General features: G+C 39.1%; 2 protein-coding genes across 3 annotated transcripts in view; both read right to left on the reverse strand.

Moving 5' to 3' along the window:
• The window catches only part of SLC16A9 (solute carrier family 16 member 9), a 26216-nt gene extending 18793 nt beyond the window's left edge, over positions 1-7423 (reverse strand). For both annotated transcript variants that reach the window (XM_014940588.1, XM_014940587.1), the window contains exons 1-2: positions 6818-7423; positions 3169-3284 (exon numbers count right to left, since the gene is read on the reverse strand). The gene's annotated coding sequence lies outside the window, so the exon portion shown is untranslated. The remainder of the gene's footprint in view (positions 1-3168; positions 3285-6817) is intronic.
• An 11329-nt stretch (positions 7424-18752) lies between these two features.
• On the reverse strand, positions 18753-49598 carry CCDC6 (coiled-coil domain containing 6). The gene is made up of 9 exons (XM_014940514.1): positions 49448-49598; positions 41715-41843; positions 37829-37932; positions 36663-36823; positions 33936-34092; positions 30624-30724; positions 26667-26791; positions 19490-24306; positions 18753-19368 (listed from the first exon to the last, which is right to left on the reverse strand). The coding sequence occupies exons 1-8, from the start codon at positions 49451-49453 to the stop codon at positions 24115-24117; spliced, it is 975 nt and encodes a 324-aa protein (XP_014796000.1). The 5' UTR covers positions 49454-49598; the 3' UTR covers positions 18753-19368; positions 19490-24114.
• Positions 49599-65407: the final 15809 nt, after the last annotated feature.

Below are 65407 nucleotides of genomic sequence, written 5' to 3' on the forward strand. Positions count from 1 at the left end.
CCCCGCTCTCGCCGCGGAGAGGCGGGCACCGGGGCCGCGGCGGGCAGCCTGGTGTCCCTGCCCGCTCCCCAGGCCAGCTCCACCGCCGCTGGTGAGGGCCCAGCTCCGAGGCACCACAAAAGACCCCCCGCCGCTTTTCGCTCGCACGCCCCGGCTAGGGCCCCGCGGCTTCACCCCCGGCACACCGCGGATCCCCCCCCCGGGCACCCACCCGGGTACCAAAGACAGCGGTGGCCGCTGCAGGATGGGGACAGGCCCCGGTGTGCTGAGCCTGACACCTCTCCTGCTACCCCTACCCACTTAGGTCAGCTCAGGTTAGAATACAAACGTGCCCAGGAGCTGAGTGAAGTTCTGAGAGCTGAAATATTCCTAGAGCTGAAATGCTGAAGCAACAGCAGGTATTTACAGCCCCTGCAGCTCCTACAGGTATGGCATAACTTCCCTTTCAGAGTTTTAAAGGGGCTAGATCTACCTCACAGCACTCGGGGAAATATTAAAATTAATACTTGCTACTGGAAGGACTGACAGAAGAATGGCACAAACTCAAGTCTCACTTCTAAGACACCTCTGAAGTGAGACAGTCTCCACTGGCATATGGTTCAGGTTTGGGTATCGCATGTCAAAAAGGGCAACCAACAGAAAAGAAAGAAAAAAAACTCCTACAGGTATGGCATAACTTCCCTTTCAGACCTGCACTCCAGATTCACTCCTCTGTGCAATTATTTACAAGAGTTCATGAACTCCAAGTATCTTTTAAAGCAGCTAGATCTACCTCACAGCATTCAGGGAAATATTAAAATTAATATTGCTACTTGAAGGACTATTGCTACTGGAAGGACTGACAGAAGAATGGCACAAACTCAAGTCTCACTTCTAAGACACCTCTGAAGTGAGACGGTCTCCACTGGCATATGGTTCAGGTTTGGGTATCGCATGTCAAAAAGGGCAACCAACAGAAAAGAAAGAAAAAACAAAACAAAACCCCAACAACAACTACCACAGCTCTAGAAAACTTGTCCAGGGAGGAGAACTGAAATAAATGACATTTAACCAAGAGAGAAGGTGGAAGGGAAACATAATTACATTATTCAAGAATTAGAAGAACCCACTGCAAGGAGAAAGGCATTAATTGTTCTGCATACAGATTAGACAACTAGAAGAGGTGAATGGGCTTAAACTCCACCAACAGATAATGCTTTAGATGTCAAGGAAAACAAGGCTGGCAGAGGTTTATTTGGGAGAGCACAGCATTTCAGCAACACACATGCACTGAGCTATAGATTAGACAACTAAAAGAGGTGAATGGGCTTAAACTCCATCAACAGATAATGCTTTAGATGTCAAGAAAAACAAGGCTGGCAGAGGTTTATTAGCATTTCAGCAACACACATGCACTGAGCTGCTTTTAAAGCAGCTAGATCTACCTCACAGCATTCAGGGAAATATTAAAATTAATATTGCTACTTGAAGGACTATTGCTACTGGAAGGACTGACAGAAGAATGGCACAAACTCAAGTCTCACTTCTAAGACACCTCTGAAGTGAGACGGTCTCCACTGGCATATGGTTCAGGTTTGGGTATCGCATGTCAAAAAGGGCAACCAACAGAAAAGAAAGAAAAAACAAAACAAAACCCCAACAACAACTACCACAGCTCTAGAAAACTTGTCCAGGGAAGAGAACTGAAATAAATGACATTTAACCAAGAGAGAAGGTGGAAGGGAAACATAATTACATTATTCAAGAATTAGAAGAACCCACTGCAAGGAGAAAGGCATTAATTGTTCTGCATACAGATTAGACAACTAGAAGAGGTGAATGGGCTTAAACTCCACCAACAGATAATGCTTTAGATGTCAAGGAAAACAAGGCTGGCAGAGGTTTATTTGGGAGAGCACAGCATTTCAGCAACACACATGCACTGAGCTGCAGAAACAAGGAATGACTGAAGACAGGTGTCCAGATAGTAAACAGCCTCTGCTCACTTCGAGCATTCCCTGGGCTCCAGGACACAGGCTGAAATCGAAGGACTTACTGAAATCTTTCCATAGTCACACAAGAGATGGCTGGAAAATAATAATTCTGAAAGAACTGTTCAAGATGTGCTGTTTCCTACACTTCAATACAAACCTAATAAACAGGATAAAACCTTTTTGCATACAAGTGCATATGAAGCTCTGGCTCCCGTTACAGTGCTTGATATAAGCGTTTTGCTTTTTGAATTCTTACAGACACTGAAAAAACAATGTTGTGTGCTGAAATTAAGCACAGGACATTTGACTAGCAAAATTCATAGAATCATAGAATTGGTTATGAGCATCTGAAAAAATAGTGAGGAGGAGGACTGGTGAATTCACAAGTAGTCATTAGACTACGGCATACAAGAAGCTTGAAGTTTATCTACACAGGAGCATTCAGAAGAGTTAAGGTGTATGGGTTACAGCCCACAGTGAAATACATTGGATCTTTATGCAGAGGAAGTGGTCCCAGTCAGATGCAAACCAACTTTAGATCAGACAGCTTTGGACTTGAATGAGAACCCCATCCTCCACTATCCCTCCCAAACCTCGCTTGAGAATTAAAATGCACTTTAAATGAATACACATTGATCTTAATTGGTTTGCTTTAACTTCTCTGAATGCCTTCCAGATGACAAGTCCTCCGCTTTTAATTAACTCTGTTTTTCATATGAACATGCCAGTCCATAATTTTGAGAGGGCAACCTTGCTGGCAAAAGACAGACCTGTGAAAACAAGCCAGAGAAACAAAAAGCTCCATGTCTCCTTTGTCCTTGGTTTCATAACAAGCAACGCAGCTCCCTCCAACTCCAGGTTTCTGCTCACTTGGCCTACAGTATTTTGGCAACTGCCATTTGGCTTAGATTTCAAATCACTGATTAATCTTCTCATTTTTTCACATCAGAAACCCTTCCTACAGGGCCTTCAAAGACAAGTGAGTTATATCGGTGCCATAGTCTCACCTTTCATAACCACACTTTTGTCCCACACATCACCAGAATAATTCTTAAATCCTCACTTTAAAATAGAAAATGAAGTCAAACATTGAATATAAACCCTCTCCTCAGCCTCTGGGGTTTAAGAATCCACAGGATAAGGGTACTCACATAGCGTGGCCAGGGATGAGAGCAGCACTTGGTTAAAAAGTTACCTTATTTTTGGTAAGCCAGGGTTGCAGGATGTGTAGTTCTAGGTCACTAGCAGCTGTCTCAGCATACAGATGATCTAGAAACGTTCTCTACTCTGCAGACAGTGCAGCAGCAGCCCCTGAGGGTACAGAGAAGAAATTTAGGAGGTATTAATCCAGCTATCCTGCAATGGGTCCTTCCTGACAAGAAACACAGCTGGTGTGCTGAACGCACAAAACTGACCAAAAAGGAATTATCACCCTGGATGAAGGGGGAGATATTTGGGGTTGGTTTTGTTTTTTTGTTTTTGTTTCATTGTTCATTATACCTTCTTTAAAAAGAAGGTATATAATCTGCAATGGAGAAAAATTTTAAAACGTAAATGAATTCTAAATATTTGATCAACTACTGTCTTGTAACCTGTGGTCCAGATTGGGAAGCATCCTTTTGTACACTTGCAGTCTCTACACAGTCTGCATAGGAGGAGAAACTCTGGAATGAACATGTCCAAAGTTCATTGTCTTCTTAGGTGTTTTGTTAACTTGCTTGTGGAAAATGTCCATTAATGATTGAAGGGGGAAAGGGTGCGGAAAGCAACCAGTAGTTTGACTAGAGTTTAATTTAAGCAGATGTATTAAATATCTGTGCCTTACAGAGTCTAAAGGACATTCACTTGTCTTCAGAAGCCTTAAAAGACAATATTTCAGTAGTTATAATTTAACCCTTCATGTGGGAGGTTGAAAGAGTGAGGCTTGTCAAGTGCTGTTTGGCCACATTAAGCAGGGCCGTTATACCTTCTCTCACATTTGTGTGAAAGGCAATAAGATTGTTTAAGCTGAAAAGAATACAGATTTCCCCCGCGGTGCCAATAAAGTAGTACCAACCCCCCTGGTGCCATCCTGGCCATGCTGACAGGGAACACAGCCTGCTTTGTTTGGGGAGGTGCAGACCCAGCAGCGGAGCTGCCTCCCCCCACCCAGTCCGGCTGTTGCTGCCAACACACAACGCGACGTGTCCACACCACCCTCTTCTGAAAAGGTCCCACAACACAGGCAAGACCTGCAGTAGGTGTTCAGATGAACTGCATCACCAGTCTAACCTCCGTCTGACTGCGTTCAGCTGCCTACTTCCAAATGAGGATTTGTAAATCAGATTCCTATGTTAGTTGTCAAACCCATATATACATGCAAAACAAATATCACGTGCAAAACTTGGAACAAAAGAAATGTAGCAGTCATTTAGGTCAAAGAATTATAATCTAAAACTGCTTTTTTCAGTTTTACATGACTGAAAGTCTTTTCTTTGTTGTTGTTCTTATGCTACCCATGTAGGTAACAAGGAAAGATATAGGTAAGTTTTCTAAGAAAAGTAATTTTACCTTGCTGATCACTTAAATACTCTTGCTATGCAACACAATTAACTAATGTAGTTGCAAGGCATGTTTTTTGAAGATTTCAGAAGTAAACTTGTGTAGTAAAAGCTTGCTGTAACAAACTAAGGAACTGTGACAATTTTTAGATGATGTATTCTTCTGAATCTGCCATGTATATTTGCTCTCTCTGATAATGGAACTATTTGGGTTCATTAAACAATGATGGTTTATGTATTAGAACATTAAGGAAAAATCATAATAATTTAAAGCTATTTCAAAAATCACATATACTTCAACTAAAATACAACAGTGCACATGAAATGACAAATAAGTGCTGGCAGCATCAAGTGCATCTGCTAAGTGTGTGAAATGGAAATAAAATTAGTGCTGCATCTCCAAGCAAAGAAATTTATCGGTTCCATTTTTCTCGAGCATTCACTTTCACGGAACCCAAAGTAGCACATTTTTATTATGGCACAGATCTTTCATGACCTCTAGGTTTGCCACAAATTCATCAAGATCAATACTAATACAGACCACAAATGCTATTTTTACTGAGAAAAGAATTTTCTCTTGTTTAACCCCATCTTTCCATGTAGCATTGATCTTGTTAAGTGTCCCTCACAGTAAAGCTAAAACCCAGTTAGGATGGTGCACATTACACTAGGATAGCTCAGAATGCACCCATTGCTTTAGGAAAAGGATTCAATTTCCTTCAGAGATTGGAGGAAGATTCCTTCCAGAAGAAAGGAAAAGGTCAGAGCCATCTCACATAAAAGAGGAATACCACATCTCTTTTCTTAGTTTTATTTTCTATTAGCTTCATACCTTAAAAGGCTAGCATAAGAATCTTTATTAAAGACTATGATGCAAATTAGTTAAACACATTTTTACTTTCAGCAGTGGATGAACAGAAAATAGAGAACTGGATGGTTAGTATTGCTGAAAAGCAGCATGAACTAGAGCAAAGCAAGTGCCAGAATATCCCCTCTCGTCCCATGCTACAAACTCCTGGGTGACAGCTGCAGTAATCAGAGCTGCGGCAGAGGGCACGATGAGGTGGCAAAAATGCATTAAAGAATGTCCTTTAAGAAAATAATGACTCATTTGTTGCACAGAACTATCTCTAGTTTCTGCCTGTTGAGCACATGACATGGAGAGGGCTGTTACCAGCCTCATCACATGCCTGCCCATTTCCCAGTTGGACTCAGACCATACTGTGTCAGTTGGATGCTCCAGAAATCCTCAGTTCCCCTCTGGTGGATAGCTTTTAGTCTTTGTAAAAACTATATAAAATAGCTTTTGCAAACATGGGCCAAGTAGATTGTCATCTTGCTCTGCAGCTGAAGTTATCTCAGCATATCAAAAGATTTTTGTTGAGGTAGTCACCAGGTAGAGCACGAATACTGGAGACAGCTCCTCAGAAGTGGTGTTTGCTTATTCCCTGCTGACAATTCATCTACTTCTTGCCAGAACAGAGCACTGAAGTTTAATGGCACGCTTTTATCAGGGCAGGAAGTAGCATAATGCATTCCTGTGAGACTCTGCAGAGCACAGGCATACACTTTTCATCTTCCTTGAGAATTAAGTTCATTTAATAAAGTTGAGTTAACTTTCCCCTCACTGATTTAACTACATTAAAATACCGAGGAAGGCATCTATTTTCTGTCAATGAAATGGAGAAGCTAATAGTAGCGGAATGAAACAGCCAGTGACCTAAATTTATCTCAGTGCAATCTTGTTGCAACGCAAATGCTGTGAAGTTTTTTCTGTATAATACAGTTCTGCCAGTTAAGATGGAGCCTTATTTCCAGTACTGCCCTTAGCCTAGTCCTGAGTCTTCCTTCACAGGCTGAGACCATGATTCCAAATTACACTGCAGTTTTGTAGCTATGCTTATGCACCCATTGAGCTGTTGGGATACAGCATATGCTAAAGCAGTTCACAATTCATCTCCAAATGTCTGTAAAGTGTCCGAAAAGCCCACCTATTTTAATTTTCTACTGCCAAGATAAACTCAGTTAGTGGAGGGACAAAAGGGAAAGGAAGATTCCACAATGGAAGAGGTTTATTTTAAGCCTATGTTAAGCTGCCACCAGCACTTGTCTAAATATAGATTTGTCCACTGTAAACACCCTTAGTCTGCATTTAGTGCAGACACACAGTTACTCAGCAATGGGAAGCAGGCTTTACATTCACACCCAGGCCACAATAACTCTCAATCACAAACTATTTCTTCAGAAATCGGTTATAAGCAGGTTTTTACATCCAAAGAGAAACACTAACCAAGAAAAGCTTACCTCCTCCTCCTGTGGGCATCACGCCTTAGTCATCTAAGCTCTCAAGATCAGAAGCAAGCTCACCAAGGAGCTTTCAGGCCCAGCTCTTCAGCTCACCATGGCTGGCAAAGGATGGGGCTGCGCAGACACGTTCCATGAGCTTTCACAGCGGCTCACACGCGACACGGCAGGAAGCAGCCTGCACTGGGCAGGTGTGGGGCATTGTTCTGCCACTCACAAATCCTGGCATCCGTATCAGGGTTTCCTGCTAACTCCCGTCCTCCACTTGTTAATGCTTGCTCTGCCTCCGAACCATCCATCATTGTATTCTGCAGCATAAATACTGTACTATATCGAAAACACCTCTCTCAAGCACTGGTAATCTCACCGCATCTGCAAAGAGCTTGGACAATCAATAAATTAGCTTAAAATGTACTTGCTCTCACAACTACAATGTAAACATATCCGGTGTGTTCTAACACTGCAATGTGATACTCTCTCCAAGTTTATGTGAATCATCCCCCCAGCAACTCTGAGGAGAACTGGAAACCATCGCCTGTTTACTGATCATTTGAGCTTCCTTACCAAAAAAGGTACAAATACAAAAAAGCATGTCTTCACTGAAACAACTCAAGAACTCCTTTACAACTTCCCAGTAAAGCAGATATAAATGTATAATTGTATGTGTTAAACTTTATTTGGATTTTGGGCTTTTCTACTTAAAGAGTATATAGCAAGTATTGCCAGAATGAAGGACCAGGACGCTGTACTTCAGCAGGCCAGCAGCCCAAGATCTGCCAGTGCTGTGCTCTTGTGCTGACCCAGAATTGTGCAGGGTCAGCATTTGGGATGGTTCCAGACCTCAGTGTAAGAGCTGAGCCTTCATCTCTGAGTATCTAACAAGAACTATCTTTGCAATCTACTTTGAGGTGGAGTATTCCAGTCTACTAATCATTATAGAAAGTAGTGGAAGAACTAGAAAAATAAGAAAACCAAATGGTCAGTAGAATACATGCACGTTACATACTCATCCCTGTCCTGAAAACAGGCCAAGGAAGGTTTCTTCTTCTCAGCTCTGCAAACGACACTTCCAATGCAACATATGCACATAGCAAGTCCTGTCCAAAGCTGTACCACAGTCCCTTATGGTTTTGTGAGCATCAGGATTTTATTCGCTTTCCCATTGCCATTGTCTGTGGCTTTTTCCCACTTGAGGAAGACTCCAGACACCTGTCACAAATAGTACTCCTTGCACGTCACTGTTGGGCTGGGGCATCTCAACAGTCTCATGGAGCACTCGCTACCCCCTACAGAGCAGGCATCAGATGCTTACTGTTAGCAGCAGCTAGAATCACGTGGGAGTGCCATCACCATTCGGACCATCAGCTCTCCATAACTGCAGTCAATATTTAGAAACATTCATTCACTTTTAAACAAGGCAGAAGAAGTTTCTTTATAGCACTTGAGTTTTGGACAGTTGCTGGTATCCTTATTTCACAAGGGATGCTCCACTTACTGGTACAACAGGCCAAAAAGAGATACGAATGAGGCACAAGAGAACATCCCTCTCTAAGGATGCAAAGCACAGAGTGCATCTATTGTGTGTTGGTCTCCTTTAACCTACAGAATTTCTGGGCTCAGAAACAGTGGATAAAACAGTCTTTGCACCATGCATAAGAGCAAGGCATCAAATAGCAAATTGTCTACAAGTATGTTTCAGACTAGGCCACGTCAAAGCAGAAGCTTCCCACCTTGAGAGTGAGATGAGGAGAGAGAGGCTAAACCACCAGCTCCCCAACCTCAACCTTAGAAACCCCAATGCTATTACATACAGAGATAGAGCTCTAGAGCAAGGCATCAAATGGCAAATTGTCTTCAAGTGTGTTTCAGACTTGGCCATGTCAAAGCAGAAGCTTCCCACCTTGACAGTGAGATGAGGAGAGAGAGGCTAAACCACCAGCTCCCCGACCTCAACCTTAGAAACCCCAATGCTATTACATACAGAGATAGAGCTCCAAGTGATCAATCTGGAAGGCATTCAGGCAACACCACTGGAGAACACTGAAGTGAGTACACTCTAGTGGGCACAGATGGGTCTCCTTGGAAATCTTGTAGCGTGTTCACCAGCTCCCCGACCTCAACCTTAGAAACCCCAATGCTATTACATACAGAGATAGAGCTCCAAGTGATCAATCTGGAAGGCATTCAGGCAACACCACTGGAGAACACTGAAGTGAGTACACTCTAGTGGGCACAGATGGGTCTCCTTGGAAATCTTGTAGCGTGTTCACATCCAGTCTAAATTCATTTGGAGAGCTTCTGGCTAGAGATTGTTTTGACCCTCCTGCCCTTAAAGCCTGAAAAGCTTTTGCCCAAACAGTTAGAGATTAGACCACGTCTCACATCTAAGATACAGAGCGAAGCCTCTACCTTGAATTCATAAGGCTTTGCAGAAGATTTTTTTTTTTGTTTCCAAAGCAAACACAAACAACACTCACTCTCAGTGGGAATCTAGAATGCTTCCTGAGAAAAGGCCCAAAGCAAACACATGTATTTCAGACAAACAACACTCACTCTCAGTGGGAATCTAGAATGCTTCCTGAGAGAAGGAAACAGTCCTGCCTTGAACTGTGGAGCTGCACAAGAAGTCAGACCCATGACTATGACATGAGACTGAGGGCCAAGCCGAGGTTCTGCTATGGGGTACAATTTAGGTAGGGATAGGCTGGGCTTGGAGTGAGCTCTTCAGATTCTTCTCTACTAAAGGAAAGGAAACAGTCCTGCCTTGAACTGTGGAGCTGCACAAGAAGTCAGACCCACGACTATGACATGAAACTGAGGGCCAAGCCGAGGTTCTGCAATGGGGTACAACTTAGGTAGGGGTAGGCTGGGCTTGGAGTGAGCTCTTCAGATTCTTCTCTACTGTTAGGGATGAGCCTTGTCACAGAGAAAGGTTATTTCTCCATTGATTCATGTGGCTTACTTTTAGGTAATGAGAAGTTCCTCAGAAGAGGCATAGTATCTGCAAGGATATTAGAAGGATTTGGGAGTCAAACAAAGAAAAAAGTGTCCCTTTGACAAAAAAAATAGCTATCTTTATTTGGCTTTACTTATTTTTTCATATTTTGGAATTAGCTGACACTGGAGAAAGTTTATTTTAAATGTCCCTACACAGGCTTGCAATTTATTTTTAACATATAAAGCATTCCTACACAGTTAGTAGCTGTGCAAACTGACACATGAATTTCCTCTTTTATTTTGTTCCTCATTGCTGTTTCCCCCCTGCCTCCTCCATATAGTCATTAAAAGAAGTCTCCATAATTTGCCAAAGAGGCCAATTAGCACAGACTTCGTATACAACTAGACAGCATCTTAAATACACGGTGGGCCAGGATCTTCACAGAAAATGCCACTGCTTCAAGCTGCAGAATTAAATATTATTTTATATATCCACCACTAAGGAGAATAATCTTAAAGCAGATTTACCCTAGTTAAAAGAGTTGAAGCAAAACAGGTAAAAAGCGATGAATTTTAAATTTCAAAAGATCAACAGCAAATTAAAGCCGTATACAACTAGACAGCATCTTAAATACACGGTGGGCCAGGATCTTCACAGAAAATGCCACTGCTTCAAGCTGCAGAATTAAATATTATTTTATATATCCACCACTAAGGAGAATAATCTTAAAGCAGATTTACCCTAGTTAAAAGAGTTGAAGCAAAACAGGTAAAAAGCGATGAATTTTAAATTTCAAAAGATCAACAGCAAATTAAAGCTGCATTTGCAGTCCTCAAAGGGATGAATTCTGCTTTAGGGTAAGTTGACAAACCACCTTAAGTTCCTGCATTTGCAGAAAGTAATTATTTTCCTCAAAGGGATGAATTCTGTTTTAGGGTAAGTTGACAAACCACCTTAAGTTTCTCCAGTCCAGAGATGGAAAACATCCTTAATGGCTTCCTTTAACCTATCTTTGAAGTCCTGCAGTAATTATGCAACTGCTCTGGAAACAGAAGAGGGGCCGCCAGGAACCCTGCCTCTGAGCAGAGCTTTGGGAGGGGAAAACAAAAAAGTCTTTGCCGAGACTTCCCTCCACCTCAGCCTTAGGCCAACTTGGCCGAATGCTATAGCAAGTGTCGGGCTTTTATTGTCTGCTCTATTTTGGGGGATTTGTTGCAGAGGAAGAAAGTGAATCCTGAGCACCATGTGGACAGCTTTAATATCTGGGCATAACTGCCGAGAGGACAGTGCCCTGCCTCTTTTTGCCCCCACGGGAATAACGTTGCCATGCCTTTCAGTGATCTCTGAGATCTGAGGCTTGGAGGAAGTGTTCGGTTTAGAAACCACTTTAAAATTTTCAGGAAGGTGTAGAAGATGTTAAAGCTCATTTTGAAGCCCGCTCATCCATTTGGAATTTGCAACCAAACTGAGTTCTCATTTCTGCTTGTCTAAGTCCAAAATAACCTCACTTTAGTTCTTTCACCAGTGTGAACAAGAACAGCAGCCGACCCACAATATCTGGGTAAGTGCCAATTTCAGCCCACAACAAATCCAATTATTTGGGGGAACTGATCAGAGGTTTGCTGAATTACATCTTAAGAGACTCCTTGCATCAGGTGGCAATTCATAAATGCAAGTGGCAGTGCTGCAAAAAAAAGGCAAACCATCACAAACCCTTCTTTCCAGAACAGTTTTAAAAACAGGAATTTGGAAGACAGGGAATAACTGAAAAACATGTGAGAATATGGAACTTGTACTGTCAGCAGCAAACAAGGCTACTATAGCACAACAGCTAAGTTTGGCAGGTTCCTTATTCCTTATCTATATTATCATCTGTAAATTACAACATTTGTATAACTAAAGAAAAAAACTCTACAATATAGCTCTGCAGTGGTAAAGGAAAGCTGCTCCAGCAATTAGATTGCTAAAATGCAGTGTGGACCAAAGAGCAAGATTTGCAAGAGAAACAAGCAGTAGGCAAATGAACCTGGCAGCATGTTAACAAAAAAAGCAAAACAAAACAAACAAAAAACCCCAAACACCTAAGCCAAAAAATGAAGGCAAGAAGTTTAAATAGATTTCCATTATACCACACACAAAAAAAATTTACCAGGCTACAACTTTCGCTGCTTGTGCCAGTACAAATCATTCAAGATGTGAATTTTGTAGCCTGCAAGACTATCTCAGTCACAATCAGTTTTAACAGTGTATAGTTTATTCAACATAAAATGGCTTGACCTAGTAAATCTTTAGCAAATTTTATTACTACCATGAGGCATCCTGACTCTGATGAAGCCACATTAGATACACATTAGAACTGTTTGGGAAAGGAACTAGCTTGCTTTTATAGTTTTCTTCAAAGAGTTAACCCAGAAAATTGAGATACCTTCTCATGTTTAACAGAAACCTGAAACTGAGAAAAAGTTTCAGAATCAAAATACTCCAAATATTTCAAAAGAACAGAGTTCTATAAAGACTAGGGTGAAAGTATTTGGAAAAAACCAAGCTATTTAACTCTAGCAAAAAACCCAAAATCTAATCCATATTCTATCAGAAAACAAGCTGGATTTCCCCCTCACTCAGTTATTAGACAATGAAAAGGCAAGTATTCTTGTTCACATTAGGCCCTCTTCATCCTTGTTATTCCCCTGGTGCATTCGAACTGTATTTATTTATTGCTTATAATGATTTGTTTCATTATTCAAATCAACATTCTGTAAAATGGTGAGTGGTTACATTAAGCTGCTACACACCAGAAGAGAAACAAAGTCCTTCTCCCCTTGCCTGACACTCCTGCCCTGGAAACAGTGGTCCATGTTGAATGTTAAAAGTTCAAAGTGCAAAAACCCTTTGGGGGTTCTTGCTTTTGGTTGACGTAGATGGTGTTTCACAGAAGCCAATTAATTCCCTCATGTTTTTCTTTCCATTTTCCTTCTGTATGTCCCTCCCCTCAGACCTTTGCAGACACAGATAGAACAAGCCTGAACCAGTTTAACTCTGAACCGAGAGCCTATCGCGAGCAGTCTCCACGCTGGTCTCCAGCTTGCACACTGGCAGTGCTAAAAATGTGCTACAGTATTCCATCCAAAATGGGGTTGGTTTTTGTCTTTCTCTTACAGATCTGGCAGATGGGGAGAGCTAAGATAGGTGGTAAAACTGGCAGGACATTAATGATATTTCTATTCGCGTTTGCACGTGCATGGAGATTCTCCTAGTAACACCCCTCTCTAGAAAAAAAAAATAAAATCATTACGCTCCAGACAAGCTTAGCAGAGTGATTGCTGTCAAGAGATCATGTTTCCTCAAGAATCTAGATAAGATTTGGGCTGAAATTATAGTTAACATCGTGCAAAGGGCCATCATGTCAGTTAGGTGGATTCCTAAAATATACTATAAAATAAAAGTCAAAGCTCTATTGTGCAATCTTGACTTGCACAAATAGTTCTTGCAATACATCATCTCTTAACTCAGGGAGACTGCTGGAACAAGGGCACAACATTCCCAGAGCATCTCTGGGAAACTCCTGGTGTGTTTCAGATAAAAAAAAGATAGCCTCCCCTCTTAATTCAGATATTAATTTCAGTTACAGAGTCAATACATCTACACTTAACAGTACAAGATGCTTTAGTTTACACAGAAGGTTTTTTTTAAAGAAACTTAATGACTTTTTCACAATATGAAACAGTTAACTTGAAAACCCTTAATTATCTTCAGGAACTAACAGCATTAAAATCATCCTTAATTAAACACTCAAGACAACAGCCAGACTAATCCTAGCGTTCTTTAATAGCATGAGGAATGCAGTAAGTTTTAACGGGTTTAATTCCTCAGTATGTTGTCATGGCTAATGCTTGTTTTGGAAAGAAAACCCAGGAAAATAAATTTAAATAAAACTTACAACAGTCACAGTTCACAAAATCTGCTGCAAAAATCTCTCTGCAGGAAAACTGAGCAATGACTTCAAAATTATACAGAAATATGTCCTGACAAGCAAAAAGCAACACAAGAGTATATTAAGTTTAAAAGCTTTAATCATTTTAATCACCCATCCACAGAAACTCATTTCTAGCTATGGTTTCTGTGAAAATTAAGATTTTGCCAGTATGTAACACTGCAGCTGTGGATTTCATCATATTTAGAAACTTCAATTTCTCTACTGCCAAGGCTGTGATGTATTTTTTATACTTACATTGGGGCCTAGATAATTGATACATTAGTTCAAGAGGCAGATTTAGATCTACAAGACATGCAACGGCAGGAGAGTAATCCCAAAACTCACTGCCAATCTTTTATTCCCCCATTTGCTCAAGTACACACTGATATGTAAATTACAACCTATTTCAGGTACAGAAGAGTGCTTCATTGCCAAGGGTCATATGCAGCATTTAACATCTCAGAAATGATGTCCTGGCTCCTGTACCACCACTTCCACTCCTTTGAGGTAACCATCCATCCCAGCAATTCCCACAGGGCTCCATCCATCCCTTTCCCTACTGGTAAGTATTTCTGCACTTCTCCATCTGGCTCTGCCCTCTACTCTCCTAACTGCTCCTAGCTTTCCAGCAAGTACGTCTCTCCAAAGTTCATCCAGCTCTCAGTTCTCTGATCTAACTAGAGTTTGCTTTGATACTTTCTGGTGCCAGCACCTCTGCATAAGAGAAACAAACTTCTTACTGTTATTCAGCTTAGGGCTGTTCACAGCCAGTAGAGAGCTGTTTTGGAGTCCGAGCCACGCAGAGAGCAAAGGGCTAGTCAAAAGATATTCGAATACTTCTCCCATTTTCTCTCTACCCCCTTATTAGCCTCAAATACCACTCTTCCCTTTCAAACAGGTCCACCTATTCTCCTTCTGCTCATCATGGCAGCACAATGTTCTAACATCCTCCTTCGGTCACTTCTCAGTGTCACAAACCTGTATTAGACATACCTTTCCATACGGGATTGGGTCCAGTCTCATTTTCAAATCAATGGGTGCTTTCTTTGGCCAGCATGGCATTTCGGTTTGTTCCCAGATTTTAGGATCATCAGGCAAGACTGTGCTGTGGCAGAGAACTGCACAGCACTTCCAGCCCATGTAAAAGGGCTGCTGACCTGGTCTTTTATCTGCAAATTCCTACTGCTTCAGGTTCTGAAGAGACAGAAAGCTGCCAAAAACCCGGGAGGCTCAAAGTCTTACAGTACCCAGCCTGGTGGGCTAACAGCACGTTTGTTTGCAGAGCCAGGAGCTGCTAAGTGACCTCAGCCTGTGCCTTCTGCATGCTCTTTTCCCCCTTATTCCACACTTGGCTATGGGGGTAGGGGGAGGCTGACACTGCTCTCCCAGCCCTCTCTGCAGCTTTGGATTCTCCCTATGGGACACAAGACACCTAAAGACTCAGAAGATCCTGAGGACATCAGTCTACCCCGGGGTAACTAAGCGCGGTGTAACTGTCCCGGTACAGGCAGGTATACAGAAAGGGGAATAACAATACCTAGAGGGCAATTATTCTTTTTAAGAAATAAAATATAATATATTTTCTTAATTTCTTATATTCTTAATATAATTAAGAAATTAAAAAAAAAAAATAGAAGCAACCACGCAGCCCTTTTCATATCACAACAACTGCAAAAACTCACATACAAGTGATCCAAAACAATTTGCCTTATTTGGTGATGAAATTAGCAAATCTACATATCCCAATGAAAACTGGGTACTAATCTTATATGAACTGCACAGAAAAATTAGCATGATTTTTAGGAAACATGAAAAAAGACAGGTGACAGCAGATTCTGAATTCCCATCTCCAGACAGAAAGATGAGTACTCATCACTGACCTCTTCTCCATTTATTTTTTGCTGCTGACAGTCAAGACAGTGTTAAGATTCACTATGGAGTTACAACCTGTTTCATGCAGCAGTAACTGTCAAAATGCACTCGGATCCAGAAGGGCAAGGAGCCCAGTTTGCAATACTGCTTTTTCCCACTGGATCGAAGGGGCCTTCAGTTACAGGAGCAAAGCCAGAGCGTGACTATAGGGCCTGAGAAGGAAAGGAGGTAGGAGTGGTTATACTTCTGAAGTTCAGCCCCCAAAATACATACCACGCTGTGACTGGGCAAAATAAAACTCCATGTAATGTATTATAAAGTAGATCTCAAGCTATGAAAAGTGCTCTCTGCCATACTGTGATCCCTCAACACAGCTGCCTACAGCCAGATGTTCCATGAGGGACTATGAGGGTCAATTTCTCCAACCCATCTCTAGTATGACAAAGGAAAACATTCATGCTGTGAAGTTTAAATCAGTCACACTAGACATCAGTATTTCCTGCTTTGTTAGGAAGGAGATGGTTGCACAACTGCCACAGATCACTGTTCTGCTTACATTAAACTCACATGCCCGATTTTGTTCAAGCCTTAGAGGAAAAAATACGGGGCATACTGTACAGTAGTTTCATTAATATAAACAATTTGGACCTAATCTTGTTCCACTCTGCAAACACAGACCATATCTAGCTTTCAGTTTTCATTCTTCATTGTAAATACTCCAACTCTTGCTCCACATTACCCAAAGGAAAAAGAGTTTGTCACAGCACACATCACCACCAGCTCACTGGTTAGCACTCCCCCCCCCATAGGAGTAGAGAAAAGCCATAGCTGATTTTCATGAAGAGCCCTGAGGCTCAAAAGCAAGGTTCCCATCTCAGTCTCCCCAATATTTATCTTTACTGTTTGCTACACTCAAGTGAACTAATGGTCTTTATACATACCTTCAGTCTCCACCTGGGAAATGCAGGACTAACTGCAACCTCTTCTTGCTTTTTGGATTGAAGGATATACTGTATACCTTGAGAGGTATGGAATGGCCTCAAAAGCACGTGAAACAGACTGATATCCAAGCCAGCATCTTTACATACAGGAAGGATTAGGCTTATTAAAATTGCTTGCTTTGCAATGCATCATTCTTTCTCCTGCTCAGCAGTTTACGGGAATTCCTGAGTTAACTCCTGCAATGCTGGGAACTTGCTTTCCTTTATAAAGGGATGGAAGCACCAGAAGAAATACAGAAGAACCACCTAAAGGGAAGATCACCCAAACAAGACAACCTGAAATTAAATCAGTCACAGACATCACCTTTCCATTTTCATCTGGTCTTCTGAAAATATTCAAGTAACCCATTTTTGTTCAGACAAATATCAGAGAGAAAACAAATGACATGCATGAAGACAAACAGCATCAACACAGCTCATTCATCCAGTTCACAGACCCACCAGCTGTGTCAGTGTCCAGCAGGGTACTCACAAGCAGACAGGCAGAGCTGCTGATTGCTCAGCATCAGGAGGAGTGGAGAGAGGAGAATAAAGACATTTTAAGAAATACTACCTGCGTTCTAGGAAGAGAGAGTAACATGGATCAGCTAGATTAGCATTCACAGAAGTTATTCCATGGCCTGGTGCCCAAGAACCTGCAGCCATCACAATACAGGGATTTTATTGGTCGTGCTGTCCCCAGATTAAGTGGAATAGATGCTTTATATCACATGCAGAGGCCTGTGCTGACTAGAGCAGAGCATGCAGCCGCAGAGATACGCTGGAGTGGCAGCTGAACAAGACAGAGACAAGTGGATTCAACCAACGAGTTTAGCAAGACTCAGACACTGAATATGGGATAAGCACAGATAAGGGCTACTTAGGGTTTAAGATCTAACCCCAGAAAGTTGGCAATACAGCAAATAGTACTTACAGAAGCTATTGTGTGTGTCACACAGGTGAGCTCTGTGCTAAGTTGATGAATGAACTGATACAACAAAGAGGTGACAAAAAGATTTCACAAGGAATGACACAACAACGTACACACAGAATTTTCATACATGCATACCATTGTCTTTAGACCTCTAACATTTACAATTCAACTGTAAAGTTTACAATTAAGCTATAACACCACAGTTATAGTACACTATGCCTGCTCTTCTCCTCTGTTTCTGTCCAAAGATAGTTAATATGATGTCCCAGTATCAAGAAAGTACTCACTACAATTAAAAAAATATATCCATAAATTCAAATTGGCTAATGCTTTAATAGTATTAAATATAATAATCAACTGTTTTAGCAAGATGACAAAACAGTAGAAATCACAGTGGATTCTTAAGACAAATTTCCATTAGAAAAATTACTGAATCCACCAATAGTAGAACTACTTAACTGTTATCAGGTTTGATTACAAGAAAATGAAGGGAAGCTAAAGTAGATCATTAGACACCATACCCTTTACTACTACAAAGAAATAGCAAAAGCACTCTTTTCCAAACTACAAAAAATACAGTACTCAAGGAAACATATTTTTTTCCCCTTCTCTTCCTCACGTACTTAATATCAGATTAGAAAAGCAGCTCTACACTGCCTTCGACTCAAAGCACAGAAGGTGAATTTTCCTATGACTTTGTACAAATACACATCTCTGGCCCTACGAGCTTAGAAAAACCAGAAAGACAGACAAAACACTGTTGATGTCCTACCCCCCAATCATCAGAAAGTACCCTCTCAAGGTATGCAGGCCTACTAAGATCAAAAGATGCTGCAGTTCTTGCTGTGGCAAAGCAAGCCCACACTCTGACTAGAAGGCAGCTGTAAAAGCTTAAGCATACATGTTTAATACAGGGGAAGAAAGGTACTCAGGAATTTTCTCACAATAACAGCTCAAGAAACACAGCAACATTCTTCCAAGATAGAAGCAAAAGAATATTCACCTAATCCAAAGCGAGGAGCATCTCCTATGCAAACTTTATTATGCAAATAGGATAAACCCCAGATTCCCCACTCAGTCATTTAAGTGAAAATACCAGAAATAGAGCACTTAAAATCAAAGACAGCAAAAATAAAGACAAGCACATATCTTTCTCTGATTCCTGTTTCTCATTTTCTTCCTCTTTTTCCCAGTGATGGCAGGCTGACAGATAGAAAACAGACATCCACCCCATACTCTTCCATACAAGGTAAATACAAAAAAAATCAAGTGTTTATTGGAAGTCTGCATGAAGGCACAGATGAGCTTGATTACAGACACATCGTAACAATTACAAATATATGTAAACACCTTGAGATATACAACAAAGCAATAATACAGCTAATACAGAATAAAATATAACCTGCTAAAAAAAAACCAAACAACCTTCTTTGTATCAAGGTTCTTTTAACGATAAGCTCCAATTCACACCAACACAGTGTAATGCTTTTGAAGTCACCACTTGGATTCATGCTCAACAAACCTGCACTTTGACCATTGTTGTTAACCAGTGGATTTATAAACTTGATCCAAATTTGAACAGCCTTCCTTCACTAGGATCAGGAAAACATAGGAATAACCAGCTAGACACCCAACCAACCTATAACGAGGCTTCATAGATTCTCTAAATACACAAGAGCAATCACCAAGGTACTGAAATTAAATATAAGCTTCAGAAAAGCTCAAGGATGCTTGTTCCATTTTTACTTGCATTTGAGGAAATTGCTGTATTTCTGCAGGAAAGGAACAGTCTACAGCTGTCAGGTGATTTTTTTTTTCTTCCTCCACAGGAGGCTTAGATTTCATCTGAAACACCTGCCAAAACAAAAGTCAGCAATCACAAACTAAAGTGCCTTGGACAGCTTAGGTTTTACCACTAGAATAAAACACCTTTGCTTATAGATACAGTATTAATTTATATCATGAGAAAACCCACCTTTGCACGTAGAAGACTACTTCCAATATTTCTCTGGAAAGGGGAATTGCTTTTTTGTTTCTCTTTTTTTTTTTTTTTTTAAATTAGATACCCAATGCCAGGAACTTAAGAACTGCAACATAGCACTTTTTGAAAGGAAACCACACAGAAAAAAAAAAAATAATGTAGTTTTAGTACAGGCAATTCCCAGGCCTAGCCAAAGAGTACTCTGAGCAGCAATTTACTACAGGGACACACAGTTTTCTCAAACTCAACCCTCAACCATCTGCCCTGCCTCCTCACTTCTCCTCGACAAAAGCTTTACAACCTCTGGAGCCCAGTTCCAGTGAGGAAAGACTCCTATCCAGGTAATACATGCAGAACAAAACCTAGCACAGCTATGACATTTCTCCTGACCCTGCAGCCGTATCAACCCAACCTGAAGATGAGGTAGTCCTTTTCTTTGGAGCCTAATGAGTTGAAGAGGAACAAGCACTATTCTCCCTAATGTAGCAGCTGTCTGTTAAGGCAGTGCCAAAGACCATAGTTTTCTCTCCTTTTCAGGGCACACTATTAATGCAAAACCAGCAGCAGCTGCTTTAAAAAAAGAAATAAATCATGATATGAGCACACACTCCCACTTGAACTAGGACTGCATTGTAAAGGCCACGATCTGGCATATTCAGTGACTTCCTCTGGTCCACAAAGTGGCAATGACTCTTAACCTCTATTTGTATGGGGACTAGTGGTTATTAGCCAAAAGGAACATGAAGGATATCCTGAGTATTTTATTGCAATGAGATGTGGAATTTAAAAAAAAGAACACTAGTCCGAATGGGGCTGGGAGAGGCATTCAGCTTCTCAGGGAACTGAGGAAACCAGATTGTCTCTATGCATACAGTTCAGCTGGTACTCAGGGGCTCTGTTCTCTATCAGATCTTTTCCCTCAAGGACGCTGTTGTAACATATGCACATATTACAATTTTATAGCTTACACTCATAAACCTTGTGGTTTCTTATGAGATGGCTTGAACTGGAGAAATATGCTCTGCATAGTCCATGCTCTGTAGACTCCCAAGGATCAAAAAGAAATAGACTGCCATGACTGAAACAAAAGGGAAACATCAAAAAGTTGAAGAGTATTAGAATTCATACTACTTGTAAAGCTAAGCATTAGGATTAGAAAAAGCACTACGAGTCTTAAACAAGGTCCCAGGATGCATCCTCTTAGTATGAAATAATCAATACTGAGGATGAGCGACTCTGTTCTTTGATTGACAAAGTATTCAAGAATCTTTTTCTTGTCTCCCTGATCAGTTTCCATTTATTTAACAAAACATACATTCTAAATTGCCTCCTGTCAGCAGCACAACTTGCTCAGATCCCAGGAAGCCTTCTCATTTTCACTGCTTCCAAGACTGCATTTTTCATTCAGCTGAAGTGCACAGGGACTCCACCCAGGCAGGTGGATTCCTGAACACAAACTCTGTAATAGGAGAGGAATCCTGTTATGTTCAGCTCCAGTTCAGCAATTGCCAATTACAAACACTGACACTTTCTTGAAAAACTCTGATAGTACTTTCTGCCCTTGGGAATACGCTCTCAGAATAGTACATGTAATTAAAATAATCTTATCTGGCTGTTAGCTGGAAGACTATCTCCGAACAGTCCCACCTCTTCTTCCAAAGAACTTCTCTGGAACAAATCGTGGATAAAATAAACTCTTAATGCTCTACAGAGTCTCAGCTGCATTCCAGTGTCCAAGCCAGATCCCTTGAGAGAAAAAGTAAAAAGAAAGCTGCTGATTGTCAGAGAGGAAAGCACTGCTCAAACAGCTAAAAGATTTTTACTTTTTGGAAAAAAAAAAACAACCACAAACAACCTTTTAGCTATAAACCGGTACACTCATAAAATGCTCATCACAGCTAAAAATTGCTGTTATGATGATATGCAGTGTACTATAATGAAAAGCACAGCAGAAACCCACCCACGTGCTTCTGAGATAAAGAAGCCAAGCACTGAAGCCCTCAGGGTAAGCTGGACCTCACTGTCAAGTGAGTTTCTCCAGTCCATAGAAGATCTGATAAAATCACAGCTTCGAAATCATAATTCATGACTATAATTCACCAGTAAAACTGAAAATCCATTCATATTTATTAGGAGATGGTTGTGCACAATTCCTCATCTTATTCAAAAAGTCTACAAATGGAGTTTAACATGTCTGATTGCAAGCAAATGTTTGTTCGACCTTCTTAGTTAGGTAAGGCTGACTTAGTGCCTTGTTACACTTTCAGGATTTAGTATACATTTGTCAGTTCTTTACTTTCCTCTGGTAACAGTCCCACCAGAATAGTAAGGAGACTTCACTAAGACACTTTATAACAGCAGCTGAACTTGGGTCACATAATTCAGTTTTGGAATATGCTTCAAAAGTAAATCATTCTAGGCCATTTTCCATTTTAAGATCTTAAAACAACACTGTCAAAGGCTTTCCATTCCCTCCCGCCCCCCTCACATTTATACTACCACCACTATGAGCTCACACTATAGAGCCACACGTTCAAGAATCTCAAAGCACTTCAGAAAGGAGGCCACCATTTAAAATAGTGGTATACTTGAGCTGGAATCCTACTTATAAGAGAGTATTTTTTTCTCTTTGTCTTATGTTTACAAAAGGACAAGCATCAAACTAAACCAATCCTATCTTCACCTCAGTCCCACCTCTGCCTGCCTGTAATTTTCACACATGCAATCCTACAACTGATTCAGGAGCTCTGCTTCATTACAACGCTCACAGCTGAGTTTTCTCTATGGAAAGGTGAGCATCTGCTGTGGTGAATTATTTTCAGATGGAAGCACTGGTCAAATTTTAGGTCTGCCATAATCTTGAGAATCACTTGATTGAAGAGTCACTACCATAACTACTGTAATTTGATAATGCACTTGATCCCGTATTGGTTTAAGTGTAATAGACTATATACGCAATTCTCTAAATTCTCTCCGAGCTGAGACTACATAGCTACAATGAAAAAACTCTAGTTTTGCCTTAAGCGGAACCTTTTACAACATTATTTTAACTTACTAGTTTGATTTAGAGCACTAATTTTATAAAGACTTTTCAGTTTGCAATTCTTACTGAATAGGTGAGCGGCAAACATGAAAACATATGTACAAGTGTTAGTATACTACCAGAATGCTGTACTTCCTCTTAAAAATGTCCTTAATAAAGCATTAGGCATGTCAAACAAACTTTTGTAAACAAAAGATAAATTACTCACGTTCTGCTCTGATTACAGCCAGATACATATTCTCATAAAATAAACATTCTCTTGTCATTTTCCATGGCCCACATCTCCATATATATGAGGTAAACCACTTAAAATCATCAATAATATATAAACCTCAGTACTCAACAAGAACCTCAAGAAAAACGTAACTGAGTAACATGTCAATATCAAGAAGTGACACTTTGTTCCACTGCAAAGTGAAACCAATTTATTTGTGCTAAATGAATGGAAAGAATGTATTCAGAATACATTTCTTTATACATTGTACCGGCTTAGGCTGCTAAATAAGCATTCATTAGTGCCACATTGTGCTACTTTCTTGTACTCTGTTTCTACCAAGCAATACAACATTTTGGCTGTTACGCCAATATAGTCCTGTATCTTCATCTGGTATCTTATTTTCTAACAGACTTCTGAACATTTAGAATACCTGTTCAAACTTTGCTTCAGGGGAATCACAATTAATATATTTCAACAAGAAAAAAAAAATATCATCAGCTGTTCTCTACAATCACGTTGCCTTCTGCAGCAAAAAAACCAAAGAGCGCGCTGTCATCAGCTGTCAGTAACCTGCGGGCAGGACCACACTTACCGAGGGTCATTGTGACAGGTCACACAGTATGGGCAGCTTACAGGTTAACCTAAATGTCAAGTGAAATCATCAAATCTTAAGGTCCACGAATTGTACATTCCACAGACTCCAAACAAGCCAGTTCCCTCACTGTAAAATTCCGACTGTACCATACGTTTGAGGTGCTTTTAACCAGGAGAAGTATGGATGTGTCCTGTGTGCTGAATTAAGCTTATTTACTACATAATACAACTGAGTATGTGTCTGGGGCACTGATTAGGGTGTCTGACTCACTTTTGCACTAGAAGCTGTTATTTCAAATGACTGAAACGTAGTGCTGATTTTCCATAAGCTTGGTAAACACTGTAATAGTTCAGAATTTATCATATAACCCATCATGCCTTTAATTTTCTGCAAATTGTCATGAAAAAATATAAAAAGGTATCCCTTTAATTTTACAAACCTAAAAGCCAGGAAAACGAAGCTTTGGAGCCAAGCAAAACGACATAATGCCGTATTACCAAACAGAGTAGCAAATGTTCCAGCCAGAGAATGGACATACATGTAGTTCAAGTAAACACTGATGGAAAACTTTGTTAAGTTAGTGTTGTAGACCCACAACACTGGCTGCATTTTATACAAACGTTTACAACACAATTAACAGTGAAGCCTATATAACCTCAGTGCAAATAAGTCAAATCCAAATATGCCAAGTAAGCCTTTGGCTTTTAGTAAACTGCTCCATGTTATGAGTCCACTTCTGACATACAGACTGCTGAGCACATGCACTAAGGCTGAGAGGAGGGATGCACTGAATGCTGAAAAGTGGCTGACTGCGACGCTGCGGATTGGACCGTAGGTTGCACAGGTGGTGGAGGTGGTGGCGGAGGTGGCTGCACTGGGGTCTGCGTGTTTGGAGAAGGAGGAGGAGTGGGACGTTTAAATTTGTCGGGGCTGTTACTTCTTCGTGGTGAAGGCCTCTGCAGAACAAATATTGAAATTATGTTTAACGCATTCCTCGACAACTTTAGGTGCAAGTCCTCTAATCAATGTACTGAGCTTGGCAAAGGAAAAAACAAAGAACCAAAAACCACAAACCATAAAAAATCCGAACAATTATGTGAAAAGAATCTTTTTCAAAACATTGCAAAATCACAATACAACTTCTACGTAAAATAAACATCACTCTGAAATGAAGCAGCAAAGGAAAGGGGAAGTACTTCTGAGATCAAACAGAACACACATTCCTTCCTGACAGCTTGCAGGAAGCAAACACAAGACTATGTCTTGAAGATACGTTTACCTATGATGACCAGCGACCTAAAAAGAAATGAGAGACGCTGCAGAGGCAGCACTTCCCAGTTGTGTCTGCCCAACCGGTACGTGTGTACGAATTTTAACACTGCTGGGGTACGAAGTCCAACTATGTGGTACCTGAGTGTGGGTGGGAATGCTCTGAATGCCAGAGAGTCTGCCCAGAACCTCTAGCTTTCTGAAAGACTCTCAGCCTGCACAGTGGAGCAAGACCAAAGCGTAACACAAGTTGTTCTTTGGAGAACAAAAAAGGTTACAACCCTTTGAGCTGCAGGAGAGAAGCAGTTGGTAAGAGAGCTCCCCTCAACAGAAACCACAGATTTGCAACAACCTGCATGTTTAAACACAAAGATTTAAAACCCACTTTATCTTTACAAACCAGTAGGGGGGCGTGAGGGGCAGGAATCTTGATTAATGTTAGCAATGTAAAAATATAAATTACACTGCACAATACTAATTTCTGCACTTTTGAAGCCAAAATCCTCATTACTTACCAATCCAGTTAGCATTAATCAAGAACCTCATAGCATGACAAACCACCCACCCACAATTAATAAAGGTGATCAATTCTGAGGAGAAGCATGATTACAGTGCTACACCAAATGTACTACAGGTAAAGTCAATTTATTCTGTAAAGGAGATCAAAAATGAAGAGTCAAGAATCAAACTGCAGTTTAGTCAAATAATGTATATTGTATCTATTTTTCTGCACAACTATGTACAATTGATTAATGCTCTATGCAAAAAGCCAAGGGATTCTTGACAATCGACTGTCTCTGAAACACCTAAAATCATTTATTGCATTTGCATACATCTAATAATATGAAGGAACCTCATTTCAGCATCAAGACAAAGCCAAGAGCTACTTATCAACACCTTTCTCAAAACAATTAGTATTTTGTCCTGCAGATGATCTTTTTCATAGTGACTCAGTGTGATACCAAATAATTCACAGTTTCAGAAAGAGTATTTCACAGAGACTGAACAGAACAAGTTCCTTGAAAAACTTATTTATAAAATTAGGTTCCAGGTTTTCCAGAAACATGAAGATCCTCCTGTGACTAACCCATGTGACACACAGCAGTAGGCTGAACCCAGAGCAGGACTCTACCTTCCTGCTGAGCTCCAGCTTCCCTCTGGTTCTACTCGCTATTGTGGCGCCCCCACTCGCTTTGCTCAAAGAAATTAACCATTACCTTTGCACACTCACCTAAATGATTTTAGAAGCAGCCATATTTTAGCATTCTACTAAAAATTCTATTGAAACATGCTTTCACATCTGAGAATGACAAGTATATGCAACAACCTTGCAGGATATTTATATACTACCATACCTGTTGAGAAAAATCAAAGTGGTCTTGATACAACAACTGTAAGGTATTTTGCCAAATGGTTAATATTTAGGATGCTTGCTCATTAAACTCCACAAATATTTAGAAGAAACACAATTAAGTAGAAGTGCATCAAATATCAGAGATAAAAAGGAAATAAATCCACTTGATATATGAGAAATTGTCCTAACAAATGTTTATATTAACTTTCTTCTTTGCCAATGAGAATAGAAAATAAGAGTTAACTGCCTGTTACAGTGACATGGTGGTAGCATTGTGTGTCATCCTGAAGAAAACCTGAGCTTGGAGCAACCTCAGATGACTCATCCGTCAGATGGTGGAGACTAGGAGAAAAATGAAAGCAATGTTTTTACTTCCTGGGACAGGCTTAGTAGCTTAGAACATCACTTCTCACACCCTGCCTCCTGATCGATAAGGTGATACCTATTACTGTCCTTAAGATGATAATACATCCTATTCTTTTGCAGAAAATAAGGTTCTCCAAAAAGAATCAGTTTCTGAGGGGTGAAGAGGAAAATCAGGGTTGAAGAAAGCAGCAATAGATATCTTGGAGTAAGGAGACAAAAACAAACATTTACAAAAATGTTTTGTAAAAAAGCTTAAGGACAAGCAATTATAACTTTTAAAAGCCAACCTGACATTAGTAACAAGTATTTACTATTTTAAATACTTACTGTAATACCATGGGATGGTCCCATATGTTGCACATGAAGGCCTGGGGAGTTGTAGTAAGACATTCCAGCTCTAGTCAGTGAAGTTGGTGGTGTGAAACCAACTGTATGACTTGCATATGACAGACCTAAAAATCATTAAAACAAAGTAACATCAACATTTTGTTCATATTACAAACTAAAGAGTGAGGTTTTTCAAACTTTTTTACTTCTGAATCGATAGGTTAAGAAATGGTACCTGCTGCCAGATTAGACACCTAAAAATACTTATTGTACCGAAAAGCGTGATGTAAAATTAATTTCTGTTCTTGTAGTAAACCACCATAGGTTTCAAAATATACATTATACAGTGTTAAATATACCTTTTCACTTAACATAAGTAGTGTAAGGCCCTCCTGACAGCTTGGTTCTAGCCTGCAATTGTTTCTATCCAGCTTTCTATTTCTCCTCAGAGGGAATGGTTCCCTGAATAAAATACAGTCTGAAGAAGCAGAGAGGTTGTGCCTGGAGAAGCCATCTAGCACTGGGTCCTTCCCTACGAGGGACAAAGAAACTGGATGTAGATGGCTTCTCCAAGGCATACCAGATCCACACTAAGTCTTCCTCCTGTTTGCCTCAACATTTATAGATCTTTGGGGGCTGTGAAGTTAAAACCTTCTGGGATTAGTTGCTAGCAGGACTAGGCTAGCAACTAACATTTAAAATTACAACTTTTTTTATCCACATTAAGGAAAGCCTAATATTAAAAAAAGCAAATATCTAATTATTCCACCTAAATATTTCCTTTCTGTAAGATCTAGTTTATAAAAAGGCAGAGTACCTGTAGAGCTAACCAAGGTAAGCAGAAACAGCAACTAGTAAGTGCTGAAAGTTCAGACCTTGAAGTGTTTTGAACATTGAGTATTTCTCAAAACTGGACATTTTCCAAAATCTTTAGCTCATTTTCACTTTCTGACAAAAATATCACTAAGGTAGGAGAGAAGACTTTTCTCCGCTGTTTAGTATTAGACATTAGCAACTGCTTTGGAGAATTAGGACCAGAAAAATTTCTAAACGTCCATTAAACTTTTGTAACACCACAGTGGATTTAACAGTTTTCACACTTCTTCAACTCTAAATCAATGCAAACAGTGCCACTGCAGCTACAGTACGCACCAAGAGCCAGCTTTGTCCTTAACTGCATGTATCTGTGTTTGTGCCTACAACTGATGAGACACGATCTTTGGGGGAAAAGAAAAAAAAAAAAAGCCTCAAATCACTTATAAAGTCATATAAGAAAACCTACTTCACTTCCTTCCTTCAATTCTAAGTTTGATTCTGCTACATCCCCAGTGGATGTCTGGTGCACGTTACAAGTGCCTCCAATGGAATCACTGTCACTTTAGAGTAGTCAAACAATGCAGATTAACAAAATTAGCCTGCTTTTTGACTATACAATCTAATTGCCTGTACACCACATGTTTTGTATCTAAGTGCTTTTGTAAGCACAAGGACAGAAACAAGTCAATGTTTGGGCAGGTGAATATGTGTTGCAAGTCAGGACAAGAGCCCAGAATAATAAAAGGCAAAAAAATATGCTTTAAGTCACCTTTGCAACATTACAATTTTGGACTGCTTTGGGATAAACCAGCTCCCAAAGTTTTATAAATGCAAGTCTACATGGCAGTCAAAGAAGCAGTAACAGAGTACTGCACATACATCTAAGGTAGCTCATCTCCATCTAGCCTAGCTGCAGAACCAAAGCATAAAACAATTTATCTACAGTGAACACTAATTGGTAATTACAGTAACCAACCTCCAGCAGCCTAGGAGTAGCAATACTTCCACACTCTTCAAAGTCCCATGCACTGTGCTAGAAACCTCAACAGAATCTCAGACTGAAAGAGTACTCAAAAGCAGCATCTCAAGCCGTGTAGGCACAAAAGGCTTGGATTCAGGAGCCAGAATATGACCCATTAAACCTGACCAGCTGCTATACATATGAAATTATGGCGTTTCTAATTGGTTTCAAGTTATGTTCCTACAAATTCAGACACATAATTTCTTAAACAAAATATGCCAAGTCATACAATTACTTTGTGCAAAATATAACTGTTGTATTATTCTGTGCTTATACTTTTGACAGTGTCTTACTGTATTACTTTAGACAAAGTGCTCAAAAAAATATTTGTATTCACCCATTACTGCATTCATATATACCAAACAGCTGTACAAAATTCTCTATTGATCTCATTAGTTCTCTAACAAACTGCTGCTTCTATTTTTCTGAAGTCTGAAACTTCCCAACTATGGATATTTATCAGATGTGGAGGAGAGCAATGTAGCTGCCTGTGCAGAAGTGCTAGCCTGGAACATTTACTGTACCAACATCACCAAAACTGCAAACTCTGTTAGAAATGATCATTTCAGTTGTGCTATTTTTAGCTCTGTTTCAAACAGTGTTTCAGTAGGATGTAATTGCCACTAGAACGCAGCACTACTGTATCAACTACTGATGGGAAGTAAAGTCCACAGGGAATAAGGAATGTGCTTCAGGAACATATAGGAACAAACCAACAGAGAACCCTTGCATTGACACGTCAGCATCCAAATTGGGTGCATTTCTAGGTAATCTAGGATGCAAGTCTGTAAAGTACCAGATAATTTTCCCTACACATACTTTTAATAACAACCACTGTGCAGACTGCAGATACAATGTGCAGTTGAATACTGTAGCATTATGAAGGCTGCACACATATAACCACAAATATCCACAGCAGTTACTCTTGACCAGTTGTTAGCATGACCGTGTTTCTATACGCCCAGCTACAGAAAAAGGATAAGACAACGTGTATCATTTTCTCAGTGACATAAATTGCAAAGCACAAAGTCAAGTGATTTGGCTCATTTCAGAACCCAAAAGCCTCTTGAAAAACTCTTATCATAATATTCATCTCTAACACTGTAATATGGCTTAAGGCCATAGCTAGTTCTCACACATGCTTACTTCTTCTGCAACACCTGGATGAAAACTATTGAGTCCTTCTGAGAAACTGAAGTCAATCCTGAAAATTAAAGAGTTTAAACACATTTTACATGTTCTAGCAGACCTGCGTAATAATATGTCTCAATCCTATTTTCAGAATGTGTCACTACAGAGCTCATCTCATGTGCCCTTACTGTAGGACTCCGTCCGACAGGTTCTCAAGGTGAACTTGGGAAAGCAGGGCATGCAGTATTCACTTCGTTATGTACCAGTGAGTTTGTCATCCCCATGTAACATCCACGGCCAACAACTTTTAAGGAATGTGCAAGCATGATTTTGAGGAATTTTGACTTCCATTCAATAAATGTGTTAGTAGAACAAATTCACTTCCTTTGACTTAAAAAATACATTCAGTAACTAAAAACTCAGAAAACGTTCGTTTGCCTTTGCTATATAAAGTACTAGCAAAAGGAATTCTTAATTTTATAGTTATTGCTTTACAACAGAAAATAGCAGAAGTACAAAAGCCATTTCTCTACTAAACAGAAATGGAAATGGGCTCTTTTCCAACAAGTTCAAGATTAGACTTCTCTAAGAAGTTTTGATTCAGAGCACAACAGCCGTCTCATTAGTAGTTTATCACCAAACTCTAGAAATCTGTTTCTATACATCCTGTTTCACAACTTCTGTGGAGGGGAAAAAAAAATAAAATAAAATAGAAGAGACAGTAGGAAAGAAAAAGAGAGTGTGAAAAAAGAAATAAAAGTTCAAGTCATAGCTTCTTAACTGACTTTTAATATCTGTTCATAGTGTAATACAGAACCATCCAAAAACATGCTGAACTAGAAGACATCTAAGGCATAACTATTCTTACATTTATGATGCAATTGTTTTCTCCACAGTAGTTTTGAAAAGGCTACCGACCTAAACATATTAATAGGGCATGTTACTATGTGATGCATACAATAATTTTAGAAACTGGGTTAAATATTTACCAGGTGATATAGGTCTGCTAGAACTTGGTGAGGGTGTATAAGGGATAGGACTGGACACAGTGCGAGGTCTTAATCCTTGTGCAGACATCTCATTAAAATATCTAACAAAAAAAGGTAAAGAATAATTAGATCAAACCTTTTAACATGTGCCGTGTTTTAAATGTTTCACTGTGGTTTTTTCAATTCCCATAAGAATCACATCAGATTAATGAAGGACCAGTCACATTTAGGAAGTCATGACAGGAACTCTAATCATTGCTGAAGGCTCAGATACTGGCTTAACTTTCAATGAAAACAGCTGGACTTATCTTAGTTACTTGCAGTTAAAACCATATGCACATATGATTAGAAAGGTACATATTAAGGCCAAGGGTATCAATCATGTCATTCAATCTGACCTATACTACATTTTTGCACTTCACACATCATTTCTACATTGAATTCAGTAGCTTGTCTGGCTGGAGTATATGTCCCAGAAAGGCATTCAGCGCTAATTTGAAATCATGAAAAGGGGAAAAAACCAAAAAACATTAAAGTATTGATAATTTGTTCCATCAGCTGGTCAGCCTCACAGCTAAAAACATGCCCTGTTTCCTGCTTAAATTGCTCTGGTCTCAACATTTAGCCATTTGCTCGCCATGTCTTTTGCCACTGGGACAGAGAGACATTTTGAACCTAGGACTTTCTCCCACTAAATAATTCAAGGTTGCGTTGCAAGACACCTGCCAAACTTCACTATGATAAACTCAACAGATCAGAACCTCAGACAAGGCGTTTTTCCCCACCTGTAATCAGCTTAGTGGTATTTATTTGTACTTTACTCACTGAATACAGTGATGCTTCCTCACAGCCATCAAGTGCTATATAAAATGAGCTCCTACTTGCCACTTACTGTTTATACCTCACAAGTAATTTTAGGTATTTTTTCCACAGCACTAGGCTGGCAGCTTTCAGGTTGACTTGCTTATGCACTCCCCACCCAGGTTAGAGGTTCCCCTTCTCACCTTCAACTGCACCTATGGCTGCAAGTGGGTGCAACTGGGTTTCTATTAATACATTTAGCTGTGTCTCGTTACTGGGCACAGCAAAGCAGCAGGCAAAATTAGGTACCTGACAGCCCTTTGGCTCTTACTTGTTTCCCCTTCTACCACGGTGTTGCTCAGAAATTCTTAGTAGCTACATTTATTTCTAGATCATGGAAAAAAATCACAACATGAAGCAGCATTAATAATATTCCTATTTGACAGAACTCATAGAGAAACTAACTTCTAGGTCTGTGAGCCAGTTTATATACCATTTGAAACATGTTTCATACTGCATCTTACTGATTTTTAACTAGGATATTCTGAGTTACTAAGCCACTACACCTAACACAGGCAGTACACCATAGTGATACCAAAGTTGGTTTAAATTTGGATAGATCCTGTAATAAAAGTAGCTACAATAGAGAACAACAGAGAATTAACAAACTAGTAAATTAGTGTTTCATTAAATGTTTTCTAAAGAGCTACCAGTGGCAAGGTTACCGAAATTGAACTGACTAGTTACCTCTGGAACACAAGAGTAACAGTACATGTATCACAGCAGGGCAGTGGTCCTTGTGATTTAATATTAATGTATTCTACATAAAGACAACTTCCTGTAAGTCATCCTAGTACCCGGATCAGGTGATGTGGAAGAGCAGCACACTGTTAGAATGCTTCCTTCTTTCACATATTTCCCTACTAGTTCTAGAGAATATGATGGAGGATTGAGAATACAAAGCTATTGCTAGTCAGGAGGAAGAAGTTTTGGGAGAGCTGTGCATTTTGCATTCAGTAAAGCATCTTCATCTACTCTCATCTACAAAAAATAAGTATCATCAGCCACCAGAATGCAACTGGGAAAAAAAAAAAAAGATATCTGATCCATTACAAACATCATTTTTAGGAAGACAATGGAAGCTGACAAAAATTTACATTTTAAAATCATTGCTGCATGTAGTTCCACAATTATTTTATTTACACAGTTCTCCTAAGACTAACTACTCTTAATACCTGCTTCATCCTTCCCTTTATTTTGTATTATTTACACTGCAACTATCTGTTTCGGAGCAATTCTGTTATTCATTCATAGCACCAAGAAAGTCAACACGACAAAATTTATCAGAAGTACAAAATAGTTAATCCAATTTTCCTGCATTTTATTGATTACCAGTACCTACAACTGGTTGACATAAAAATTAGGATACTCTACATTTTTGATTAATACTGGTAATTCACATATATTTAGATTTTTACTGTATTTCCATAACAATGTAAATATTGGAAGAAAAGATTAGGCTAATAAAAGTAGATTGAAACACCAGAAACCTGTGTTTCTAACAATTTCATTTATATAGAATTCACTACATCTGATTACCAGATGCTACTGGTAATATGTCAGTAGCCTACTAGTTCATTAAAACGAAAACACTACCTTGAACTTTAAGGGTGCTCCTTGAAACAATGTTTTTATTGTTTCTGGGAAATCATGGCTTATAACATATATATCTATGACTCAAGAAGAAATACCTCAGTATCAGAAGAATACACAGCACAGGGTAAGTTTTAAAATTTTTTTAAAGGACCACTATAAAGCCAAAATAATGTAAAACAAAATAATGAGCATTTGATAAGAATTAAGAATGTTTTATTCAAAGTGTACTTGAACTCTTTCAAAATATAACAGTCATATGACTATGACATGAAAAAAACACGAAAAGGCGTCATATAAAACCATGAAAAACTCAAGACTAAGGTCAGTGCAAGCAATGCAGCTTGCAGGAGAGAAAAAAAATAATCAAGAATGTTACAGTTTGGACATCAAGAACAAACCAGCAGTTCTGGGAGCACTTCCTCTCTCTAAGTCTTTACACAGCATCCTTTACTATTTGGCTGAACACAGTTTATTTTCTGCAAAGGACAAATTAGCCCCAAATAAGGGTGTTGTTCCTACGTCACAGAATTCCTTGCAGTTACCAAGTTGGGGCAAAACAAAGATATGAATTATCATGAATGTCAACTCCACAGCTATACTTATTTCAATATATATTATCAAAACCCTAAACAATCTTCAGACACAAATACTTCCCACTGTTAAAACTAATGTAATTTCTACACAAGTGTGATACAATTCTATTGAAGATATTCCTGGACCATGCTGAAATTTGATACGCATATTAAACCCATATAAAGGTTATTTCTATAAATACTTATTCAATAATATTCGAAAAGAAATATAAGCACTAATGACCTCAATGCCAACGTATCTGGATGGCTAGAAAATACTAACCTTTCATCATCCATTTCTAAGCTGGATTCACTTTCTGACAGTTGCCTGCAGAGTGCTTCCCTACGTTCCATTTCCCTCTGTAATTTTCTTTGAAGTCTCAAGTTTTCTTCTCTCATATGTCGCTCCTCTTCTAAATATTGTGCCATCTTCTCTGAATCTGAAATTCAGAATTTTGTTAAAATTTGATTAAAATTCAATTTCACAGAGAAGCAAATATGTTATGCCAAATTTTACTTCAGTACTTCAAGAATGAGTGTGTACAAAATGTTCAGGGTGGATCACTCAAAATTCTCATCTCTCATTCATTAGTTCAAAGCCTAATTCAGAACAGTAGCTACTAAAATAAGTTACGGCTGACAGCAATTTTGGAAATAAAAGGTAAAAAGCAAAAAAAGGTTTAAGCATTTAAGTAAATAAATTTGAAAAGAAAGAAAAAGTAATGAAGAAAATAAAATCAAAACCATAAAGAAGAAACACAATGAATCCTGCTCCATTAAATAATGATATTTCATATTTACATGGATTTTATTTGCAACACACAGAAGAAATTATTTTAAAGGTATATTTCCATTTCAAAGGAAGAAGCACAAACATTCTGAAACCCCAAACACTCAAACTTGTATTCAAATGCTACCTTAGATGTATTTTATGGCATTCTTGCAATTACACATTTTATCATAGAGACTGGCCAGCAAAACAGGTACTGATACCAAAAGCCAACAAGTGGTTTACTCTTCATCAAAGGGCAATTTGAGTTTGTAATTCTTAGCAAGTTGAGCGAACATCACTTAAATGGTCTGGTATTACAAGCTATTTAAAGTGATAATATCAAACTACAGAAAACTACAAAGCATTTTGCCAGATTATTTAAATGAAATGGGACACATGATGAAGACTTATGACACACAATACATTTTGCAAGGTTTTACAATGTTTGATCAAGTTTACAGTTAATTTCTTGATATTAAAAAAAATATTATGGTTCATCACGCTTTGTGATCACTTTGTTATGCAGCACCTTTCAATCAAAAGAATATTCCTGTTTTAGAAGACTGTTCCCAAACCATCAATGATACATTATTTATGTCACTTCTGTGGAAATACCACCTCTAAATGTAACAGTATCTCTGATTTACAACGGCTGCTATACCAAAACAGTTCCTAGACTAGAAGTAAGTGCTTCAGGAATACCAAATGTAATACTAATACCAGAATTCAGCACACAGATTTTATTAAATATTTATGAATAATACTAGAGGTTCTCTAACGACCACGTATTGCAAACAACAAACTGAAAACTACATTTGAGTTCCATCTTCTGCTTCCAGGCTAGCACACCCACCATTTTTATCAGTACTGCTATTCAGATTGCAGCTCTCTTTAAAGTGTTCACAAAGGGAAAGAGTACTTTTAAACCCAGATCTTCTTTTCAATGAGAATTTGACTTTAAATGCTTTTAAATGTTTAGTCTAAATCCCCAAAACTCAAAACCAAACCATGGAAAAATAACAAAAAATACCTGAAATGAACTTAATTAGGCTAGACTTGTACAAAGAGTACTTTAAATCTAAGGCCTTGCCCTCGTTCTGAAGTTCAGTACGTGAAGGCTGCAGCGCAGAACTGGCAAGAACAAAGAGCAGCAGTCCTTATCTTGTTTTAACTGACACAAATTATTAATACCCCACACTTGCGCACAAGGCCTCTGCGAAAGAGCACCCTCCCATCCCCTCCCATCATTCTGTCTTGGAGGAAGGCCGCTGCCTCTGGCAAGCTATTTCTCTAAACAGGGCTTGAAACATTCGTTAGCCTGTCAAGACCAGCACGCTACAGGGGAAGAATATTGCCTGTTTCCCACTTGCCCAAATTTTTCTGTCTGTATGGTTAGGTATCTACTTACCTGTCGATTGAAATATAATGCAACTGACCAGGAACTAGGCAGAACTGATGATATATGGACAGAAGTTTCAGATGTAGCATGAGGGAATGAAGGATTGGCACTGTGAAGACCACAGGAAGGCACAAGCAACCTTCCTGCCAGCTGAGGCCATGTGCTCAGAGCCACAGCCTCTGCTCTTGAAAGGCAGGGCAAAAAGCAGGCTTTCTGCTTCTGGGCAAGGGACCACGATACTCGTCACAACAGGAACACAAGGATTTCTACCCAACTATTTATTCTGTCCACCTTCAAATCAATCTTACATAGGTAAGAACAAAATAAGATTACTTGTTCTGCTATGTTATGAAATTAAATAGCTGCCTGAAAAATTAGGCTAACACAGCTACCAAAAATTATTTAAAAGGATTTGGAATCATTAACAAGTGAAATTCTAACATAAACTGAACTTTATTTTGCTAGCTGAGAATTCTTTTGAGTAGTTCTTAATTTATAACAAGACTCTTACAAAGTAGGCCATAAATACGTTTTGAAAAATCTGTATGTTGAAATACTTCTATGTCTCAGAAGAAAAAAAAAGAAACATTTTTTCTGGCCCAAAATATTCAAGAAACATTTGTTGATTCGTCCAATTATCCTTCTAGTAAAGCTAAAAAAACCCAAACTGCAGTATAAATGCATCACTAAGAAATAATTCTGCAATTATGAATATGTTTTAACCCAAACCTGCCCTATTTTTTTTTTCACTTCTACCTAAAATTCAAAATCATGAAAGTATATATAAAAAAGTTACATTACGCAAACTTAAAAAGATTTAAAACAAGTTGTTTACTCACGCTGTAACTGTGCAGCCCTCAGTTGTTTCTTTAACCTCTCCACTTCATTCTTTAAAAATCTGATATGTCTCATCATATTTTCTGGAGAATCTATCTCCATTGATATGTCTCTGGGTGATGGTGGAGCAGATACTGGCTGGTCTAATTTCTCCTGCAAAATTCTGTATGAAAAAGAGTTTAAACTTTACCTTCAATTCAAATGACAACGAAAACCCCTTATCTCCCCCAGAAAGCTACTGCAAGGATTCTGACAGGTATACAGAACTTATTTTAACTTACGGTTTTGGAGAGAGAATTTTGGAAGGACTTACAATGCCTTTTTTTTTTTAACTCAAAATAAAAAAAGGTAAAATTTGTTGTCCAAGTACAGGTGAATTTTCTAAAATATTCAGACATCGACACCCCCAAATACTTCTGCCTATAGTTCAGGAAAAACAAATTCTGGACTACATATAGTTACCTCAGTTTTATACTCAAACACTACTTATTCCATAAAATCATTTCTAAGCAAATTCATTTAATCTCTTATGAGTTTTTACACTTATGTTCTCGGAGGAAGAACATATATTTCAACATGAAAAGATGAGTAAAGTATGTCTATGGTGAAACACAAGCTTTTCTGCATTTCACTATTACCAGAAGAGAAGACTTCACAGACATTTTCTGTAGCATAGTCAAATAGTCTCAAAAAATAGTCCTTTTGTTTTTTTAAATCTCCAAACAAACAGGTATTCCATATAGTCAAGGTTTCAAATACCACAAATAACTGCAAACTCAGGAGTAATGAATTTCTCTTATAATTAAATAAGCATATGGTAGATATTAAGTGTTCTAAATGATGATTTTTGCAGTTAACAGTGAAATACCATGTTCCGTTCTCTGGGCCATGAATATAAAGCTGAGCCCAAGCCAGAAGCTTTAAGAAGAGTCTATCAGCAGCTAAAAAAATTCAGCTAATTCCTCCAAGCTTTCCCAGGTCATTTCTTGTACAACTTAGTTTCATCTACTTTAAGCAATCAAGGATCTGGCATCACATAAACAAGGAGCTTTGCAACTTCTTTAACTTCCAGGTTTTCATAGATTAAACTCTTATGGGACAGAGATTAACATGTTAATCCAGAACATTATGTATGAAATGATAGCTCTCCCACAGTGACAAGACAAACCGTTTTTCTGCTTCAAGCTTATCCATCCTCTTCCAGAGACGATTCACTAGCGCTTCTTGTTCTTGTTCCAAAGTATTTTCAAGGTCGATCTTCTCACGTCTTAGCTGGAGAGGAAAATCAATCAATAAAAATGATGGAAATACATTTTTTGCAAGGAACTGTCATTAGGAGAGTCCATTACTATAATAACACCCTTTTACATGATGCTCTATGACAGCAAGAAGTTGAAGAAGAGACAAAAACGAGTCACAACACACTAGTCACAGACACTGTGAAAAATCAAGAGATTCAGGAGTTGCACAGTTGTCATCTCCTTAACAGAAATTTTTGCTCACAGAACTTGTTGTCTCTGGCAATTAAGGAGGAGCTTGAAACCTGGACACGCTGTCACTGATGACAGGACAAGCCTATTCAAAGACAAGCCTATTCTATGCATCTCTGAAGTTCCAACTGAGTTTACAGTCCATCACATCAACATTTATTCTTTTGAAAAATTTTAGACTTTTTCAGTGGAAGAATCAGTTAAGCAAGCCAGAAGCGGAAGAGAAGCCATGTTTGCCTTGTGTTAGATAAAGGAGTGACATAACAAAAACAGTGAAGAAAAAATTACATGAAGTGTCTTAAGTGTTACTGTATCAACCCTTACTGGCAGAAACAAATGAATTTCCACTTTAGCAAAGACTTTATAGAAATAAATGCTTAATCACATTATTTCTATTCACTTACTGTGTGAACAAACATTTTTGATTCTCCTATAAGCTAATGAAAGCCGATATAATGTAGAAACACACCTGAAGAAATTGATCACTAGTATTGTTGTGCCTGAAGGCTGACAGACATGCTCTGATGAAACACCAAAGAAAAGATCTGAAACTCCACATTTCCAGAAATATGAAAACACATTAGAAACAAGTATCTTTCTTTCCTGATCTTGAGCGTTGTCCCAGTTCCTCCCAGTGTCAGGACATTAAAGCTTTGAGGATTAAGACCTTGAACTGAACCTACAGGACAAGCAACTGCAGCATCCTGACCAGAGCAGTAAATTCAGAGAATAGGTGCATTTATTTTGTATTTGGTAGTTTCAGGTGTACTTTGCAATTTAGTCTACTCTAGTCATTTGTTAGGAACATGATACAATTCTGAACTTAAATAAACAGGATGGGATTATACCTCAAGACCAAACGAGCAACTCTGTCAATACTAGTGTTATCTACATGGGTTCACAGTTACATTTCAATCAAACATCATTTAATTTTTACCATCACAACAGGGAAACGAGGAAGTATTACTTGCTTTTTTGGACCTTAATCTTCCCTTCAAAGAAAGAGAAAAATCCCTTTAAAACTCCCTAACCATCCAATTGTGTTTTTTCTCTCTCTCTCTTTCATGCATATACTGACTTTAACTTCAAATGCAGCTAAAATATCCATTGTCTCTGTACTTCTGGATTGCCGCTTCTTCAGTCTCCTTGCCAACTTACTAAAAAGCACAACTGTTCTCTCCTAAACTGGAGATCTTCCAAATCAATGAAAGTGGAATATGATCTCTGCCTGAGGCTGCTATCCCCAGTTTCACTTCTCTGTTTTTCATCTGCCCCTCCCCCTTTGTAGCTTTAATTCTTTGCTGATCTCCAAGAATATCTTTTCAGAAGAAACAGCAAAGCCAACATGACCACTAAAGGCAAATCATGTCTGACAAATTTGGTGGCCTTCTACAAAGGGGTTACAGTTCTTGGTGCATAAGCCTGTTTGTGTGCTTGGGATTGCCTTGACCTGGGCGTGGGACCTTGCACTTGGCCTGGCTGAACTGCATGAAGTTTGCCTGGGCCCACCTCTCAAGCCTATCCAGGTCCCTCCTGGATGCCATCCCTTCCCTCCAATGTGTCAACTGCACGACACAGTGTGGTGTCATCAGCAAACTTGTTGAGAGTGCACTCAATCCCAATGTCAACAAGGCCAAGTGCAAGGTACTGCCCTAAGATCCAACTTAATTTTTTATTTAGAAGTAACATTCTGCGCAACCATCACTACTACAATTGGGCTACCTACCAATCACCTGTGGCACAAGCAGCTCAGATGAGAGAAAGCAACAGGAGAAAGGACACAAAGCATAGAGAATTCGTGTTCCATATCTTAAAAATAATAGTTTAGTGAACATATGTCACTGATTACAGTGACAGATCTAGTAATGCAGCCCCAGATTATGTTCAAAGCATTGCCACAGTACTCCTTCCAAGCTCTGTTGAAAAGGTCTCCCAAAGGTTATGTTGAAGCGTTGTGGCAATCTCTCTTCCTTAATTCCCTACGTGTACAATAAAGACAACATTGCTCTGCTCACAACTTTTGATTGCTTCTTCCTAGGTACAGCACATGCCACAAAGATTGTTGATTCAGCTGGTTAATTAGCACAATAAACTTTTTTTTTTAACATTTGTGTAAGAGAAAAAAGCATGGTGAAGTTTGAAGTAACTTGAGATTTACTTTATCTTACTGTAAGAATTAACAAAGGTAAACATTGCACTACATACAAATACGCATGGAATTCTGACAGCTAAATTTAACACCTTCATGGACAAAGTAAGTTTTCAAGGTCAGATATTTGAGAGAAAGACCTTTGAGCATATGTGCTTTTTGAACTAGTTATCACTGATATTCTAATGTAGCAACAAGTTTCAAATATTATGATTTCACAAGTCTGTCTGCTCAGAACAATGATATGAAAATAAATTAAGATTTCAGCTGTGGCTCGTGCTAGCATTTCCCAGACTCAGCCAGCTTATTATGCAGGCTTACTTTGCATTTTGATTGAGTGGCCGCTACCACCACCTTGTGGCTAAGAGCGGTATTTCCATCTCAGGTTAACTTTCATTCTGGTTAAGGATTTGCTGGCAGCTATGTCTTCCTACCTTTCTATTTTTCAATTTGTTCCCCAGATCCCTCCATAAATAACGCTAGCATAAGAATCAAGAGAACCCATTTCATCCTTAAGATAGCCATTAATTAATTTATCCACAATGTTAACAGAAACAGGAGAGTCATACAAAACTGGCAGAAATTCAGATTACCAGGAACAAAAAATTCCTATATCTGATGAAAAGAGAAAAAAAATTCACAGAAGTAATGTACTATATTTACAACACCCAAATTTTTGGACATCCACAAGCCAGAAAAACTTAAGTTCTTTAACAAGCCTATATGTTTCATCAGTTTGCCTTTTAAGTCAATAGGAACTCCTACTAACATCACTGAGATGCTTTGATGCACATGCCTAAAATTAGACATAAGAGCAGTCCCAATGTTAAGAGCGGTGGTAACATGACCAAAACAAGTGGTGTTTTATCTCTGCAATCTTTGTAACTGTCTAGGGAGAAAAGGAGTTGGATGTGGTTGAATCTCAAATCGTTTTAAATACACACAGACCTGACACCTCACAGTTCTGAGTCTTGTGCTATCAAGCTGCCACAAAAAGGGTGTCCTGGAGCACAACTGGACCACATATATATTGTTTACTGTTGTGCTTAACTGCTCTCAGAAGTGACAGTCTTTCCCACTAGCAGCACGTGGCTGATGAACAGCAACAAGAAGCATTGCTCACAAAGAAGTTCTGTTTGCAAAACTCACAGCTGTCCAGCAGACATGAAGGCCTATAGTAAAGCTAATAAAAGTTATAAAGGCCATGGAAAAAAAATAAATCAAAGTTTCTCATAATACACTATGTTAATGATGTATTGCTTTGAAAGTCAAACTGGCTTATCTATATTCTTGATATTGCCCAGTTTCTTACATACTTAAAAAATTAAGTTAAATCTAATACAAAATAAGTTTGTTTTTTTTTTTTCAGAATTTCTTGTTTTACAGTCATATCATTCTGAAAGTAAAAGTGTTACCTGCTCCAGGGTGAGCTGCTTCGATATTGTATCATTTTCCAGTTTTTTAATCTTCTTCATTAGTTTGTTCACTTGAAATTCCTGTTCCTGCTCTAAATGCTGCTCCAGTTCAGCCTTCTCATGCTGCAGCTAGAAATTTAAAAGACACAGAAGTATTTTAAACACACAAATAAAAGCATGAAACATTACACACCTTTTATACTTTTATTTACACTTTTATTCTTACTGCACGCTAAATTCTCTACTGGGCACAACCCACCCAACAGCCCTGCAAAAAGCAACATTTTAAACTGTGTTCCATTTGCAAACCAGATGGAAGTAAAATACATTTCCAAATATTTAATAAAGTCAAATCAAAATAGATACATTATATATAGCATATAAAATAATTACAGACATTTCAGAAGTCAGAAATCTATCATAAAGCTCACAAAAGCATTAATTTTAATCTAAATGCATCATCTCAAGAGCACCCAAAGCATAAAATGATGGTCTTAGCACTTCCTTCTCCCAGGCAGCTGAAAGATTAAAATTGTGACTGAAGTTATATTACTGAAATTGATGTGCAACAAGATAGTAAAAAAAAAAAAAAAAAATCTAATTTCTATTCCTATGCTATCAGGAATAAAAAGGTTTTGATGACATAAAAACACTGGTTATTTCAAACTAATTTTCCTAAAACTAAAATTTTCCTACCACTTAAGGGAAATTTTTTTTCCAGTTAGTATTTCCAATGAAAAACATCAGTACTCTCAAAGCTCTCAAGCAGATGGAAACAACCCCCCCCCACACACGCACATTTTAATATAAATCATGGCTTGGAGTAGAGTCACTTTTAACATTAAAGTCAAAATCGCTACGGAATTGCTCTGAGACAGGGATCCAAGTCTTCCTGTGGATAAAAGAGTGCGACTGACACCAAACACATGAATTTGACTTAGGGAAAAGCAAATGTCACCAAAAGACAATGGTGTAATTACACCGTGCTCTGGCCATCCACTGAAAATGACAGGCACTTTTTTCCACCTGTTTATTTTCTACTCTGGTTCTTCTGGCTATCACATAACAATACATAAGATCATAGTGTTAAAACATGTGAGGAAAATTTGAGGAAATAGAGACACACCTCACAGTCATGGACACAAGTCCAGATTGCTGGATATTCACAATGAAGAAATATACACAGTGAAGAAATAAACAAGCTAAAATTGCTAATTCATTAATTTGGTTCCTTTTGCTGCTACTTAGAGACAAAATGGTCTGTGAAATGCAGCCTGGCAGAGAGTTCAGAGCAGAAGGGCTTGTGTGAAGAGAGCATGAGGCAGGCAATAACTGCTTGGCAATACACACATAGGAGAAGTTTGCCATTTAACTGTGTTTTCAGGGCTTATTGAGATTTTATTTTTCACAAATTAAAATAAACAACAGTATAGTAATTAAAAACTAAATCAGATTTATTCCTCTCACTTAGTAAATTACAGCATATCTTCTAAAACCCCTGATGCTCATGGAAATTCCCATGCACTTGAGGAAGCCACCTAGACTCCTACATGCTAATCACTGAGACTCATGGCAGCTCTAGACCAAATGGTTAGGAAATTTTGTTAAAACTGTCTAGTTGGAAATAAAGCCATTTCATTTCTTCTCAGGGTTGCTAAGTGAGATTTTCATAAGAAGAAAAATTTATATTCGCACTTTTAAATCAAAATACTATTTGTGTTGTTCGATAATCAAAAATACGAAGTTTCTTACTTCAGTACCGGAGTTAAGGTTGGTTGCAAAAAAACATGTTTAATACGAAAAGGGACGTTATTTATTCTTACAACTCTGTAAGCCCCTCTCCTGTCCTTCCCCACCCCTATGGAGCAGCTCCAGTTTAAGACTGAAGACAGCCAAAGAGCTCAAGGAGCAGACAGCACACAGATTACCACCTAGCTCAAGGCACATCAACCTTCATTTTGCTCCATTGAAAAAGCTAGATGCCTTTTTTCACCTAACTAAAAACTAAGAACAAAGCCAGTTGCTGTAATCAGCTTCTATTGAGTTAGCAAATTAAACTGTGCAAAAAGGCACATAGCCAGAACCTCTTACTCAGCCTAAAGCCAGATGCTGCTAACAGAGAGCGTGTGGCTGGGGACTGCTGGCGGCTGCAGCCAGCCCAGGGAGTCAGGCAGACCATACACTTGTACAAAAGCACCTCAAACCAACTTGACAACAAACACTGTTTCTTGCTCTTGTGTGCTTCATGCAGATACAACGACTGTATTATTTAAAGCAAATTGAGCTGCAACAGCCCCACCTTGCTTGTCAAATCATTCCTTTTAAAGCTTGCTGGAATTTCCATCACAGGGGAACTGATGAGGCTTACTCGTTAGATCTGTAACTGCTGTGTAGGATCTACCAGACCCTACCCAGGGAGCGTGAACATACCGCAGCCAAAGGACCCTTCCAGCTGATCAGAAAGCCAGGAGAGATTTTATCACAGGAATATCTTCCATTCTGATTTTAACATAAATACAGCAGATATCAAAGTGACTGGGAATAAAAAGAAACCCGCAAACTTTTTCTCCACAAGTGCTAAAAGGGATTACAAAATGAAAGCCCTCTCAGACATCCTGATGAACATACTTTATTGTGCTACTCCCCTTCATCCTTTCAGCTTCATTATTCAAAGTGGGAGAAAAACACTAATAACACACCCCAAAATACATATTAATGGTGTCTGTCACTGACAATTGGGTAAAATAGTTTTGCCCTTTTATTGTCTTTGATCACAGCAACAAACTAAACCAAACAAAAACCAGTTAATGCTGAAACCCTAACGCTGAAAAACAGAATTGCTAACAATGAGAAATTATCCATTGGTAAAACACTGGTGGATAGTGTTTATTTTACTTAGTAAAGTGAGAGAGTATTTTCAAACTAGTTTTAATTATATGCAATTATAGCAGCAACTGTTTACAGATACACCTAAGACTGACAGCTAAAGAGAAAGAAAAAATGTATTAGAACATGTCACCTTGATGATGATGTCTTATAGACCTTGAATTGCATATGAAAACTGTAGGAGAAATGCTGGGGGAATTTTCAGCTACATGAGATCGGAGATGGGTTTGGTGCAAGAAAGACTACAAATATTTTGAAGTGAGAACAGTGCTATCAAATATACAAAGCTCAGCAGCAGAAAGAGTGTGTCAGTTCAGGTAAGGCCTATATAACTCCAGTAATATCCTTCTCTCTCTGCAAGATAAGATTCCTGATACAATGTAGGATCGCACTGACCTTACCTCCTTACTCCACTGGCTTATTCTGGGACAGCAGAAAGTGCTTCTATGAAATAATGGAGCTAATTGATGAAGTTCCGCCTTAAAAAACCAACCCTCATTTATCCCCCAAACTATGACCTTGCACCTGGTACTGAACAGTCTATTTTTAGTCCTCCGGCCCTCGAAAGTTGTCCAAATTCCTTCTTTGGTGCATCCTGAAAGTCCTATTTATTAACAAATTTGTATCAGCAGTTTGCCTCCTCTTTATGTCCAGATGTTCATCAATTAAAAGATAGATGAGCTGACTCTGTTTATTCCCCACAATCATATTTGCATCCTTGAGCTGACGCATAGATTTTGGAGAGCAGGAAGTGTAATAGCTTATGTTTACAGACTTATAATTTTTGAAAGAATTGTCAAGAATCAGATTTGCATGAGAAACAGTTCTGTATAGCCTCCCAATTACTTAATCTGCCTGACTACACATTATGCTATTATCTTAGTATGTCGTAACATTTTACTTTCAAGGACAGATACTTGGACCAATTTGCACTTCCAAAAATATAAGGGTATTAAAAATAAATCTGCATTTGATTTTGAAAAGGACTGTTGCACAATTTAAAGAATAACTGACTTTTAAAGTTCAAACAATATTAAAAAATAATTACTCTTTTGAGCAGCCTTGTTTCACAAAAGCAGCCTTGTTTCACAAATTTTTACTACTTTAAATTTCAAAACAATAACTCAACAACTCCATCTCCACAGCTGCAAGAACAGATCCTGCATCAAAACACATCTAATGATACTCTGCAAAATATTACTACTGTTCTATAATGACTAGGGATCGAGGACTCTATAAAAACATTGTTCCAAACTTTCCAGACACTCAGGCAGACAAAAACATAATTAGAGTAAGTACATTGGAAAATATAGTGAATGTATAAAAAGCTTGTAAAAACTTCACCAAGAATGTGTATGTTATGTGTATCTGTGTATAAACACAGTAAAATGTTTTAAAATTAATTTCTTACAATACTGAAAACTCTAATGTAATTCTGGTTTAGAATAGTAATGCACATCATGCTGAACTAGGAAATTCTTGTTAGGCTGTTAGCGAGAAGCGCTGCAGCTCGTGCTCTGGCAGACAGCTTTCACATTTAAAACGTTTTAACATTCTGGAAGCTCATTCCAGATGCCACTCTGAATGCGATGCATAAGCCCCTGTAACTGTGACAAACAAAGGTTTGACAAAGCAAAAAGCACACAAGCACTATGAAAAAAGTCCCTCTGCTAGCTGGCTTTCAACTGAATAATATGGTAGTAATTTTGACACAGCCACAGACTAGTAAATACCTGAAAAATTAAGAGTGTACAAATCACACGCATTTTACCAGAAGTACACTGCTCCCTCTGTTCCAAAAAGCAAAGTCTTAGACAAAACAGATTCATATGCATTTTTTTTCCTTTTAGTCATCCAAAAAGCAGGAAGCCATTTGATGCACAATGTCTGACAGCATGAATTTTGAAAGTCTAGTTCTAGGTCAGACCAATGTTGCCACCAAACACAGAGATTAAGGGTTTAACCCCAAATAGCAGAGAACAGTGGAGCAACCAATTACTGACCACACTTCCACACCGGAGACTACTGTACTTCTGGTTAAGTCATCATCCAGAGTCTGCACCTAATTTAGCTAGAATTCTCTCCACAGCAAAGATACCAAAAATGCAAGTGGGCATTTATCAATTCATTATTAGCCTTATAGCTGTCTCATCAGCCTTGCATCCTCTAATAAAGATGGAACTTATACATTCTAGTATGTGATGTTAAGTATTGGCACTTACAAATCTCAGGAAATTAAAAAAAGTAAATTGTAATTACTTTAACTTTCTGTGTCTGAAAAGTGTTAGTCAGGAATTTAGCACCACACCTGTGTAACGGGAAGACTATCCTAAACTAGAAAACATATTTTAATAAATACTAGGTTGACCACGTGATGTGTGCTAATAATGCCCTCTTTTCCACAAAACGAGTATATCTGTAATATGAGGAGTTTCTCTTCTCAGAATTTTTTATCTGGCAGTCTACATGGGTATAACTCCCAGGATTCATAATGGAAGAATCCCAATTTCCAAACAACAGGTATGCTCTCAGAAAGCAAAAACCAATGTCAATGTTATTTGCAGATCTTTCTTACTCCAGAAAATTGCCTGCAACTCACCAATACTCTAATATCAACTTACTAAATCTATGATTAGAGATAGAAAATTATTTTCCTTTTGCCATTCCCTCCCTCCACCCTCTAGTTTCCCATCCTTTTCTCCTTCTTTTCCCTCCCCTTCAGCAGCAGGGGGAAAGGGGCTGCACGGTCCTAACTGCTGGCTGGGGTTAAACCACAACAACAGACACAGTGATTTAGTTGCTGCAGAACTTGTGCAAGACAAATTTTTCTACAAGGTGAACTCGTTATATGAGTTCAAAACCCTTCAGCCAAATCAAGTGTAATTTATGCTTTTACTTTTAATGTTTACCTTTACTTTGGTCTACACAATGTATAGTGCAGTCCAGGTAACCTGGTTCTGTAGCTGATTTCTACAAACCTCTGTCGATTAAACAGCACTGCTCGACATACCATTTCTCCATTCACTGAAAGAGACTTCAGTGAAAAGCTTTTTCTATAGTGATATTTACATCTTCAGTTAGAAAAGAACACTCGGTGCTCCTACTTTACTGCCATCTGCTTATTTTTCATTAAAATGTATGACTTTGAAAGCAAACACACATCTTATTCAGAAACATTCTCTGTTCTCAAGAATAGCAAGGGGAAACAGCAGATCGAGAGTGTTTTATCTTGATACTTAACTTACCATGTGATAATAGGCATCAAATAGAAGAAGTCATGGAAGTCCCAGTTTTCAATAACAAAAGTGTCAGATGGGATTTCAGCAACCTGGCCTAGTGGGAGGTGTCCCTGCCCATGGCAGGGGGGTTGGAACTAGATGATCTTTAAGGTCCTTTCCAACCCAAACCATTTCATGATTACAGCTAATCACACATGAACTAACAACGTGCGCTAACAGCCCCAAAAGCTAACTGCATCCTGGGCTGCATCAAAAGCAGCGCGGCCAGCAGGTCAAGGGAGGTGATTCTGCCCCTGTACTTTGTTCTTGTGAGATCCCCACCTCCAGAACCGCATCCAGCTCTGGGGCCTTCAGCACAGGAAAGACATGGACCTGTTGGAGCAGGTCCAGAGGAGGGCCACAAAGACAAAGGGCTGGAGCACCTCTCCCACGAAGACAGGCTGAGAGAGTTGGGGTTGTTCATTCTGGAGAAGAGAAGGCTCCTGGCAGACCTTAAAGCAGCCTTCCAGTACTTAAAAGGGCCTATAAGAAAGATGGGGAGGGACTCTTTATCAGGGAGAGTAGCAATAGAATGAGGGGTAATGGTTTTAAACAGAAAGAGCATAGATTTAGTCTACATATAAGGAAGAAATTTTTTACAATGAGGGTAGTGAAACATTGGAACACATTGCCCAGAGAGGTGGTAGATGCCCCATCCCTGGAAACATTCAAGGTGAGGTTGGACGGGGCTCTGAACAACCTGATCTAGTTAAAGGTGTCCCTGCTTGTCACAGGGGAAGTTGGACCAGATGACCTTTAAAAGGTCCCTTCCAACTGAAACTATTCTATGATTCTATGATTGTAATGTTCTTTCCAAACAGTTTGTTTCTTAACTGCAGGGCTAAACACGCCTTAAGTCTCCACCTGCAGAACATAAGAAATGCTTAGAACATACAAACTAGGTTCTTTAAAACTTACCAGTTTTTCAAAATTTCAAAAATTAGCAACTTGGGTAATGAAAGAAAGTTTCTCTGCCATAAATTGTCCCAGCATCTTTTTTTTTTTTTTACTTTTAGCACCCGACTGATGTGTTTTAATCCAAAAGAAGCAATTGTAAACTTGCAGATGAAGTCTCCTTCAAACATTGCTGCATATTCTTGTATATAAAGCTAATATTTCAGGACTCCTGTTACATATGAAATACTCCAGAAAAAAAGTGTCTGTTTCACTAACATTTTAAATTAATCGATAACTCTCTTCTGTAAGACAGTTAACATTTACTTTAAGCTACATCCATTTCTTTGCACCCCTATCCAAACTTTCAGGTTCTGAAGTGACTATGACTTTGTAGATCCAAACTTTAAAGCAACATATTAAAAACCACTTACTCACTCCAGTACTTGTACTTTGCTTTTATCAAGTGTCAAATGTATAACAGCTCGCAAACTTTAAAGCAACATATTAAAAACTACTTACTCCAGTACTTGTACTTCGCTTTTATCAAGTGTCAAATGTATAACAGCTACAACCTGACCACATCCCTGTGATTGCAGTCACACTAACAAAAAAGTTCACCCACCAGCTGGTCCTGAGGCTCCTAGAAGAAACATCAGTAAAGGCACCAATTACCTGCATCAGTTTTCTTGAGAGCTCATTAGTGAGAAATTCCTCTTCTTTTTCATAGTTTACTGCAAGTGTTTCTTTTTCTTTCTGCAGAGCTTGAATCTTCTTAAATAGAGTATTACTGATGAATTCCTCTTCCTGTTCTGCCCTTGCTTGCTGTGAAGTAAAGACATAGTTTTAAGAAAAAAGGGAGCACGTTTCCACATTAAAAGCTGCAATTATTCCATTCCCCTTTAAATGCCCCCCACCTCCTTTTTTCAATCTTGTTCATCATCCTTGAGAACAGCAGGCTAGATCTAAGTGCTGTTACCATCCCCTTTTCTAACATTATAGCACCTTCCTTTTTTGTTCCCTATCTTTCAACTTAGGAAACTACATTGGTGCTTTAAAATGGTCTCCCCAAACCAAATGCACGAACTCCCCAGCCTTTTAAACTTTATAAAAGCATTACTGATTCACAGATTCACTTTTACATACTCTATTCCTAAAAACAAACTCCTCTCTAAATATTCTCCATTACAAGCTGAAGCAACAACTCTGGGACTGCAGTATTCAGCACCATGTCTTCTTTCCAGATCCCTCAGACTGCAGCCCTGCTTTCTCGGAGTCAAATAATGCATTTATTCTTTCACACAGGAAGTCTGCTCTAAAAGGCCACAAAAGGTATTTTATGTGGGCAAATGAAAGATCACAGGTACAAACTGGTAGAGCCAAGTCTTAATTCCACAGTCCAATCAAAGCCCAGAACAACAGAATGACAGAAAAACTGAATTCCTGGAGCCACCACCTTTAACAAATGAGACAATGTAGTGCTTTCTAGGAAAGCTTCTGTAGTGCTTCTGCAATAAAATCCATACCACTTGAACAGCAGATTTGTGATTTGTCCCGATTCTAATAAAATGGTACAAGCATATAGCTTACAGTATGCAAAGATTCAGTAAGTTTTATTTCAGTAAAATTTGATAGAGGAAAATTTAAGAACTGAAACAGAAGCATAACTAGAGTTTTACTGAAAACTTAGCTTCCATAATCTTCTGCCCAAAAAGTAACCAAAATAACCACGCATATTGCACACTGGAAAATGCTCAAAAGCCTTCATTATGTCAGTAATCTTTTAACCGGAATGATATATTCCCTAGCAGTCCATGAGACAATTACTTACACAGAGACACCTTTCATGCCTACAAGAAAAGTTACGTGAACATAAATGTCTTTGAATCCAGTGTCATGACATCTAAAGCGGTGGTTTGAAAACTTCTCAGCTGAGTCCTCCTTCCATCAAGTCCTTCTCTTCAGACCTTTATTTCTGCATTCTTGCGTCTTTTCCCATCCCTATTGCTTTTCTTTTTTTTTGCCCCTTCCTACTGTCTATCTGCCATCACTCCCTTCTCCCCGTCACCAGCAGAGCTGGCACAAACCCAACCTGAAAAAAAAAAAAAAAATTAAAAGAAAAGAAACGTCTGGCACAGTTTATTAGCTGAGGAGTTTAGGTCCTGCACAGCATCTCCTCTCTGATGTTTGTGCATCTCAATGGCAGAGAAACACTAATCCAGCACATTCAGCGCTGGGATTATGACTTCTCATATCAAGCCATCGTAGAGTTGTCCAAGAGCTCTGAAGAAATGCTAACTCATCAGCTCATATCTCAGAGGATTAAAATTGAAGGAATCCAACTGATCTTGATAACATCATCTATCACTTTCTAAATGTGGCTTTACTTAGAGCTACTAACAATCTTACGTCTTCACAGGCATTTCGGAACAGAGTAAACAAGTCAAATTGCAAGGGTTCATTGTCCTCAAATCGTTAAAATTCATGCATGCTGTTCCAAAATCAACTCCTCTGTTGCCTTCACCACACAGGATTTCTACTGTTGTCTGATTTTCAGTGGTTCAGACAATAAAAGACAGCAAAACAGACCAAGCTTACCTAAAATTAAATTAGAAGAAAAGAATCAGCGTGTTTCTACTTTGATTTCTGTTCATCTCTACCTTGCACAGCTTTGTTCTGCTCATGATTTGCACCAATCAAAAGCTCTAAAAATCACATTATTACAGCCCCGAGCCTGCAGGTAGCCAGATCCTGGTGTTACATTAATGATGGGTGCTTAGGCCAACATGAACACAAGCTGCCAAGATCCCAGCCCACTCGTAGCCAAAGAGCAATGCCCCTCCTTTGTGCTTGCACGGGCGCTCATGCGGCCAGGCAGCAGGCCAGCACAGGCAGAAGGAAACACCCAAAAACTAATCCTTTCCCTTCCTCCTCCCATTTTTCTTTCCTGGATCCACTTCCTAAACTGGAATACCACAGAGGCAGAGTGCTGGCACGCGGAAACAAAGGATGAACAGCCACGATTTAGACCTGTTTAAACTGCTCTGCAACAACCTCCTCTGCCTACACCATGCAGGACACCAGCTTGCATTCCACTGGCTCAAAGGAAAAGCTGAGCATGATTATATCTGCCTCCATTACACAAATAATCTATTTCTCAACAGAACAAACATCAGGAACCCTATAAACCTAAGTATGAACTGTAAGTTCCAGATATCTACACATCATATGTAATACAATGAATGTCCATTTACATTACCCAAGGGTCAACAATTTCAACACAAACTTGGTACAAAAAACACATGATGCATTACTACATCTTGTCTAAATCCAAATAATTTCATTCTGAAACTTTCCCTTCATCTTGTTGCTCATTACTTGGAGATAGTCCAATTATCTTAAGTAACAAAATCATTCATGTTTACCTTAATATTGCCTAAAATCTTGACATCTATTACTCAGTCCATAATCAAACAAGTTGCAAAACAGTCATTAGAAAAAAATGAGTTTTTAATACTATTTCCTACACAGACTCCATCACTGCAATATTTTCCTGGATGTGAATACATTGTGTTTCCATACGGATAATCTGCCTTTTTATTAAGTATCTGCATTTGAAAAGAGGCTCTGATATGATCAGCAAAAGAAGAGACACAGAGCACGGAAATCAGAGACAGTAGGTCTTCTATGAGCATACAGAGTTCTTGGCTTTTTTCTATTATCCATATCACATTCAACATCCAAAAACACTAACTGCAATTCACTCTGTTCTGTGTACTATATTACAAAATAAATTGCTGAGGCACTGAGTGATATAAAATGATAACACCTGATCAGCCAATCTCGGGAAACCTGAAACAAGCAATCTACTTCCACCAGATTTTCTGCATAACCAGCCACAGTCACATCCACTTGGCTCCTGTGTCTCAAAACTCCACGTACAGCTAACTCCGAGCGTTTCATGGACACATTCACTAAGGAAAATCTGTAGTTATTGTGGTCAAGACTATAACGGCAAAGATTTTACTACTTTGCAAGAAATCAAGAACGAAGGGGAGGGAAAAAAGTATGTCATGCACATAAAACACACAAAATCTTGTATTTTCTAGGAAGAAAAATCCTATTATTTCTATTGCAGTAGCATGTGAAATCCTGATCACTAGTACAGCTGATGTGTGAAGTGTTGTGAAAACCTGTCCCTGTGAACTTACAATCCAATAAGCTAATTTTAATAGGAATTAAGAAATTTATTTCTCCTAAACTTTATATAGTAACTGAGTATCATATTAGGAAATTAATCTCATTAGAAGTTATTTTTCCACGTGCTGCATATACTGGCACTGTAAAAATTCAGTGTTAAAATATTTTCCTGCTCTCAGTTCTTCTTCCTGTAGATACACCTTTGGCAGAGCAAGTTGACGCTGCTGGACTCCCTCTGCCCTCCTGCTTCTAGTACGTGCAGCACCTTCTGCTTATGCTGCGATGCTCTCTTTCTGTGTCACTGGACCATACCCCAACCACACTGCTCTAGTGGCACTATTTTATGAAGCAGCAAAATCCAGCATTTCTAATGAAGCACCAGCTTGAACACAGTCAATATTTTTTTTTAAATAATCATAATAATAAAATAAAAGAAGTCACAGCTCTCTACACTGCCTTCTCCCCCTGGTTAGTTCCTCTAAAAGCTTCACAAACCTTCCTGATACTGCCCAGTAAGTAAGCAGGCTCAACAATCACAATTAATACCTACACCTTGGTCAGTATCAGCACATTATCAGTGATCTGACATGATCTAGTCCTTGCATTTTAGTTTCAGCTCTCACTTCAGGCACATTTTCAGTAAAAGTGCTTCACAATCTGCTCCAGTCACCCACACTTGACCACCCAAAAACCAGATGCCAAGTGTGCCTGGCTTGCACACGTGCAAAAAATGCTACCTGTCTCCAGTAACATCCAGAGTAGAGGTGATACTAGATTTCAGGGGACCTTGTTGGAAACAGCTTAACAAGCACTGCTTTGACCTAATCCACTCCTGAAGGTCCCTCATCTTTAAAGGCAAGAGCCACCATGACCTCTTTCCCACTCATCCATCTTTTTACAGTGCAAGTTCTGTTGATAGGACCCTGTGGACAACACAAGCCTGCAGATGGAGCTGGAGAGCAGTTCAATCTGGTCGCTGCACATGGGAAACTCAATCTTTGCTACTGAATATAGACTGAAAGGTTGGGGCAGCTTCAGGAAGAGATGATCTCAGTTGCTGCGCATGTTACACTGAACTAAAGCTGTCACTTCAGAAAATAGCCTTTCCAAAAGTCCTACTAAAAAACTTGATGAGGTAAAAAGGGTGTGAAGCGCAGAAGGTTACAATGGCATGATTTTAGAATATGCAGTTCTTGCATAAAATAAAATCTAAGTTTCCCAGTTCTCCTAAAGTACACACTCCTCCTCTGGCGGTACCAACCCAAGTCACTGTTCTGGCCATACTTCCTGGCACCAGTTTCAAACAGTACGGAAAACTGCTGGCCTACAAATGCAATCAATATTCCAGTGAGCTGATAGCGTTCCTTTACAGGAGGAACTTCTACGCCGCAGCTCTCCCAGGCTGGAGCTATTTTTTCCTCCCAGCCATCCAGCCGCACCTGAAAGGAGCACTCTGCCTGCAATGTGCCTTTCCGACAGTGAAAAACACAAACCATCACAAGAGCAGAAGTCAACAGCAACTCAGAGACCCAGGGCTCCCAGTACTGCCCCTGCCCAGCAGCACACCTCTATCTCTGAGGGCTGAAGGAGAGGAAGTCCCACCGCAGCCCCAGTATGACGTGGGCGCAGCTTTCCCCCCAAGTAAAGGTACTTTTTTTCAGCTGGGTGGCCTGTCTGCAGAGAAAAGAGAGTGAACACTCTTGTGGTTATAGCGGTGAGCTGGAATTCAAGTTCTGGGTCTAATTTGTAGTGTGATTTCCTGTTTAATCTACGGCAATCCCCAGGGTCACTTCTTCAGTACTGACATAAAAGTACTTTTTCATTTTTTTCTTTTTCTTTTTTTCCTTTTCCCTTCTTTAAGATGCGTTTTCAGGAGTGACAGAGTTACACAAACAGCACAATTGCACCTTTTTATCTTTGGGTATCCAGTATTTCCCAGAAGCCCCACACTTTTCAAAACAAACAGACAAGTATTAATACCTTGGTATGTTTCCTTCAGAACCCCAAGCTGTTGGGCTTTTTGGTTTTTTTTTTTTCAAACCCAAATCTAGTCGATAAGGAGGAAAGGGGCTTTTTTTGTTGTTTTTATTTTGTTTTGTTTAAAAAAACCCCCACAATTTACAGGCTTACCAGATGTTATCTCCAAAACACAGTAACAGAGAAAAAAAAATAAAAATCGGTATTGAACCTCAGCCTGATAGATTCAATTACTCTAAAAATTACCTATTGTGTAACATTAAAGCCACATGCAGAACTGCCTCAAAACACAATTCCTATTATATTTCAGCTATTCAGTAGATGAGTTCTGCTGCAAGAGGAAAAAAAAATATCTGTTTTTTATTACAATAATAAAGGAATATCTGTATTATAAGCAATTGCTTAAAGTATTAAAATACAGTTCCTTTTAATCTCCATTTATAGTAGGAAATTCTCTCTCACTTTCATGCACCCACCCCCCTCCTTTTTAAAAGGTCAATTAGGTTTTGGCTGGACATGTCAAAATGCTTCTGTCTCAACACTCCTACTGCTAACCCCAGTCACAGCAAGTTTTTCACTCGATGCCTGCCAAGTGATCCAGCACATTGCCATATGAATCTGCAATGGCCACCGAGTGACTAAAGAAATGAGCTAAGTCAAATGACATAAGACATACATTTTTCTCCCAAGTCAGTTTTAACCATGATCAGATGCTTTCAGCTCAACATCACCCCTGCAGCCTTACGAGGCCTCCTCTCAAAAATTCAGTAACCTTCAAGACATGGGTGCATACACCTTGTGGTTTGGCAAGTCACACAAGGAATGGCACTTTAAAAGAGTGCTCAGAATTGACCAGCTGCTGAGACACAAAAGTTCAGGAGTATTCGTACATGCTAAATAATCTCTTAGCATCAGCAATGAAGTAAATTGTTTGATGGTATGCAATTCCATTCCACTTCAGATTTGTAAACACTTAAAATAGCTTCTCTCTCTGCATTTTGATATTGACCTGCAAGAGTCTTGCACAACTGAAACACACAAGTGGCAAACATGAAATAAGCAAGTTACAAAAACAGGCTAATTTCACAAACATAAATATTTATAAAATTAATGCATTTGGTTCACTACAGACAAAGTATAACAAGCTATATGAAGTTTGTAATTAGTACAATCAACTCCTGAATTTACTTAAATAATTTAAATGCCTTCAAAACAGATTAAAAATATTGAGAGTGTACTCTCTTCAAGAGTTTTTATTGCATCAAAATGCCGACATTAAATAGTTAATACACATGCAGCATGTGAAAAAGCAGCATTTTCTGTGACAAAGAAAACGTCTAGAAAAATGTATCAAACCTCAAGTAACTTTTACTTAAGGGTTTAACCATGACCACATGCTGCTGAGCAAGCCTTAATGTGATTAAGGACTGCATGGCAATAAAGCACCACAAAGGAAAGGTAGCAAGGTTGTACAGGCAAACATTAAACATTTCCTATTTCCAGCACTCGACGTTACAACCTTAACAATCTGACTATTCATTAGACACATGCTTTATAGCACTTATTTTTCAGTCATTTAAACATCATCATGTAGAACAAGCTCCCAGACGGTTATCAGGGCTGGAGGCTCTGCTTCCAGTACACGAGAGCTGTAACCTGAGCCAACAGAAGCTACAGGCCAAGGCAGGAATGACCTAGCAGGAAAATTAAATCTAGCCCACAGACCTTTCCAAAAGGCTCTATTTCATGAGCCCGTTTCTCCATCTCATCACTGCACATGGACACAGAGTACACGTTTCCTGCACTAGTTGCATTTTCAGCAGCGGTAGATTTCTGACGCAGGTGTGAAATGCGCATAGAGCCGACAAGCAACAAGCCCAGCTCCCCTAGGTCCTCAAGTTCACCGCATACAAGCAAAATATTTCTTCAAAGTACAGGTTAAATGTTCCTCAGAGGAACCGTAATGACTGCACATGCAAACAGGGCCAGGAGGGCAGTAAGAACAGGGCCATATTGCACCGCTCCCTTCTCAGCCCAGCACAAAGGTTAGGCAACGCCGCTCCAGCAGAAGACAACCTGCGCTTTGGTGGGGTCTTCCCCATTCCTCTGTTTGTACCCCACTGGATCCACAGCGACAAAGACAGCCAGTATGGAAAATAAAACTACACTCTCATATCAAACACTCAACCAAAATTTGAAATACCTCTGTATTAATCCTTTACTGATGACTACTTGAAAGCAAAAACGCTTTACTCTTTTGACTGCCAGTGATACTGCCGCTTTACTGGTGATTTTTTTGTACTGTAAATAGCTTGCTAGTTAATCAATAAGTGTAAAACAAATAGAATATAGAAGCACATGGAACAGGTTTTGCTTTTGTTCAGCCTCAATATAAAAGCTGCTGAAAAGTGTTGTAAGGATGCACACACACACATAACTAGATTTGCAGGCTTAAGTTTAGTGTACCTTAATTTTTGAAGACACAGGTTTCTGGACGTGAAAGACAGAAAAGAGGAGATCAAAATGCTTATAACTACTGTTGTAGCATATCCTGTTTCATTGTTGGCTTTTTCAGATTTTTTGCTTTGTTGTTTGTTTTTTTTTTAAATTTATTTTCTATACCCTGCACGATCATTATAATTACCATCCTTTTAAAATGTGTTGGGTTTGTTTCACTTGCATCTAAAATACACAAGATTAACATAATTAGGTTGTGTTGCTACTTAGAAACCAATAATCAACAACAGCTAAAATCTCAGCAACACTACCACTCAGTACTAGAATGTACAAGAAACTTAGTACTGCAGCAAATCAGTCCAAATTATTCTGTAATATCAGACATACAACGCATAAACACTTCTTAAGCTAACATTTCAAATATTTTCTTTGCCTGTTTTCTGCCCAGTGATAAATCACCATTTATCTTTGACATATTCACACACTATCTAGTATACTTTGCTGGACTGACCAATTAGCAAACTCAATATTGCACACTCCCAAAGTTTCAGAGCAGGAAAAGCAAAAGATTCAGCAGCAGACTATTAAGTGACTACTTTACTATACAGCTTCTGTGCAGAGGTATGTATGTTGGCACTAACAGGCACTGAGCTGTGTTTCAAAATAACAAACTTCTGCTCAAAATGCAACCACAGCAAACTATTGTTAAAGGTAGCTTTGCTGTCACCACTGGTTTTCTACTCACAGACAAAAGAGCACAAACAAAAGCAGGGTGAAGAGACTTCATAGTCACCCCCCTCAAATAATCCTCATGAAAAATCCTACTTCACTTTATGTAGCTCAGGTAAATCACTGCAAGCAAGCAAATATGAAACACTTTTTTTCTTCTGTTATACCCAGCTTTTCCAGGCAGAAGGTGTTGGACTGTGGCTGCATGGCATCCCCCACACAGTGCCACCGGCATCTGCAACTCTCTCTGTTCCCAGGCAGAAGACTGCAAGTTTCCTCACTTCTAGACTGGGTCCTGAGCTCATACAGCCTGTGTACTCATCACCCTTCTCTTCTAGGTCTAAGTGACCTTCAGCAGATCTGAAGCAGGGCCTTTGTAGATCCTTCTTTCAGGTGTGTATAACATGTGGTAGAGCTACATTGATCAGCCTGCCTTCCTTTAGAGCAGCAGGAGGGCTACCATATCAAAATCCAGTTCTAGCGTTTCCAAACTATAGCATGAGATGCTCAGCATGTAATTCCTTGATTCATTTTCTTTAAAATCTTTTGTTGTTGTTGTTATATTATTTTGGGAGGATTGTTTTAAATGACTAGTTTAAATCCAACTTAGATAATGTCTGGGGATGGCAATGTTTTTCCCCACACTAGCAAGGTGTCCCTAAGTCACTCAATGTAACTAACCTCTTAAAGCCTCCCCTGATTTCCTCTTACACACATTGGCTTTCTAGAGAAACACTTTCTCCCTGATCCACAAGTGCTGGAGACAAAGCTTGTTACTGACTATAATCATACCTTGTTCCAAAACCAACAGATTCACGAAGTAACCACCACACTGTCCATCCCACTGTTAAGACACATTAGCTCTAACTCCATCACGGCAAACACATATCCTTCCTGGGAGTCACTGAGTGGAACAGTATTTTGGTTTTTTCCTTCTCTACAGTTTGGACATCTTACAGTACATAAAGGAATCTCTTCTGAGGTTTTCAAGACAAGAAGCAAGTGTATCAATTCAGTGTACGAAAATACGATGAGGAATATGAAAAAAACACATCCTTTGCTCTGTACCCTCTGTCTCTGATCTCTGCAACAGAGGTCTGCAGGATGCGAGGGGAATACAATCACTGTTGAATATTTACCCCATACAGAATTGGAGAAGTAGGTCTAACAGAGAAATTTTTAGGAAATGCCTACCCACCTTTCCACCCCCAGAGCAAGAAGGTCCAGTTACGTGTCTCAATTTTCAGAGAAGAGAGTTTTTTTCAGATCTACATCTTGGGTTAAATTTATGCTCCAGAAAGGACCCCGGAGGTGTCCCTCGTCTTGACCCAACCAGGATTTCAGGGCCTGCAAGGACAGGGCTTTTGCCTTATGAAACAACTCCTGGCAACACAAGCTAGGACAAAATTTCTACTCTTCATTTTTAACAGATGTGAAAAACACATATTGTTTAAAGCTCTTGGAAAAATGATGATTAAAACACCCTGCATTTTCCAAAATTCATACTGACTGCGTTTGCTGTTTATTTGAAAGTGAAGGGAAACAAAGTGAAAATCCTACCAAAAAAACCTTCCAACATTCTCTGTTGAAAGCAGAAATTAAACTGTAAGGAACAGAAAGAACCATGACTTCACACTACAGCCCATTAAACTTGGTTGGATTTTATTGTGTCTGACTTGTTAAGAAACATTTATACTTTTATTCAGGACCGAAGTGTACCATTGTGGGAATTATTTATAGATGTGGCAGGAGTTCTAAATATGATTAGCATCAACAACAATAAAGGAACTAAAAAGATCTTAGCTTTACAGTAATAACATCACATTTTTAGGCAGTTTAAAGAATTAAAACACCCGAGGAAACTTTAGCTGAAACACTGCTAGGCTGTTTCAATCTACAGCACAGTACTCATCTACCTCACTAAGCCTATCCCAAACTACAAAACAGATTGCATGCAATATTGATGCACAGCAATGAAATTTCAAACAAAGTCAAATTCCGATTTGCAAGGGGAAGAAAAGGCTTTATCCTAAGAGCTTCTCCATCAATTTAAGTATCGGTCAAAGAGCTGAGGGAATACACTCTTTTCCAGGAACAAAACTGCTGCAATGGAAGGCATTTCAGGAGCTGAAAGGACTGTCCCCATAGGCAACAATTAGCCTACAACATCTGCATTTTAACTGAAAAGTTGAAAAAATTACAAACCCACATGTCAGGATCAAAAATTGCTTCAATGTTTCTGCAAATATTGTGCTTTAGCCTTCATCAAGGAATCCTTGCACCCCACAGACAGATGTCCAATGTGCCCATCTGTAGTTTGTGCTTTGGAGTTTCCTACTTGCATTTTTACTGTGGAATAGCTCAACTAAAAAATGCCCTGCCTTCATTTTTATTTCATTCTCTCATTCCATACATTGAAGCGGGGACACAACAATTGTTGTCCACCTAATTAAAACTAAGCCACCTCTTCAGTCTGACAGAAGGACTTGACTGAGATGTTCCCTTCTGGATGTCCCCAGGCTGGAAGAAAGACGTCACAGGAATGTTTTCTGTTACGGATCCATGGGAACTCACTTTATATTTTATTTTTTGCCTCTCTTCTAGACCATGTCTTTGTCTTTTTTCCATTCATTCTGTTTAGATCCCAAATCTTGTGCATAACTCGATTTGTACATTTTGTTCCTATTATTCTCCTCCTTCAGTTGGTTATTTTTTTCTTTGAGAGAAAGACAGAAAGGATTCACCTCTTGCTCCACTGCTAAATTCAGCAACTTCCTCCTACCCCCCAACCCAAAAAAGAGCAGCAAAGCAACTGTTTCTCTCACTGCTTTTACCAGGCTATGCTGAAATACATCAGATGCTTCCTGCTGACAATTTTCACTCCTTCGTAGAAGTACACTGTCTTGTTTCTTCATTTCAAGATCTGTCTATGAGAAACAGGCACTCCATCTTTCTGCAGCACCCCACAGACCCAGCCACCTGACCAGCCTTGTCTGCATTCCAAGAGCTTTCTGCTCTTCCAGTCCCCACCTGAAATCCCACCCAAGCAACACCTTACGAAGTGCAGCATGAAAACAAAACCTTCTGCTGAAGTCTCTTGCAGATGTGCAAGCTTGCTCACCACAGCTGTGTGCCACACACCAGTATTATTTCTACATTTACTACATGGAGATTTAGCACTCACGGTCTATAGACAAAAATACACCCCATTTATACCAACACTTAAAACTAAGGACTTTGAAATTAACAACTTCAGTGATAACTGAAGTCTGTATCGGCAGTAGAAGGAAACAAGCAATGAGGACAAGTAAACGGAATTAACAAGTGCAAGAAAACCACACACCATGCACCTACTCTGGAAAAAAAAAAAATAAATCACTTTCCTTCAATCCTTTGAAATCATCAATAAAATTCAACTCCATTACAGTCAAAACCACAACTAAAACGAAGTACAGAACTCCCAGGATTTGAAAACTGTTCTAAAGTCTTTTCTATACCAGCCTTACAATACTGGGATTAGCAACAGCACTACAACCTCTAAAAAACCTAGCATTTTAATCTACCATCTAAACCAGCAGACAGACAGCAATAGAATACATTAATTTATTTTTCTCTTCAGAGAAAGCAAACATGTTGTTAGGTGTACAATGCAGAAAAAATTAAAACAACTCCTTCAAAATGTTTTTAAGTTCACTGGAGATACACTAAGAAAGAGTGGCCATTAGTCTCAGTAAATGTTCAAACCCGACATTAAACAGTGTTCTTAAAATAAAAGCTGACTACAAACCAGTTCTGACATACAATTCAAGATACAACCTCAATGAGAAAGTCCACTTAAGAGAAAAGCAAAATTACTTTATATGCAGAATAGCAAGCCCACAAAAACACCAAGAACAGTGCATTATTAAAAATTCCCAGATGTACTCTAAAAATCTTAATTCTCATTTCACTTCCACCCCCAAAGTAATGCAGAGCAATATACCAGTATTCCTACTGACTGGAGACATTCCACCATTATTAAGCATGGGAACATCAATAAAGTAAGAGATAAAAAAAGTAGAGCTGTTGTGTAATATTTAAAGGCAAGGAAGACATAGATGGTTATCACAGTTTGGTATCAACCCAATGGTAATACTGGAAACAAATTAATTTAGGTATAAAGGACAGAAACATTAAAAGGGCCATTCAGCATGGTTTTATAGAGAACAAGTTGTGGCAGATAAGCAGAGACTCATCTTTCAGCCAAAGAATATTTGTAATAAAGACAATTATTACACAAAGGTGTGAGATGTCTATATGGCACACATAAGACTTTTTGATTTAGTAATACATGCCATACATTATTTAAAAATGGTTATAAAATAATCAAAGTATACAGCAGGATTTCCAAAGTGGCTTACTGACCTCAAAAATACTCATCAGTGGGAGATTTCATTAGAAATTCACACCAACGTGTACTAAAGCATGACATTGTTCAAAATAATTCACTGCACATTACTCTTCAATAAGTCATGTCTGATAAAATCTGGGAAACGGAGATTAGCAAGACTGTACAAAATAATAATAAGGAACAACTTCACATTTTGTTTCATTTGAAACAAATTCATTCTACCAAAGCTACGCTTCTGTAAAAAAAGGACCAACCCCACAAACCAAGGGATTCTTTCAGAGAATGGACATGGAGAGAAAGAAAAAACACCACCTCTGCATTAGCTTCATGCGTGATACTGTAACACAGACTGCTACCCAGGGCCCAACTGAGACAGCTCCCCTTCACTTCTCTACGTATCATTGGTGAAACTGATACAGGGCAGGGAAAGAAACTTGAGGGGTCGATAGCTCTTTGTAAAGAAAAAAAACAGACGTTACAGAAGAGAGCCTCAAAAAATCCCAGAAAAAGGGAAAACACCCTTTCTGAGACTATGGCTTCACAATTATTAGCACCAAATCAAGTGCTACTGGACAACCCAGCAGTACAAATCAGACCTGGAAGAGGCACAGGTGTGTGACTGCACTTCTGCCAAATTAGCCAGAGCACACAACAGTAAGACCATGGACAATACTGGATTAAAAAAAATAAATAAATAAAGCCTGACGGTTCCAAATTAAGCTATCAGAAACATTTGTGCAAATTTGAAGCAGGAAAATGTGTTTAAACTAGATCAGTGTACCACTTTGGATCCAGAACATTAGATTTCCAGCATCTCAGAGCCTGTGAGCTTTGTTTAGTCTGTCAAAGTAAACTAGAAGATGCCCCTTACAACCTGCATCTTCATAAGGAGAAAGCAGAGGACCCAGAAGATTTATTAAACTAGGCAAAAGGCACAGCAGGAAGCAACAGCTCAGCCTTCACCAAGCTGAGGGGAAGAACCAGAGGCAGGAAACCAGAGCTTTTCCAAGCACAACAGTTCTTCACCTCTGTGAGCCCTCAAATTACAACTGGATCCCTTTCCCAAAGATGTACCTCAAGGTAAGTTATGAGATTCAGTGCAGGGACGACTCAGAAAAACATGAAGATGTGACACAAATCAAAGCAGATGACTTACTAGCCCTCTGAACCCTCAAATTCCTTGAAAGTACAAGCATTCCTGTTTACTAACTATTTGAATCAAGTTCAGAAACACTACCACTTTTTCTGTGCTTTTTGTTTGTTTTGGGTTTTTAACCAGCACTGAAGGCTGCCTGCAACCCAGACAAATGGTAATATGCTGTCACCACCCCGTTGACAATGTTTTTTCCCTGGGAACTCAATATGCCAGTGGCTGTGCATGACCACCAAATGGAAGCAGAGGACAACACACCTTTCTACAATCAGTTTGCCAGCCGCCCAGCAAGTAGCATTGCTTTACCATGTTAACCTAAGGGCCAAAACAGTTAAGACTAAAGTGCATTACTAAGCTTCCTTTTTCCTTTATAGACATTTTGCAGAAGCTCAGTAGAAACTTCTTGAGAATCTGAGGCAAACGTGAAACTGAAATAACAAGATACTCATTTCCTATGTGCCTGCTCTTCCTGAAAAATTTGGGATGGAGTTTTATTGTACATGAATTTGTTAATCTTGGCAACAATGTTGTCTTTACTTAAAAAAGCAAGTAAGCAAAGCACTTCTAAAATAAGTTAGAGTTACAAATGACACAGCTGGATACAAAAGCCCCAAGCAGGTTTTTTTACACCTACAGACATCACAAAACGGCAAGTCAGCCTCTTTCACACAAGCAACATCTACTTTAAAATAAGTAACAGACTTACAGCTACCTCTTTTAAAAGATTCACCTCTTCGCTTTCTTGGTTTGCTTTTTACCTCTAGCTGCTATTAATATTTTTTCTTTCATTCATCCCCCTGCCCTTAAATGAGCACTTTTTAAAGGTTCACATTTCAATTCAGTTAGTCTATCCTGCCTTTTCTTCTCCTATTCCATACTGAAACAGGTGCTCTGCTTTGAAATTCTGGTGCAAACTTCAAGAAAGAAAAAAGCTGTTAAAAAGCATTTTTGCAGGGGGGTTTCAACAAGATAGTACACCCATTCACTTTCCCAAACTATCTATCCAGGCTTTTTCCATAGAGACCCACGACAGCAGATCTCATGCATACATACACAAATCCCACCGCACACTTCCTTGAGAACAAAACGCTAAAATCATATTTATTTCCAGCATCTAAACCTGGTTGTTTATTGAGAAAACTGTAACGAGTCTATGATACCACACAGGATTTTTTGGATCTGCCCGTCCCAGAAAGCCTGTTTGTTCTCAGGAGATCGCTGCTATGGAAAGCAACAAGTTTCTCTAGGATTTGTGAGTAGGGGCAAGGAAACAGGAGCTGAGTAAGGCTCTTTCATCCATTGTTTCTCCCAACTGGTGGGAGGCTGTTCACATCGCTTTGCAGAACGCAGAGGAGATGGAGAACCCGTGAGATGCAACTGCCGTCTGCCAGTGCCCAGGGAATAAAAACAGTCCAGCTGAGAGCCGAGGTGCAGAGGCACAAGTTTAGCTACAAAGACAAGGGTGGCCGAGGTCTCGCAGTAAAATACTGCCCCTCGCAACCCACAGCAGCCCCAAGAGCTGTAGCAGTTGCTACCAGACAGCAGCAACTCACGGCAAGCCCACAAAACCCAGCACCCACGTGTCACTGATGCCAGCAGCGTTTTGGATCAGATTGTCTCATCTGAATTGACGATCCTGTTGGGGATCCACACAGCACCACAAATCGGGATGTCCAGGATAATTCCCTTCCCTACAAAGCAAACTGGGGGGAGGGGGGGGGGGGGGGAA

Source organism: Calidris pugnax, unplaced genomic scaffold (genome assembly GCF_001431845.1).
Source record: "Calidris pugnax isolate Ruff unplaced genomic scaffold, ASM143184v1 scaffold39, whole genome shotgun sequence".
NCBI lineage: Eukaryota > Metazoa > Chordata > Aves > Charadriiformes > Scolopacidae > Calidris > Calidris pugnax.

Bases quoted from the DNA above. Each gene is read 5' to 3' on its own strand.
- CCDC6 (XM_014940514.1), bottom strand. The intron at 36,824-37,828 runs GTTTGTCTTGTC...TTTTTCATACAG, and splicing joins AAGCTTGAAGCAGAAAAACG to AATTTTGCAGGAGAAATTAG. The intron at 24,307-26,666 runs GTAAGTATTTAA...TTTGTTCTGCAG, and splicing joins GACCATCCCATGGTATTACA to AGGCCTTCACCACGAAGAAG.